General features: G+C 45.4%; 2 protein-coding genes and 1 pseudogene across 3 annotated transcripts; 1 reads left to right on the top strand and 2 right to left on the bottom strand.

The window, feature by feature from the left end:
* Positions 1-6818: 6818 nt before the first annotated feature.
* Positions 6819-7754, bottom strand: LOC308511930 (olfactory receptor 3A1-like; the record flags this gene model as incomplete). Its single annotated transcript, XM_081081753.1, has 1 exon — positions 6819-7754. The coding sequence occupies one exon, from the start codon at positions 7752-7754 to the stop codon at positions 6819-6821; it is 936 nt and encodes a 311-aa protein (XP_080937879.1).
* A 23426-nt stretch (positions 7755-31180) lies between these two features.
* Positions 31181-31515, top strand: LOC308511440 (synaptophysin-like protein 1; annotated as a pseudogene). The gene has a single exon. The product of its transcript is annotated as a synaptophysin-like protein 1 (transcript).
* Positions 31516-44782: 13267 nt separating this feature from the next.
* On the bottom strand, positions 44783-45745 carry LOC308511929 (olfactory receptor 10V1-like; the record flags this gene model as incomplete). Its single annotated transcript, XM_081081752.1, has 1 exon — positions 44783-45745. One exon carries the CDS (start codon positions 45743-45745, stop codon positions 44783-44785), a length of 963 nt encoding a protein of 320 aa, XP_080937878.1.
* Positions 45746-60948: the final 15203 nt, after the last annotated feature.

The raw sequence follows: 60948 nt of genomic DNA, 5'->3' as shown, positions 1-60948 counted from the left end.
GGGACGGGGGTGGGGGAGGTGGGGGGGTGGGGGGGTGGGGGGAAGGGGAGGTCAGCCCCGGGGTACTGTGTGAGGACGGGAGAGGGGACGCTGGGGTGACTGAAGGGATGGGCCAGATGAGATGGTGGAGGAGGCCACCTCAGACACCAGGAAGGGGTTCAGACGGGCGGAAGTGGCCTGAGGAGAAAGCGCAAAGTGGGTATCGGTTGGCACCTTAACTGAGTCTCCACCAGCTACCTCATGGTGCCTTTCCCGTCGCCCATGGAGGCGGAGATGGCCAGCCGGTTGCTGATACCACATGTCCGAAGTCAAGAAGGGCCGGGTGTGAAGGAGGTCACGGTGTCTGACAGTCAACTAACTGTGTTAGTTCCAAAGAGGGCCGTGTGGGGAGTGGTGGCAGGTGGCCAGGGTTGTTCCCCAAGATGTACCCCTGCTGTCCTGGGCCTGGCACACCCTGAGGGGGTACAGAGAGCTCCGTGCGGAGCTACCACATTTAACCGGCTTTTCTTTTTTTTCTCATTTAGCCGACTGACTGGCGAAAACCCTCATGTCATCCGAGATTATATCCTGTTCTGTCTTGACCAGCTGTCCCAGATGGCTTGTCCCCCATGCTTTTACATTGAACCTACGCTGGAAAAGGGGACCTAAGGCTGACCTAGGGTCCCTTCCCAGGCAGTAGTTCCTTCCCTGGGGCATGGCTTCCTTCCAGAAGTTGCCACTTTATTCTGGGGCCCAATTGTTTGTATTGGCTCTTCCTTACTCTCAACACTACTGTTTTCCCCATTGCTGGAGAATGCGGTTCTTACTTGTTTGTTACAGCAGAAAATAAAATTGAAGCGCTACTCTTGTCTCAGATCATTGTCAGTTATTCGGCCTCCACAATTTCTTACCTTTGTACCTGGTTTGGAGGGGCGGTGTGGGATTCAGTAACTCTACTGCAAGCATGTCAAACTCATGGCCCGCGGGCCGCATGCAGCCCACAACGAATATTTGTGCGGCCCAGCCAATGTAAAGGTATGTAAGAAACGTTTTAATAAAAATTTCATAACTTCATTTTTACAATATCCTATATACATAATTATTAATAACGAACTACAACGTTCGCTAATGACTGAGTACTATAATCCTGTTGCATTCATTTCCCTTACGTGCCTTACGCGCAGGCGCACCATTTCTCTCCACTAATACCAGCAGCGAATATTTTAGCAGCCGATGGCCACGTCATTAGTCGTGGACTGACTTGTTTGGTGTGCGCAACAGGAAATATTTTGCTTTTGGAGAACAAGAAAAATAGCTTTATTTGTGTTGCGCTTATTAATTTGTGCAGTTATTCAGTGTCTGGTAAGTTAATGTTCAAGAAAAAATAATTTTTATTAAAATGTTCTATTATTTTATGTGAACGATGACTCATTTATTTCAGCCCTTTGTGTTCAGCGTGTCTCCACCAAAATAAACCTATGTTTCTATGAAAATTGAAGCTTTTTTTTTTCTGTGGCCCACGTAAACTTAAACGTTGTTTGTTTGGCCTGTGTTAGCCCTTGAGTTTGACATGCTTGCTCTAGTCAATTAAAGACAATTTAGGAAATGGAAGAAAATGAGAATAAATTGTGTCATGTCATTCAGCATTAATAGCTGATGGTATTTTGAAATAATGCCTTAGTTTTATAGTTGCATTTGTTAAATTGACAAAAATGACATAATATGTAATTTTTTCAAGTTTAGGATTAAATATTTTCTGAACTATTTTCATTTAACATATGAGCTTTTTCTTTTTCTAAGGAAAACTTTATTTATAATACATTTTTTATTGATTTCAGAAAAGAAGGAAGATAGAGAGAGAGAGAGAAACATCAATGATGAGAGAGAATCATTGATCAGCTGCCTCCTGCACACTCCACACTGGGGATCGAGCCTGCAACCCAGATATGTGCCCCGACCGGAAATCGAACCCTGACCTCCTGGTTCATAGGTCGATGCTCAACCACTGAGCCACGCCGGCTGGGCAGCAATAAAGTATTTTTTTTCTTTATTGATTAAGGTATTACATATGTGTCCTTATCTCCCCACTGCCCCCCACCCCCCACTCATGCCCTCACCCCCCTGTTGTCTGTGTTCATTGGTTAGGCTTGTATACTAGCATACAAGTCCTTTGGTTGATCTCTCCCCCTTACCCCCACCTTCCCCTACCTTTGACGGTCTGATCGATGCTTCTCTGTCTCTGAATCTGTTTTTGTTCATCAGTTTATGTTGTTCCTTATATTCCACAAATGAGTGAGATCATGTGATATTTATCTTTCTCTGACTGGCTCTCCAGTTCCATCCATGCGAATTGGCAATGAAGTATTTTTAAATTAAGGTACGGACATCATTTTTTTAGGCATAATGTTTTTGTACACTTAAACTACAACATAGTTTTATATGCACTGGGGCGGGGGAGGGGTGTTGTGTGACTCATTTTATTGCAATATTCGCTTTATTTGTGGCAGCCTGGAACCAAACCTGCAATCTCTCTGAGGTGTGCCTCTATTTGTGAGCTCAGGCAATATAACAAAATGCCAGACACTAGGTGGCTTAAACAACAGAAATTTATTTTCTCACAGTTCTGGAAACTCGAAGTCCCGGATCAAGGTACCAGCAGGGTTGGTTTGTGGTGAGGCCTCCTCCTTGAACTGCCTTCTTACTGTGTCCTTACATGGCCTTTCCTCTATGTGAATGGAGAGAGAAAGGGGGGCCACCCTGATAGGGGCTAACCATTATGATTTGATTTAACATTAATTACCTCCTTAAGTCCCTATCTCCAAATACAGTCACATTAGGATTTCAAAATATAACTGGGGGAGGGGGCAATTTAGTCCATAACACCCCCCAAAGAAAACATTTTCAACCTTTCAAATCTTTGCCCATATAGTAACCAAAATCATATCTCAATATTGTTTCCTTTTTTTTTGATTTCTAATGTGGCTTACCAATTCCTATGACATTGGGCTACTGGTGTCTCTTCTTCTGAGAACTGTGTATTTATATCCTTTGTCTACTTTTAATTGGAATATTCATAGTTTACTTATTGATTGGTGAGTGCTCTTTATATATTAAGGAAACCAAGTCTTTGTCATAATTGGAACATATTTTCCTTCATCATAGCTTCATTTTATTTATGCTCATAATTCCTTTCTATATAGAAATTATTAAAAAATTTAAATGTTATTTAAGTGATCAATTTTTTTATGATGATTTCTGCAGTTTCTGTCCAATGGAAAGCCTCAGCCACTATAATGTCATAAAATTTGACACTCATAGCTTTAATATTTTTATATTTTTTTTATTGATTTTAGGAAGGAAGAGGGAGGGGAAGATAGCAACATCAATGATGAGAGAGAATCATTGATCGACTGCCTCCTGCACATCCCTTACTGGGGATCAAGCACTGCAACCCGGGCATGTGCCTTTGGCAGGAATCGAACCTGGGACCCTTCAGTTCGCAGGCAGACACTCAACCCACTGAGCCAAACCAGCTAGGGCAGTGGTCGGCAAACTGCAGCTCGTGAGCCACATGCGGCTCTTTGGCCCCTTGAGTGTGGCTCTTCCACAAAATACCACGTGCAGGTGCGCATGTGCAGTGCGATTGAAACTTCGTGTCCCGTGCGCAGAAGTTGGTATTTTGTGGAAGAGCCACACTTAAGGGGCCAAAGAGCCACATGTGGCTCGCGAGCCACAGTTTGCCGACCATTGAGCTAGGGCAGGGGTGGGCAAACTTTTTGACTCGAGGGCCACAATGGGTTCTTAAACTGGACCGGAGGGCCGGAACAAAAGCATGGATGGAGTGTTTGTGTGAACTAATATAAATTCAAAGTAAACATCATTACATAAAAGGGTACGGTCTTTTTTTTTTTTAGTTTTATTCATTTCAAACGGGCCGGATCCGGCCCGCAGGCCGTAGTTTGCCCACGGCTGAGCTAGGGCATAACGTTGATATTTTAATCCACTAAGAATTTATTTTAGTGTGAAAAAATGACATTGATCTATTTTAGTTCCTCCGTCAGAGTTTAGTCAGGTGTCTCGACATCATTTGCCAAATAATTCAGATTTCTCCAGTGAGTTGAAATGCTGTCTTCACTGAATTCTAAACTCCCATATTCGTTTATTCCTTGCAGTTTGGGTTGCATTCCCAAGGGTTCAGGGAGAAACACGAGGATAAGAAGCAAATGACAGAGAAGGTTAGGGCACGAACAGATTAGAGGACTGTTGCCTTGGCGCTACTTGAGCATTTGGTTTTTTAAATATTTTTTACTATTATAATTGATGCTCTACTAAGTATTAAGTTTAGATATGCATATTTATGTAAATATACACAGTCTAGTTTTGGTGGTGAGAAAGTTTCAGATTATTGATTGGTGAGTGCTCTTTATATATTAAGGAAACCAAGTCTTTGTCATAATTGGAACATACTTTCCTTCAGAATTTTGCAGGAAGTATAAATTCCCTCACAACACATTTAGCCAGATCTCTGTAAGCTCAGTACATTACCTGGTTAGAGAACGAGGGAATGCTCTAGCATGTAGAGTCTAGCATGTAGTAGAGTGAAGGATGGATGTGGAGAAAGGCCAAGTTATGTGGATGCGAAGTTGATGTCCAAAACCAAACACAAGTGCCACTTCCTCATTGGAAGATAGGGTTTATCAGCCATAACACCAGCAGATGTGTCCTAAGGGATCAAGCCTGATATGTGACTAAAGTAAAGAGTCAATAGCCAAAGTGAAATAAGCCAGTCAGAGAAAGAGAAGTATCACATGATCTCTCTTATATGTGCAATCTAATGAACAAAATCAACTCACAAACAAAAAAAAAAAGATCCAAAGATATTGAAGCATGCAACAGACTGACGTATTTCAGAGAGAAGTGGAGGGGGAGAGATTAACCAATGAATTATATGCATATATGCATAGCCCATGGACAGACAAGAAAGCGGGGAAGACCTGGGGAGAGGGTGGGAGTGGAGTGGAGGGGATCATTGGGGGAGGGGGGCAGGGAACATCTGTAATACTTTCAACGATAAAGATAAATTAAAAAAAAATGTCAGTAGCCAGAGTCAAAGCAAAGAATACATAAGGAACAAGAATGAAATTACTTGGATGACTTAAGTTAGAAGAAAAAGAAAGCCGGTCATGACCCAGCTTTTTTTTGTTGTTGTTGTTGTTTTTTTTAATATTTTATTGATGTTTTACAGAGAGGAAGGGAGAGAGATAGAGAGTTAGAAACATCGATGAGAGAGAAACATCGATCAGCTGCCTCCTGCACATCTCCTATTGGGGATGTGCCCGCAACCCAGGTACATGCCCTTGACCGGAATAGAACCTGGGACCCCTCAGTCCGCAGGCCGATGCTCTATCCACTGAGCCAAACCGGTTTCGGCGACCCTGCTTTTTATGGACAGTAAATTTCTCAAAGAATCAAAGTTTAAATGGGGAAGAAATGAAAACATACAATTAAGTAGAAAATATGAAACTATAAAAATAAAAGGAGAAACATTGATGTAGAAATCGATGCATGATATGAAACCCAGAAGGCATGTATGAATAAAAATGAATCGATGTCTGAATACAAAGAAATAAGTGTATTTATAGCAGAAAACACCAGAAAAGCATCAAATTGGGAATCAATTGGAAAAACTATTTATCAGGCAAATAATAAACAAAGCAGGATACAAAATCCAGAAAACAAAAATTAAAATCAATGTCTAATTACAGAAAAGTCTGAAATTCTGTTTTGGAAGGAATCACCAAAAAGAAAGTGAAAAGACAAACAATTTAGAAAAAAAATTAGTGTCTTTAAAATGAAAGTACCTTTTAAAAATCAATACATAAAAAGACAAACAACCCACAAGAAAAATTGTACAAATGACAAGAACATGGAATTCATGGAATAAGAATTACAGAGAGCCAATTTACATGTGGTATCACCCTATTTATGTAAAAAATATTGTATTAAAATGCAGTTTAGTATAGCCTAAGAAAAAGTCGGGAAGAAAACACATAAAACTGTTCATAGTGGTTAGTACAGGACTCAGGTTATGAAACATTTTTTCCTTCTAACAACACACCTTTGTATCAAGCATGATTTTATAATAAGCATACATTACAGTTGAAAAAATGAAATGTATCTAAGCATACCATAACTGTAAATACATTCTTTTAAAATATATTTTTATTGATTTCAGAGAGGGAGAGAGAGAGATAGAAACATCAATAATGAGAGAGAATCATGGATTGGCTGCCTCCTGCATGCCCCACACTGGGGATCAAGCCCACAACCCTGGCATGTGCCCTGACCGGGAATCGAACCATGACCTCCTGGTTCATAGGTCGATGCTCAACCACTGAGCTACGCCGGCTGAGCTGTCAATACATTCTGATTCCAATTGTGTTTTCCTGCTTTAAACATGCATGGACATACATTTGCAGTTCAAAAAGAAACCTGAAGGACACCATCAATGTTCACAGTGGTTCTCTCTGGATGGTAAGATTGTGGAGCATATTTTTAAAAATCTTTTTATACGTTTCTGTGACCGCACAACTTAGCCAATGACCACGTTTTACTTCCATCAGTGGAAAACAACGTTTTCAAATAAAAAATATGCCACAGAGATATTTTGAGCTTTTCTGGGATGGGGAAAAACCTTCCACACAAAACGGGATTCTCCAAATGCACCATCTACGTTAAATTCCAAACCCCTCGGTGGTTGGACTCACCCCCAAAGCATCAGGCACATGCCAGCCTCACCGTGAAGAAGGTGTGTGGCCTTGATGGGATGTGCCTACCACCTAGGAGGCACTGTCCCTCCCGAGGACCTTAAACAAAGCCCTCTTCACCTCCTTGTTTCGCATGCTGTAGATGATGGGGTTGAGCATGGGAGTGAGGACCACATACAGCACAGAGAGCACCCGGTCTCGTAGGCCAGAGTACGCCGAGCTGGGAAGGATGTAGCAGAGGACCGAAGTGATGTAGAAAATACATACCACAGTGATGTGAGCGCCGCAGGTGGAAAAGGCTTTCCTTCGGCCCTCGGCAGAGTTCATCCTGAGAACAGCAGCTACAACGTGTATATAGGAGATCACGACCAGGGCGCAGGGTGCAAGAGCCACCAGGAAACTAAAGAAGAACAGGGCAAGTTCGTTCGCCTGCGTGCTGGAACAAGCGAGTTTGAGCAGTGGAGGCAGGTCACAGAAGAAGTGGGTGATGAGGCGAGGCCCGCAGAACTCGAGTAGAGCTGCAAGGATGGTGTGGGTGAGTGCATTGGTCAAGGCAAGAAGGCAGGAGATGGAAGCCAGTCCTATCCGGGTTCTTCGGCCCATGAGGACCAGATAGTGCAGTGGCTGGCAGATGGCTGCATAGCGGTCATAGGACATAGCTGTGAGCAGGAAACACTCCCAGGGTGCCAGGAAGTGGAGAAAGAATATCTGGGTAAGGCAGGCACGATAGGGCATGGCCCGCACCGATGCCAGCAGATGCACCAGCACCTGAGGCACTGTGTTGGAGATATAGGCAGTGTCCAGCAGTGACAGGTTGGCTAAGAAGAAGTACATGGGAGTGTGGAGCCGGGAGTCTATTATGATAAGGCTGACAATACCCAGGTTCCCAATGATAGCCACTATGTAGACCAGCAGAAAGATGGCAAAGAGCAAGGGCCTCAGCTCCTCTGTGTCAGTCAATCCTTCCAGAAGAAACTGGGCCACTGGGGTCCCATTTTCCAGCTGCATGGAACCACGTACAGAAACCGGCACCTGTAGAGTCCAAACTCAGAGTCAGATGAGGGTCTAAGTTTGGTGTCCCAGTCTACAAAAGGGAATAGGGGGAGGGAAGGTCCAGAGACAAAGAAGACAGGTTCCAAGCTTATAGGAATAAGACTCAGAATTAGAGGAATGAGTTTAGGCCAGTGGTCGGCAAACTCATTAGTCAACAGAGCCAAATATCAACAGTACAACGATTGAAATTTCTTTTGAGAGCCAAATTTTTTAAACTTAAACTATATAGGTAGATACATAGTTATTAACTTAATTAGGGAACTCCTAAGGCTTAGGAAGAGCCACACTCAAGGGGCCAAAGAGCCGCCTGTGGCTCGCGAGCCGCAGTTTGCCGACCACTGGTTTAGGCTCAAGAGGCCAGTGGTAAGTACAGGCCAGGAGTATGGAAATTGTAACCCCGTCAGTCCCACAGCAAGAGGAAGGGCACAGACCTAGAAGTCGCAGTGCATGCAGCTCCTGTAAGGACATCAACGTCAATTCCCTCAGAAACTTCTCCCTGAATAAATGACCCTGGACCTTGTAATGATCTGAAATGGCCCCCTTATTTCACCAGCACCAACCCAGCAGAACCCCAGTCCAGGATCAGTGATAAGACATCAGTCAGGTACCTCCTTTGCCTTTTCTGAACCTTTTAGTGCCTCTCACATCACTCAAAGTCAAAGCCAATGTCCTCCTGTGGAATGCCAGGCCCTCTGTAATACACCTTCTCCTCTTTCCTCTGATCATCAAGAGGACTGTCAGCTCCTTGCCTCATAATGCATCTTCAGACTTATTCACAGTAGCCAACATCCTTGCCTATTCCTGTCCTGGTGGAAGAGGGCTCTGCCCTCCTATCCAAGGCTCATTTCTCTAGCTGCTCTCTCAATCCTTAGACATTGGAAAAGCACTAAATGCCACTGAATTGTTTGCTTTAAAACGGTTACTTTCATGTTACTCAATTTTACCTCAGTAAAAAAGCAAAATAAAAGACTTTTTTTTTCAGACATATAAAAGCAGAGATAATTTGTTATCAGCAGAAAACCTGCATTACAAGAAATGTTAAAGTCAGTTTTCCACAAGAAAGGATGATACCAAATGGAAACTTGGATCTACATGAAGGAATGAAGAGTCCTGGTAATAAAATATATGTTGGTAAATATAATGTTTCTCATTTTTATATTCCTTTAAGTCATAGAAAATTGTTTAAAGCAAAAATATTAATAACGTAGTGTGGGATTTATAACCTCTGTGGAAATAAAATGTATGACAACAATAGTACAAAGGACATGAGTGGGTAATGGGAATGATATTGTTGCAATGTTCTTGCATCATATGCAAAATGATTTTCAATTACTTGAAGGTAGTCTATTATAAAATACATATTAGAAACACTAGATCTAAATATGTATTAGATATAAAGTAGAATTCTAAAAATTATACAATCTAAAAGAATTCATGAAAATATGGAAAGAGGAACACAGAACACATGGGAGAAATATTTTTAAAGAAATAGCAGGGTGATAGGTTTTAACTCAACCATATAACTAATTACATTAATTGTAAATGGTCCAAATGCTGCAATTAAAAGACAGAGATTGTCAGACTGTATACAAAAGAAACACAAAACAATATGCTTAGCATAAGATATACACTTTAAATATAAAGACATAGATATGATAAAAATAAGATGGAGAAAGATATACCATGCAAACTATAACCATAAGAAAGTTAGAATGGTTCTATTAATAGCAGGCCAAGTAGCCTTCAGGACAAGGAATATGATGGAATGAAGGACATTTGCCAACGATTAAGGTGTCAGTTCATGAAGAAGACATAACAGCTCTAAATATATAGGCACTACATATATATTTTGCAGCGCTTTTACTACTTAATGGCAAAAGACAGAATTCGGTTCAAAAGTGGTCCTAGAAATCCTAGGCAGTGAACTATGAATGAAAGAGAAATAAAAGTCATACAAATTGGAAAAAATGAAATAGAAGTATCTTCATTCAGAAATGACATGTTTGTGTATGTAGAAAATACTAGCTACAAAAAAAAAAAGAAAGTGAAAAATTTTAAATCACTATCCTTCATAATGGTATCCCAAAACATGAAATTAGTGATGTACTTTAAAAATGTGCAAAATAGCCCAGCCGGTATAGCTTAGTGGTTGAGCATCAGCCCAGGAACCAGGAGACCACCAGTTCGATTCCTGGTCAGGGCACATGCCTGGTTTCAGGCTCGATCCCCAGTAGGGGTTGCAGGAGGCAGCCAATCCCCAGTATGGAGGTGCAGGAGGCAGCCGACTGATGATGTTTCCCCTCATCAATGTTTCTATCTCTCTATTCCTCTCCCTTCCTGTCTTTAAAAAATCAATAAAACATATTTTTTAAAATGTGAAAAATATTTACAATGAAAACTGAAAACAGTGGACAAGAGAAATTCAAGAAAACCCACATAAGTGGAGAAATAGATAATGTTCATGGATTGGAAAACCCAGTATTCTTAGATTGTATTTTCTCACCACACCATTCTATAAATTTGGTATAAAGCTAGCAAAAATCCTGACTTTGCAGAAATAGATAAACTGATCCCAACATGTATATGGAAATGCAAAGAACCTAAAATGGAGACTCAAACTTAAAAAAGAAGAATAAAGTTGAAAGATATAAATGTGACTAAAAGAGAATACAGACAAAATGAAAAGCTCATGCTTTGCTGGTGGAAATGCAAGTTGGCATAATCATATTGAAAAACAGTTCTCCAGTTGCTTATAAAGTTAAATTTCCACTTAACTGCATGTTCCAGGAAGGCCGCTTCTGCTATTTACCTGATAATTAAAACCATATGTCTTCACAAAGACTTGTACATAAACTTTTGTATCGACTCTATTAGTAAAAACCCAATTTGAAAACAACCCGAATGTCCATCAACAGGTGAATGGTTACACCGATTATGATACATCTGTGCGTGGAATAGCACTCAGCAATACAGAGGGATAGATTATTGAAACACCCAACAACTTAGATGAATCTAAAATAATTATGCTAAGTTAAAGGTGGTAGACTCAAAAGAGTACACACTGTAAAGTACTGTGAGAATGAAATTCCAGAAAAAGCGAATCTAATCTATATTTTTGTCTGGGCAGAATGTAGAGGAAGGGATCCACCGTTAAGAAGCTCGAGGGGAATTGTGAGAGTAATGGCAATGTTTTCTATCTTGACTTTTGTTGTATGTGCCACTGTCGTAACTCATAACATTGTATACTTAAAATGTGTGCACTGGTTCTAGCCAGTTTGACTCATTGGATAGAGCGTCAGCCTGCAGACTGAAGGGTCTAGGGTTAGATTCTGGTCAAGGGCACATACCTCGGTTGCAGGCTCAGCCCAGGTTGGGGTGCGTTTGGGAGGTAACCAATCGATGTGTCCCTCTCACATCGATGTTTCTCTCTCTATGTCCCTTCCACTCGCTAAAAATCAATAGGAAAATACCCTCCGGTGAGGAATAAAAAAATGTGTGCGCTTTTCCATAGTACATTTTGCCTCAACTAAGTTGAGCCAAAAAGAAAGGAAGATCAAAAAATGAACAGCAAAATGGTAGATTTAAATGCAACCATATCAGTAATATATTAAATGTAAATTTGCCCAATAATCCAATTTAGAAGCAGACATTATTAGAAAGATTTTTAAAAGGCTGCACTACAGACTGCCTACATGAGTCAGTTAAAATATACAGACACTAACTGGAAGTAAGAGGATGGAAAACGACATACAAAAGTAAATAGTAAGCAAAGAAGGCTGATGTCGTTATATCAATATGAGATAAGTCAGTCTTCAAGGAAAACTATACGACCAAAGATAAAGGAATACACTACAAAATAGTAAAAGTAGCAATTAATCCATCTGGGAGATAAAACAATTGTAAATATATATATGCCCAATAACATAACTTCAACATACATGCAGCAAGAATTGATAGGATTGCCCGGCCAATGTGGCTCAGTGGTTGAGCGTCAACCTATGGAACAGGTCACAGTTCGATTCCCGCTCAGGGCACATGCCCAGGTTTCGGGCTCAGTCCCTAGTGTGGGGTGTGCAGGAGGCAGCCGATCATGGTTCTATCTCTCCCTCTCCCTTCCTCTCTGAAATCAATAAAAAAATATATTTTAAAAAAAGAATTGATAGGATTCATAGGTGCAAGGGGGACAGGTTGAAAATCACAGTAAGTGAAGGAAGGAGACAACACAATCTGTTAAGACAGAGAACAGGAACTGGCAAACAATAGCACCCTGGCCAAATGCAGCCCACCACCTGTTTTTGAATAGCCCAGGGGCTAAGAATGTTTTTTCACTTTTAATGGATAGTGAAGAAGGAGGTGGGGGAGGAGTGGAAGGATGGGAGAGGGGAAGAAACGGAGGGGGAGGCAGAAAATGGGGGAGGAAAGAGAAGAAAGAGCAACATTAGTAGCAACAGCGACCCTATGTGGCTTAAAAACCTAAGAATTTTACTCTGGTCTTTTGCATGAGAAGTTTGTTGGCCCCTGACACAGACGAGCTGAACAATACTATCAACTGCCTCCATGGACTTGCTGTGTTTAGAACAATACACCTGAAATCTGAAGTTTAGATCTGTGTAAATCACACACTCTTTTCAAGTTCAAAGGATATGTTCACCAGGATAAAGCATTTGCTGGGCCCAAACCCAATTCTCAATGAATTTAATATTTTAGGGATTGAATATGCATTCTGACCAGCCTTGTCTTGTTCCTGAGTTTAGAGGAAAAGCTTTCAACCTCTCTCTGTTGAGTATGATGTTAGCTGTGTGGTTTGTCTTTATTATACTGAGGTATGTTCTCTCTATCCCCACTTTGTTGAGGGTTTTTATCATGAAAGGATGCTGTATTTTGTCAAATGCTTTTGCTGCATCGATGGAGATGATCATACGATTTGTTTAAATCTTTCGTTCTATTAATGTGCTGGATCACAGAGATTTGCATGTCAAAACACCCCCATTCTCTGCCTGCAGGTCCCTCCCGCACAAATGTAAGAGATTACAGCTACCTGGGCAGGAGGAAGTGTCAGAAAACAGACCTGCAGTCAGTTTGAGCCCCAGTGACTTTGCTCAATGAAATGCTTCCTTGAGCCACAAGCTACTCTAGACACTGGTCTCCCTGTGGCTGCCATACCTTCCTCACAGACATGACAGGTTTGCCTTTATTTCTCCATCTCTTCAGGGCGACCTATTTACAGACATCTACACAGGTACAAAGCCAAAAAACATACAGCCCCGGACTTTTACACAGCTCAGCCTCTCTCTGCAAATAGTGCAGGCTCTCCCTCAGGGCAATGCTGTGTTCCTCCTCTCCCTCCATCTCAGGGACTCACCTCTCCAGGTGCTGGCACTGGGGCCTCACCCGTTCCCCCTTTTGGCCACTCTGGTGTTTTGTAAGCAGCTCATTTCGGGTGTTAAATAGGGGCTTTCAAGGGGAGGCAGAAGAATGACAATCTACCTCATCTCTCCCCCACTCCCACCCCAGGGAGATGAGTTTTCCTCTGCCTTCTCCTCAAGGACCCTTGTCATGACTTCAGGGAAAAAGCAGCAGCATCCTACTAGTAAATTGGAGGAACACTTGAGGGAAGGATGATGCAAGAGGGAGCCAAACAAAGGTGGAAGCTCTGGGACCCTCAGGGAATGAGGCCTTAGATGACAGGTGAGTACAGCAGGTGAAGTGGGGCCCACATCCCAGGTGAATTCAATATTTCAGACAAGCGGTGATTTAGTTTTATTTTTTTGTTTACAGAGCGGAAAGGAAAGGGAGAGAGAAACATCAATGAATGATGAGAGAGAATCACTGATCGGCTGCCTCCTGCACGCCCCCTACTGGGGGTCAAGCCCACAACGTGGGCATGTGCCCTGACCGGGAATCGAACCCTGACCTCCTGGTTCATAGGTCAATGCTCAAGCACTGAGCCACGCCCGGCCGGGCATCAGACAAGTGGTGATTTAGATTCTAGGTTAGGAGGTGAACAGAAAGCTCAGAGAAGGCCCCCCCTCTGGAAACAGGCCACTGAGTCATTCCAAAAGCCTCCCCGAAGCCCTTGTAACATTCCTACCATGGTCAGTTGACCAGCAGGTCTCTCTGACAGTTACTGTTGTCATGGCTATTAAGATTTGCTATCACTGCCCATGAACTTGGTTGCATGAGTCAGTTGCTCAGTCTGATGAAAGTTGTTTGGGCTGTTACAGCTGTGATGCAGCTGGACTTCTGAACTGGCCCCGGGGCATAATGCCCACACTGGGTCTCTTGATGGGCACATGCTAGACTTCTGACTGGTTTTGCCCTGCCCTCCCCATTTCACCACGAGTCAAATCCCTTTCACCACGAGTCAAATCCCTTTCACCACGAGTCAAATCCCTTTCACCATGGATGACAATCATTCTACTTCTTTGAGAAGACAGAAGTTAAACTGACTCTTAAGAACTAGATTTAGAATTATAGACCACTAAAGGCTAGAAGGAGCTATTAAGAATATCTCATCTGAGCCCTGGCTGGTTTGGCTCAGTAGGTAGAGCATCAGCCTGCAGATTGAAGGGTCCCGGGTTCGATTCCGGTCAAGGGCACATGCCTGGGTTGGGGGCTTGATCCCCAGTGGGGGGCATGCCGGAGGTGGCCAATCAATGATTCTCTCTCATCATTGAAGTTTCTATCTCTCTCTCCCACTCCTTTCCTCACTGACATCAATAAAAATATATTAAAAAAAAGAATACCTCATCTGAGGCTTGAGTTTCTTCTACCACAAGTCTTGCTTCAGTCACCATCTGTGACTGAAGGTCTTCGTGACATTGATCTTTCTCTTGGTTTTGCTTTCTGCACCTGGGGCTGAAACAGTAAGTTCATTTAGTTTCAACCCATAACCAACAAGCTCCTCCATATCTCAGCACCTTTTCTCAGCCCTCATCCATCTTGGGCTTTGACTGAAACCCAGCTCACTCCTGAAGGACACTGGGAAAAGAAGCTGCTCATGTCCTTCAGGGCGAGGAGGTAAGGCTGGCATTCTCCCTTGCTTCCCATTGGTACTTCCAGGCACAACTCCCACCTCTTCTGCTGTGTTGAGATAGGACTGCCTTTAAAAAAATATATGTTTTTATTGATTTCAGAGAGGAAGGGAGAGGGAGAGAGAGAGAGAGACATCAATGATGAGAGAGAATCATAGAGAGGCTGCCTCCTGTATGCCCCCTACTGGAAATTGAGCCTGAAACCCAGGCATGTGCCCTGACGGGGAATTGAACCATGACCTCCTGGTTCATAGGTTGACTTTCAACCACTGAGCCATGCCGGCTGGGCAAGATAGGACTATCTTGAGAGCCGCCTAGCGGTTCTTCTCTCTCTCTCTCTCTCTCTCTCTCTCTCTCTCTCTCTCTCTCCTCAAGCTCTTTCAAGTATAAAAATAGAAACCTATATAAACAGCTCTGCTAAAAGACTATTTATAATAATGCAAAGCAAAGGACAGCCAGATTTCACGGTATCTGGTCCAAAAAGCTGAAAATCAAGAACTAAATTCACTGTAGCAAATCCCAAAGGCTAATACAGAATCTATCTCTCTTTGCCTTGCCCACTTCCACATGCAAAAGTAAATATTCACATTCCTAGACGTTGATCATGTGACATGGATCTGCCAATTTCTGATCTTTTCTCACAGCTATGACACTATTTCTCTCCTTCCGTTTACAGTAGGAAAGAGTTGTATGTGTGTGATGTTTCTGCTTCCTCTTGGAATAATCTCTCTTGAACCTGCTCCATTCATTAACATTTGAGCTGCTTTCTTCCCACCTGTTTTTGGGCATTGCCTCTTCCTGGTTTACTTCCCTTCTGTCTGAAGAACTCCCTTCAGCATCTCCTATAGTGCTGGATGTAAAGGATTTGGGGTCTTTCTCCCAGATGCCAGAGAGAAGTTGATGTCGGCAGCCAGAGGAAGGAAGGCTTACTCTTGCACAAATTTAGTGCATCGAGCCTCTAGTAAAGGATAAAAGTGGTTTGCTGGGCCGGGTGTGTCTCAGCAGTTGACCTAGAAACCAGGAGGTCGCGGTTCGATTCCTGGTCAGGGCACATGCCCCATTGCTGGCTCATCCCCAGTGGGGGGTATGCAGGAGGCAGCAGATCCATGATTCTCTCTCATCATTGATGTTTTTATCTCTCTCTCTCCCTCTCCCTTCCTCTCTTAAATCAGTTTTTTTTTTAAAAGATAATGGTACGGCTGTATAGGGCATTTACCATGAATTGAACTTGCAGGATAAGAAGTTGCTCTTTGAGTGAGTAGTGAGTGAATGGGAAAGCCTCAGACATCATTGTATACTACTGTAGACTTTATAAACACTGTACATTTAGGCTACAATAAATTTATAAGACAACATGAGATTAAATCAAGCACAAGAGGAAATGATACAGTCCAGAAACAGTAAACATGAGATGTATGAGGCTGCTGCTGGTATACCAGGACATGCTGTTTTACAGCAATTTTTTAATAAGTAGAAAGATTGCCCAGCCAGCATGGCTCAGTGGTTGAGCATTGACCTATGAACCAAGAGGTCACAGTTCGATTCCTGGTCAGGGCACATGCCTGGGTTGCAGGCTTGATCCCCAATGGGGGGCCTGCAGGAGGCAGCCAATTGATCAATGAATCTCTCTCATCACTGATGTTTCTATCTCTCTTCCTCTCTGAAATCAATAAAATATTAAAAAGTAAGTATAAAGATTACACTATAAAAGAATGATGAAAAATTTAGCAAATACATAAACCAGTAATTGCTGTTTATTATCAAGTACTCCCCCCCCCCCTTAGGTCTTTTTAAAAAAATATATATTTTATTGCCAAAACCGGTTTGGCTCAGTGGATAGAGCGTCGGCCTGCGGACTGAGGGGTCCCAGGTTCGATTCCGGTCAAGGGCATGTACCTGGGTTGCGCACATATCCCCAGTAGGGGATGTGCAGGAGGCAGCTGATCGATGTTTCTCTCTCATCGATGTTTCTAACTCTCTATCTCTCTCCCTTCTTCTCTGTAAAAAATCAATAAAATATATTTTAAAATATATATATATATATTTTATTGATTTTTTTACAGAGAGGAAGGGAGAGAGATAGTTAGAAACATCGATGAGAGAGAAACATCGATCAGCTGCCTCCTGCACATCTCCTACTGGGGATGTGCCCGCAACCCAGGTACATGCACCTGACCGGAATCGAACCTGGGACCCTTCAGTCCGCAGGCCGACGCTCTATCCACTGAGCCAAAGCGGTTTTGGCTATTATCAAGTACTTTTATACAACTGGAAGCATAGTAAGTTTGTTTACACCAGCATCACCACAAACACGTAATTCATTGTGCTATGACATCAGGACAGCTATGATGTCACTGGGAGATAGTCATTTTTCAGCTCCATTATAATCTTATGGGACCACTGTCATACATGCGGTGTCATTACTGAAACGTCATTATACAGTGCATGACAGTACTTTGTCATGGCGGCCCTAGGAAACTCACACAATTATGAACCAAGTAGTGATATAAGCTGATTGCATGCTCATCAATACGGATTTCACATATGAAATACTTGCCTACCAAAAGGTCACAAAGACTTTTCTCCTATGACTCCTTAAATTTTTATAGTTTTAGCTTTTTCAATGGAGAGCTAGGACCATTTTAACTTAATCTTTTTTAAAAAAAATATATTTTATTGATTTTTTTACAGAGAGGAAAGGAGAGGGATAGAGAGTTAGAAACATCGATGAGAGAGAAACATCGATCAGCTGCCTCCTGCACACCCTCTACTGGGGATGTGCCTGCAACCAAGGTACATGCCCTTGACCGGAATCGAACCTGGGACCCTTGAGTCCGCAGGCCGACGCTCTATCCACTGAGCCAAACCAGTCAGGCCTTAACTTAATCTTTGTGCATGACAGGAGGTCAGTCCTCAGGGAGTTTGAGTTTTGTTTTTCCCGTATGGATATTCCAGAGCCTTTTGTTCAAAAGGTCACCCTTCTCCCACTGAATAATTATCTTCGAGATCTTTGTGGAAAATCAATTGACCATGTATGTGTGGGTCTGCTTCTGGACTTTCAACTCTGTCATCTGGATCTACGTGTCCACCCTGGCACCAGTTCCACACCATCTTGATTACACTTAGAGGAAGTCTTGAAATTAGGCCATGTTACTTAAGCTTGCATTTCTATGATAAACCACACTTGATCATGGTGCATTAGTCTTTTTTTTTTAATTGTCTAAAGTTTTACATATGTCTCCTTTTCCCCCAATTGACCTCCCCCCCAGCCATTCCCACCCCGGGCAAGCCCCCACCGCCCCAGTGTCTATGTCCATTGGTTATGCTCATATGTATGCATACAAGTCTTTTAATACAGTGTTGGATTTGATTTATAACTTTTTGTTAATTTTCTTGCATTGGTGCTCATAGGGAATATTGGTCTGTAGTTGTCTTCTTTTTAAAAAAATATATTTTTATTGATTTCAGAGAGGGAGAGGGAGATAGAAACGTCAATGATGAGAGAGAATCACTGACTGGCTGCCTCCTGCACGCCCCCCACTGGGGATCGAGCCCGAAACCCAGGCATGTGCCTTTTGCTGGAATCGAACCTGGGAACCTTCAGTCCCTAGGCCGACGCTCTATCCATTGAGCCAAATCAACTGGGGCTGTAGTTGTCTTCTTTTTTAAAAAATATATTTTTTATTGATTTTTTACAGAGAGGAAGGGAGAGGGATAGAGAGTTAGAAACATCGATGAGAGAGAAACATCGATCAGCTGCCTCCTGCACACCCCCTACTGGGGATGTGCCTGCAACCAAGGTACATGCCCTTGACTGGAATCGAACCTGGGACCTTTCAGTCTGCAGGCTGACGCTCTACTATCCACTGAGCCAAACCGGTTAGGGCAGTAGTTGTCTTCTTATGTTTTTGTCTGGTTTTGTTTCACGGTAATATTGTTCCCATTCTTCTATTTTTTGAAAAATATGTGTGAAACTAGCACAATTTCTTCCTTAAATATTTGGTAGAAATAATAATATAGTATCTGGCCAGGAGTTTTATTTATGGAGAGGTTTTAAATTATGAATCCAGCCGGGACGGTGTGGCTCAGCATTTGAGCATTGATCCAGGAACCAGGAGGCCTCTGATTTGCTTCCCGGTGGTCAGGACAAATGCCTGGGTTGCAGGGATGGGGTTAGGGTGGGCTGGGGGAGCAGGGGCGTGTGCAGCAGGCAGCCAATCAATGAGGTTCCTCTCTCTCTCATCTATGTTCCTGCCTCTCCATCCCTCTCCCTTCCCCTCTCTAAAAAACAATAAAAACATTTTAAAAAAAGAAAAAATTCGGAGTCCATTTTCCTTATTTGTTATGCAGTTGCTCAGATAGTCTTCTTTCTTTTTGTCTTAGTTTTAGTAGTTTGTGTCTTTTTAAAAATATATATTTTTATTGATTTCAGAAAGGAAGGGAGAGTGAGAGAGACAGAAACATCAATGATGAGAGAGAATCACCGATCGGCTGCCTCCTGCAACGCCCCACACTGGGGACTGAGCCTGTAACCCACTGAGCCAAACCAGCTAGGGCTAGTTTGTGCCTTTCAAAGAATTTGTCTGCTTTCACCGAAGCTGTGCCATCAGCTTCATGTCCAACAAAAGCTAAGGAGGGCAGAACCGGTGAGGAGGGAGCTTCCCGGTTCTGGGCCATCTTCCATTGAGGGGCGCGGGCCTCAAGCCTGGGGCTCAGGGCTGAGCCCAGGATTGGGTTGCACCGGTGAGGTCAATGTGTCCCCGGCCCCCTTCATTAGCGCCTTGTTTGGGGCCCTGAAGGTGGGGAAAGGGGTGACAGGACCTAGATCCATACCCAGCAGCAACGATACCCCCAGCCTCTTGACCTTGTGCCCACGTGTTCAGACAGCATCTGCCCTCATGGCTATGTATATCCCCAACCACCTATGTGTCTCTATCTGCAAGTACCTCCCGGGATGTGGCTAACCTATCACGGGCCTCTGCCCTGGCCTCCCTCAGGTTATGTTCAAACAGAGGAGAAACCTGGTAAGACAGGCAGATTAAGTCATCACGGCGCTCAACCCCCTCACTCCCAGTGGCTTAAATGCACCCAAACTCCTTTAAATCTGGCAACTCCTTCCTGTCCCTGTTGTATGTCCATCACGGTGAACTTGCCAACCTCTTCTCCCCTCCCCCATTCATTAACACAAAAGAGGGGCCCTAGCTAGTTTGGCTCAGTGGATAGTCAGCCTGCGGACCCAAGGGTCCTGGGTTCGATTCCAGCCAAGGGCATGTGCCTCGGTTGCAGTCTCCCGTCGGGGTGCGGGAGGCAACCAGTGGATGTGTCTCTCTCACATCGATGTTTCTCTTTCTTTCTCTGTCTCTCCCTTTCCCTTCCACTCTCTATAAAAATCAATAGGAAAATATCCTCAGGTGAGGAATTAAAAAAAAAAAAAAAGAGGGGAGCAGGGGCAGGCCGGGAACCTAGGCCAAGAAAATAGCTTTTGATGAGACTTGGTGGAGAGAGACCAAGGTCCGATTAAAGAGCAAGTGTGTCTTGGGCTACTCTCTTCCAGGCATTGTTACTGGCGCTGGGGATGCTGCAGGGGGTAGTAAGTGATGCAGAGGGTGGGAGAGGTGGAATGCAACTTTAATGAGGGGCCAGAAAAGCCTCTCTGAGTGGGTGACATCCGAAAAGTACCTGAAAGAGGTCAAGCAGTAAACCAGGTGGATCCCTTGGGGGAAGAGAGTTCCAGATGGGAAAGGGCCAGTGCAAAGGCCCTGGGGCAGGAGCGGGCTAGTGTGTCTCAGAAGGGGGAAGAGGCCAATGTGGCTGGATTAGAGGGAGCAAGGTGGAGAGAGGAGAGGAGGAGGCCAGAGAGGGCACGAGCAGGATCACAGAGGGCTTGGTAGGTCACTGGAAAGCAAGCATGTCAAACTCGCGGCCCACGGGCCGTATGCAGCCCACAACGAATATTTTTGCAGCCCAGCCAATACAATGGTGTGTAAGAAACGTTTTAATAAAAAATTTGTAACTTAATTTTTACAATATCCTGTTATACATGATTATTAACAAACTACAACGTTCGCTAATGACTGAGTACTATCGTGTTGCATTCATTTCCCTTACACGCTTTACACACAGGCTCACCATTTCTCTTCACTAATACTAACAGCGAATATTTTAGCAGCTGATTGCCATGTCATTAGTCTTGTATTGACTTGTTTGGTGTGCGCAACAGGAAACATTTTGCTTTCAGAGAACAAGAAAAATAGTTTTATTTGCGTTATGCTTATTAATTTGTGTGGTTATTCAGTGTCTGGTAAGTTAATGTTCAAGAAAAAATATTAATTTTTATTAAAATGTTTTATTATTTTATGTGAACCATGACTCATTTATTTCAGCCCTTTGTATTCAGCATGTCTCTACCGAAATAAACCTACATTTCTATGAAAATTGAAGCTTTTGCTTTTTTGTGGTCCACATACACTTAAACCTTGTTTATTTGGCCCGTGTTAGCCTTTGAGTTTGACATGCTTGTTGTAGGCTTTGGCTGTGTCTCTGAGTGAGAGGGGAGCCCAGAGCAGGTTTGGAACAGAGGAGTTCTGTGATCTGATCTAAGTGTTGACGCTACCAGCAACTTTAGCAGTCCACCTATGGGGTCAAGGCAGTAAACTAATTCTGGACCTGGGCTCCTAGAGTGCAAGCTGTGTCTGATTCTCTGTAAGAACAAGGGAGCTAGCTCACATACACCCAGGAGAAAAAGCACCAGACCAGCCGGGCCCGGCAAGCAGCCAAGGAGGTTAAGGAGCCCCCCTGCCCAGCTGGTGCCAGAGAAGCTCAAAGTGGAGGTGAAGGAGTTTGTGAAAACCGACCACCCGGCCTGCAAAGTGACCAAGCAGAAGGATCACCGGGCAGGAACAGACTGGCCTGGAGCCGGTCTGCCTCAGGCCAGCCTGTGGTGTGTGGATTCTTGAGTTCATGCAGGAAAGATTTCACAATGCGAGTCCAGGTGATTTTGAGAGTATGTTTCTTAAAGTTGGGCACAGTGAGACAAAGGAAGGACTTAGGGGAGAAGAAGCAACAGGAGAGAGCCTGGGTGGTGCTCTGCTTTGGCTCCCTAGAAACGTTATAGGAAAGAAGTGAGCAAAGTCGTGGTTGCTTTTAACTCACCAGGACGTCAGAGAAAAGGGGGCTTTGGAGACAGGATCAGGGGGGTGAGGCCGGGTTGAGCTGCCACTGCCTCCTGCTCCCCTGGTTACAAGTCTCCTGGGGACCCTTAGCATTTAGGAGAAAGTAAGAAGTTCATGGCCCCCCCCCCCGCCAAAAAAAAAGAAGAAGAAGAAGGAGAAAACTAACCTTGGTTTGGCTTAGTGGATAGAAGGGTCCCAGGTTCAATTCCAGTCGGGGGCACATGCCTGGGTTGTGGGCTCAGGAGGAGGTGGCCGATCGGTGGTTCTCTCTCATCACTGATGTTTCTATCTCTCTCTCCCTTCCTCTCTGAAATCAATAAAAAAAAAAAATTTTTTTTGGAAAAAAAAAAAAAGTTCGTGCCCCAGGACCTTTGCACTGGCTCTTCCCTGCCCGGAACTGGGTCTTAGTCTTGAGAGTTTGTATGTATTTTTCTGCAGGTGAGAGTCTTAGGGAAGGGTTTTAGTAGAGTATTCATCAACTTTCCAGGTGCATCGTTAATATGCTGATGCATCAAAATTAGTGTATAGGGGAGTTTGGGATTATTCTTTGATCTGCTTTACTGTTTCACTTTTGTCTTGGATCTAGCTGGCTCCAATTAGATGTTTGATATTTTCCCCCCTGACTTCATCCATCCTTGTGTTGGGCTGGCACATGGCATTAATGGGGCCTTTGTCCTCCAACCCCCCGCCCCCCGCTTCCCCCCCCCCCCAGGTTGAATTAAGCTATGTATTCTCTGGTTAGGGAGGAGAGGTGTAAACCATTTGCTCTCCTGTCCTTAATTGGGAAAAGATAAGGTCTTGTGATTCACTAGCTGGCTGTACTTTGTTCAAATGGTTTGGCTTTGTTGATCTTCCCTCAGTTTCCCCATTTCACTTGCCCGGGAAATTTCCTAGCTTCTTACGGCCCTGCCTCACAGAGATGGGAACATTTCCCGCATGCTGGCTCAGGTACCGAAAGCTCCCAGGGTTTAGGAATGACCAAGCCTCGCTGTGGGGGTGGCGGGGGAGGAGGGCGGGGCACGGAGTGTCCAGCAGGTGCAGAGGGGGTCTGAGGGAGACGGGGAGGGGGTTGGGGGACCCGGGTTATGGGCTCATAAGAGGAAGCCGAGAACAAGGTCCCCTTACCCATTCAGAGGTCTCACACTCAGTTCCTTACCCCGATGTTCCGGCCGGTTTCTGACTTGTCATATTTCACTTGGTTCAGTAACGAGTTCGGAGAGGGGTCCTGAGTTTATCCAAGAACCGACTGAGAGTCTGAGGTGGGACGGGCGGGTTAGGCTGGAGCGAGAGGGGAGCGAATACGAGCACTGGGCGGGGCGCTGGGCTGCCGGGTTTAAATCTCCCGCCTCCTGCAACGGACACCTCTGCGCAGAGGTGCGGGTGTGGGGGTGGCGCGAGGGGGTGGCGGGAAACGGGCTGCGGGAGCGATGCGGGGGCGGGGGCGGGGAGGGGAACACAGATGCGCCAGCAGAGCCTACCCTTCCAGATCTACTCCCCTGAGATCGCCGAGGGCATCGTGCTACCCTGGCGCTTCCTGTCTGCCCACCAGCAGTGGCTCCATCCTCAGTGGTTCTCAACCTTCTGGCCCTTTAAATACAGTTCCCCATGTTGCGACCCAACCATAAAGTGAAAATAACTTCATAACTGTCATGTTGCTACTGTTATGAATCGTCATGTAAATATCTGATCTGCAGGATGGTCTTAGGCGACCCCTGTGAAAGGGTCGCTCCACCGCCAAAGGGGTCACGACCTGCAGGTTCACGTGGGCAGTACCTGCTGATGGCTGCCCCGAGGCCTATGAGACCATCCCCTTCAAGGTGCTGCGTAGGGAGATTGCCAAGGCCAAGGGCCACTTTGGCACTCACTAGAAGCAGGAAATCAAGCAGCTCTTCCTGTAGTTCCACTTGAACATGGAGAAGCCACCCACTGCAGTGCCTCCTGGGGTGAAGCATCTGCCACCCCCACTGTTGAATGGTTGGCCCCCAAGGTGGCACAAATACCCGAGTCTTTGTCTCCACCCCTGGCAGGAGGCCTGCCTTTGCCCCTGATTCCACCCAGTCGGTCTGCACCCTCAGAGCCCATGAGCCCTCTCCAGCTGCCCCCCTCCAGCTCTCGGGTTCCACCCACCATCTGGGGTCTATCTGCCTGCTCCTGGGGTCCATGCTCCTCCCTTTGCTGGAGTCCACCCCCAAGTCCCAGGGGTCTGCCCTCTAGCGCCTGGGACCCACCCCCAGCCTCCTTGGGTTCACCCCTCCAATGCTGGGGTTCATCCCCACTCCTATGCCCTGGTGGAGAGGCCCCCTCCCCCGCCCTCTGAGGGCTGGGGGAACATTCCACCCCCTGCCTGGCCAAGGGAAAAGTCAACCCCTCTTTGTATTTCTGCTTCCCTGTTTTCCCATCTTCCCTGCCCGTTACCCAATTCCCCCCCGCCCCAAACAAAAGTCTGCTGATTTTTATAGGGCTGTGCCCTGTCCCCATACCTCACTAGTCTTGGGGAAACAAATTTAAAGTCGGCCCATGGACCTAAGGGTCTCAGCTTTGATTCCCGGTCAAGGGCAAGTACCTTGGTTGCGGGTTCCCCAGTCCCAGTAGGGGCGTGTGTGGGAGGCAACCAGTCCCTGTGTCTCTCTCACATCAATGTTTCTCTCTCTTGCAACCTCCTCCCTCCCTTCCGCTCTCTCTAGAAATCAATGGAAAAAATATCCTCAGGTGAGGATTAAGAAAGAAAAAAAAAAAGGTCATGTTCACATGTTCAATGCAATATTTTTAGGAGAAATGAATGGCAAACTGGCAAAAACATACTTCTAACTAATAATCTTGCACATTTATATTAGCACTATTCATTTAATGTATGAATAGTACATTCTTGTAATACAAGAATAAAACTACAAAAAATATTCCAAAATGTTGACACTATTTAGTGCTGAATGTCAGGACACAATTGATTTTTATTTCTTTCCATTTCCCAATTGCTTCAGTTGCTCTGTACCACTATCTGAATCCCAGAACCTCCCCACCTCTACTACACGAGGACAAAGGCAACAAAATGAGCAGGTATGGTCGCTGAAAAGAAAGTCAGACACAGAACACTAGCTTTGCAGTAGCAAACATTTAATGACCCATTTTCTCAAGCAACAAGGATACAGAGCAAGTGGGTATAGAGAGCCAAATGCCAATATGAGCCAACAACAGTGCCTAGTTAGGGTCACCGGGTTCGGCCCCAGCCCTCCTTTCCCGGCTGACTCTCCTTGGAATAAAAGGCCAAATGCACTGAATGTTATGCATCACCAGCGAAAGCTTTTCGAGGAAGGCGTTGACGGAAACTCGGAGCAGATCAAAGTCGTCAGCAGCCCATTTGCTAAAAGTGAGGGATAAAAAAATCAAGTTAAAGGTGATGACTCTCTTACACCCAACCCCCCTTCCCCCCTCCCCCCTTCCCCCCCCCCCTGCCAGACCTGACACTCGAGTGTCTCCTTGTATGCATGACACGGCCCCTCTCTGGATAAGGTTGACTCTTAGCCCCTGAGCACTTGCGTCCACCCCCCATCCCGCTATGGACTCCTTCTACAACTGACACAGAGAGCACGGTGCCCTTGATTTTGATCTCCCTTTGAACCGCCTGCTGGTCATTTTCATTGTCCATGGTTATGCGGGCCATCTCTGCCTCCAGGGAGCACCGGAAAGGCACAGCGAGCTTGCTGGAGGAGACGTGGTTAAGGCGCCATCCGCAGTTGAATTTTCCAGTGTCTCAGGCTTCCTTATACCTCAGAGGCTGGCCTTCACCCCAGGCTCCCGCTCCAGTCATCTGCCCCCACTCCCACCCCCACCCGCAGCTCAGGCCACCCTCAGTTCATCCTGTCCAACCTCTGCCACTCCCTCAGGCTGCTTCGCTTCCCTCCAGCCCCCCCCCCCCCCCCCCCGCACCTGTCCACTCCCCTCCCACCCGGCTACCCCAGGTCCCCTCCCTGCTCCCATTTTTATCTTCCCCAGGCTGCCTGTGCCCTGTCCCCAAAGCCAGCCCTAGCCTCGCAGGATGTCCCTGAGCCATCCCTTGGCCACCAGGCCTCAGGGCATCGTTGGAAAGGATACAAGATCTTCGTTAGGTTTCCTGGTTCTGCATCCATGGATAGTGCATATCTACCTGGCCCAGAAACATCTGCTGCCCGTGCCACAGTGGGAGCACCTATGGCTGCTGCTCCCATCGTTTCCTCAGCTCCAGGGCCACCCGTGAAAGCAAGGCCACCCTGACTGTCAGGGCCGCCAGCACCACACTGGCCAGGAGGGCTGCTAGGGCCACTCTGGGTGCCGGGACCGCCAGGGCTAGTACGGCCACGAGGACCATACTGGCCTCCCAGATCGCTGGGGAGACCATGCCTGGTAGCATCGCCAGTTCCACCCTGGTCTCCAAGGCCACTGACGCACTCCCCTGCACTAGCCGTACAACCTGCCTCTTCTTCGACTTCGGCCTGCTTGGCTGCTTCGAAATCCATGTTCCCCTCCTAGTCTAACTTCAAGATGGCTGTCCCCTCAGCCCAATTTAGGGAGAGACTGAGGCTTTCTCAGGAAGTCCCACCCTTTCACTGGCAAGGCCACTCAGCGTGTCCAGGGCGCCTGCGCAAACAACCCATTCGCGCACAATTGAATGCCCCAGCACCTGCGCAACAATTGAACCCCAGTGCGCCTGCGCAAACAGACTCCCTCCTCCCCCTCCCCCCGCCCCCCTCTCCGCACTCGTTCGTTTCCTGGCAAGAGAGGCCTCCTATGGGCTTCTGTGCTGAGGCAGCTGGGAACGTGACTGTTTCCCGCTATCTGGCCGAACACCAGGCTTCCGGGTGAGCGTCAAAGCCGCTGGCAGCACCTGCCTGGCTACCCTCATGTAGCATATGCTTGCTGAGCCCTGTCATCCAGTTCTGGGTTCCTCTGGGCTAGTCCTGGCCTATTCATCTCTATGCACTCCACCTGCTGCTGCATCTGAATCTGCAGACGGGTGGGGCCCCGGCCTGGGGGTATGCTGAGCAGCAGTCACTCCTCCATCCGTAAGTATTGCTGAGTGCTATTCCGCACAGGCGTATCAGGATTGGTGTAACCATTCACCTGTTGATGGACATTCGGGTTGTTTTCAAATCGGGCCTTTTACTAATAGAGTCGATACAAAAGTTTATGTACAAGTCTTCGTGAAGACATATGGTTTTAATTATCAGGTAAATAGCAGAAGCGGCCTTCCCGGCACATGCGGTTAAGTGGAAATTTAACTTTATAAGAACCTGAAGAACTGTTTTTCAATATGATTATGCCAACTTGCATTTCCACCAGCAAAGCATGAGCTTTCGTTTTGTCTGTATTCTCTTTTAGTCACATATCTTTCAACTTTATTCTTCTTTTTCAAGGTTGATGTTCCTATTCTGGATTCTTTGCATTTCCACATGCGTTTTGGAATCAGTCTGTCAATTTCTGCAAAGTCAGAAATTATTATTATTAGGTTTGCATCAAGTTTATAGAATGGTGTGGTGAGAACATACAATTTAAGAACACTGGGTCTACCAATCCATGAACATGACCTATTTCTCCACTTAGTAGGTTTTCTTGAATTTCTCTTAGCAACAGTTTTCACAGTAAATATTTTGTAATTTTATAAAGTACATTACTAAGTATTTCATGTTTTGGGATACCATTATAAATGGTAGTGATTTTTAAACTTTCACTTTTCTTTTTTGTAGATAGGATTTTCGACATACACAAACATGTCATCTCTGAATAAAGAGACTTCTCTTTTTTCCCCAATTTGTATGACTTTTATTTCTCTTTTTTTCATAGTGCACTGCCTAGGATTTCCAGGACAATGTTGAACAGAATTCTGTCTTTTGCAATTCAGTATCATGTTAGCTATAGGATTTTTGTAGATTTCCTTGTTCAGATTAAGAAAGTTTCCTTCTGGTTGTATTTTTCTGAGTGTTTTTTTAAAAATCATAAGTGGCTGTTGAATATTGTTAGCCGCTTTGCCTGCATCTATCGAAATGGCCGTATTTTGCCCTTTATTTGCTGAATATGATCAAGGACACTGACTCATTTTTTGATTTGAGACCAGTATTTTATTCTTGAGCTAAATCTCACTTGGTCCTGATGTATCATCCTCTTTATGGGTTGCTAGATTGTTTTGCTGATATTTAATTAAGTTTTGTGTGTGTAACTTCATGAAGGATATTGGTCTGTGGTTTTCTTTCCTTGTAATGTCTTCATTAGGTTTGGGTATGATGTAATACTGGCCTCATTAAATGATTTGAAAAGGGTTTACCCTCCTCTACTTTCTGAAAAATTTTGTATAGAATTGATAATATTTCTCCTTTAAGTATTTCATAGTACTCAGTAATAAAGCCATGTGAGCCTGGAGTTTTCTATTCTATTTCTTTGATAGATTTAGGGGATAGTCAGGTTTTTCTAATTTTTCTTGAGTCAGTTTTGGTAAGTTGGGTCATTAAAGGAGTTTGTTCATCTAAATTAGCAAATTTGTTCACAAGTATTTTTCCTCATATTGTCTGGGTACTTTTGATCAGTTTTATTGGTATTAACACTAGATTGCCCAAGGAAGTCATTTTGACTGCTTTTTAATTTCAATTAGAAAAACAATTATGTATATAAGGACACAATGTCTTAGAATTTTGTGACTTTTTGTACAACATATAAATGCGTTTATTAATAATTGTAGTTACCTCCCCCTCCTTCATTTCCGGTATATATATATGTGTTATACCTATATTGCCCAAAAGCAGTCATTTTGACTGCTTGGGAAATTTTAGACTCTTATTATTGAATTGAGTAAATTTCTTATATGACCAGTTCGGCTCTGTATTGAAATAACAGTTTTCATTTTTTTTCGATTACCGTCACATGATAACATACAAGTACATGATAAATTGTCGATACTTGATAAGTTGCAGTTGCTCAATAAGCTAAACTAGTACTTGTTATTCGAATCTTTATGCAGTGATACTTGTTCTAATAAGTTGTTTATTTTATTTCTTTTGCGCCCTAAATTCATGAAAGAAATGTCGAATAGAAGTGAGTTATTGGAAAAGCTAAGGAACATAAGTGAAGAGTGCTCCGATATTATTCTTTCACAGTGCAGTCATTTTGACTGCTTTTGGGCAATATAGGTATATACTAAATTTCAGTCTTTCTAGTGTTAAAAAAGCTTTCTGTTTCAAGTATATTCTCTATCATTTGTTCATTTTACATTTTATTAATATCTGCTTTTCATTATTTCTTTCCTACTACGTATTTAGATTTTAATTTGCAAGTGATACCAAAAGAGATAAAACAATAAAAAATACCCACCCTGGCTAGAGCCAAAGGAAGAATTTCTGGGTCTATGTAACTGAAAGATTAGGGGGTAGTTCTTGGCTGGTTCCAAGATTTGGTTCTCTGAGATTTGCCTTTCTTGCCCCAACTGCCCTTCTGTTCGGCGCCTGCCCTCACCCCTGCAGCCCCCCCAAAAGCGTCACTGGTTAGATGGGATCAGCGCGGTTACAGGAAAGCAGGGCTCCGGTTTGCCAGGGCAGGGGGATAGGCACATCTCTGTGGAAATAACGACACTGGTAGCAGGGGAGGGGGAATGGATGTTGGGTGGGAAAACCAACAGATGTCTTCCACAGGGGTGCATACATGTCATCAAATTTAAAATCCATTTCCAATGTTTTTAAAAGAACCCTACTAGGAAAGATGATTTCTTAGTCTAATAGAGCCAAACTGTTTCCAAGTAACTTAACAGAATCCCAGAACAAAACTCAAGAGTATATTTGGGAACATAGATACCATCCTGGGTAAAATGTCACAAGATCTGGCATCCAATCTACAATTACCAAGCCTGCAAAGAAGCAGGAAAATTCAACCCCATTATTAGAAACCAGTCACAAAGAGGCATCCAGATTGGAAAGGAGACATCCAACTGCCTTATCTGCAGACAACCTGATCACCTATGATGAAAATCTGATGTAATTCACAGAAGAGCTAGTAAAACTATAGGCAAGTTTGGCAGGGTTGCAGGAAAAAAGGTACATCAGAGGGAGCTAACTCCTCCCCGCAAAAGCTAAACTAATCCTCTCAACACTTTGCTTCACTGATCTGAAATGTTAGTAAGCCACAAAATTCTCATTCTAGTACTTCTGGGTTGTTTTATCTTATGCAAAGTAAGGTGCCTATTTTTCTTTATAATTTTTGGCAGGAATCAGAAATACTGCTAACAAAAAAGACCTGAGCAAACTAGAATTCTGGTGGGAGGGCACTTTCTGGAGAGCAATTGTGTACTGTAGACTAAGAGTCTTAAAAAATAAATATAAATATACATTTTTTTCTTTATTGATTAAGGTATTACATATGAGTCCTTATCCCCCCACTCATGCCCTCACCCACCCCTGGTGTCTGTGTCCAGTGGTTAGGCTTATATGCATGCATACGGGTCCTTTGGTTGATCTCTCCTAAATATACAATTTTAACTCAGTAATTCTACCGTTTGGAATCTACCTTGAGGAAATAACCATTCCCACAAAATCCTATAGAAGAATTCCATCAAATCATGAATTCCAAGTGGAGGAAAATGGAAACATGAAATGTTTAACAATTACATTCTTGGACTTCTGTTATGCCGTCGGACTGGTCTCGAGCCTCCTCCTTCGCCGATCTCGTGGGTCCTCCTCCGCCGCCGCCTCCCCCTTCGCGGGTCCCGTGGGTCCTCCCTCCGCCACCGCTGCCCAGCCATCCTGGTTGTCTCTCCCTCCCTCCTTCCCTCAGAGGGTGCCCTCCTTTCAGCTCAACCTCACCCCGCTCAAGAGGCCACTTGGCTTCATCGTCAGGGTCCTGATTGCTTCTATCTTTGCTTTCGCCACCCGTGGAGGTTTTAAGGGCAAAAACAGAAATTCTAGTGAGTTGTCCCCCTAAAGTTCCTGACAATAGAACCATTACGGCTACTTTTGCTTAGCCATTCAGGTGGAACGAGGCATCATTTCAGTCTTTGCCAGTAAATGCATGTGCTATAGGTTGGAGCAAGTTTGTCCTTAGAGATTACGATGGTTCTGCGCGATTCTATGTGCCGTTTGCAGTCTTTGTTTTCTTGTACTGCGTTGCTGCTCATCTGCTCTCTGTTGGTTACACAACCCTATATGGGGATAGTCGAAAACTTCCCATGACTGACCTTATTGTGATTCTTGTTGTCATATTCTTGTGGCTGGTGAGCGCTTCAGCCCGGGCTAAAGCTCTTACAGATAGATATTCAAATAGCTACCGGCCCCAGTATTGTCCAGGAACTCGCAGCCTGTCGTTCTCAAGGATTGCTGTGTTATTTTGGCTCTGTGACTAGTACGAGATCCCTAAATGTACCCGTGATCTTCGGCTTTCTGAATATGATACTTTGGGGGAGAAAATGCGTGGTTTGTGTCCAAGGAGACCAACTTACACAGTCCATTCAATACTTCTGCTTCTCATACCCAAGGAGGTATTCCACCTCCTCCTGGAATTTAATTAAAGGGAGAAGTACACTGTGTAAAATGTACGTCTATATGGCGACCTGTTGCCAACATCTTGAGAAGCATTATGTGTTTCTAATGAAAGTAATGGCTTGTTCCGTAAATTGGTGGGTTTAAGATTTTGCTGCTTTTTGACACAAAGCCTGTACCTTTCCTAGACATTTAAGATGTAAATGTATTCTGACATGTAAATTTGAAAATTCAGGGCCTATTATGAGATGATACACATCTCTAAATGAATATTAATTTCTTCACTAAGTCTTTTTACTTCCAGAGTGTTTACACTTTAAACCTTAACACATTGCGCACCAGTAGTTTTATTGCTAGCTTTACCCAGTGGCCAAATAAGTTTCTATTGAACAAGTACAAAAAAAAAGTTCTATAAAGTATCATACTTTAAAAAGATATTAGCTTGTAAGAATATGTAATAAATAACTTCAAAATGCAATGGGTAGTTAATTTTAAGGCGTGCCTTTAACATTTATGTAAAACACTGTGTAATATGAAAACACGCAAATGCTCGTGATCCACCCGCAATATGTTAACATATATCTTCACTCAGAAAAGAGTTATATTGTCATATCATAATAGGAAGAAAAAGCTATTTGGAATCTACCTTGAGGAAATAACTATTCATACAAAATCATATCGAATTCTGTATGTAATTGTAAATGTTCAACAATTTGTACAGATCATATACTGTCAGTTTGTACAGATCATATACCTAAGACCTACCTTTGTTTAAGAAAGCCTTGATTACATAAATCATACTTAGAAAAAAACACATTTAGTTCAGAATTTACATCTGGACATTGTTTATATGTTATGGGAAATTTTTAATTGCAAAGACTGGGCGTATGTTTTATATCTGTTTTTCTAAATGACCTGCAGTACTTAATAGGTATGCTAAAATGTTTCAGGCATGGGGCTTGAGAATTTCTCATAGATGTATGTTAATTTACTAATTGTGTCTCATAAGATGGAAGCTTCCATTATGCTAGTTGTTTAATGGACTATATAATAGACTGCTATAAAAGCAGAAAGAACATGGTTCAACTAGATATTTTGATATATGTGGGCATTACTCTTCCTGATATTTGTTGTCCTTTGTTGCTCATGCCACTTAACTGCAGGCTGAGACCCATTCTCCTTGCAAGTAGAATAAAATAATCTTTTCTATTTATTTTATTTTATATATATTTAAATATATCTTTATTTATTTCAGAGAGGAAGGGAGAGGGAGAGAGAGATGGAAATATCAGTGATGAGAATCGTTGATCGGCTGCCTCCTGCACACCCCACACTAGGGATCGAGCCCACAACCCGGGTAAGTGCCCTTGGTCAGAATCAAACCTGGGCCCCTTCAGCCCACAGGCCGATGCTCTATCCACTGAACCAAACTGGCTAGGGCACTATTGCCTTGCTTTTGTTGATTTTATTCATGGTAAGAATTGTCAGTGTGAGAATTTATCTTTTATGCAACCAACTTAATAAAGAAGTCAAAAGAAAGAGTGCACTGATTGTTGTATTACAAAGAAACTTTCATCTTTAAGGCATGAGCAATGCAAAGTAAAATTAATTTTCAAAGCAAGAAATAGAATATCACAGCAGTTTTTTGGTTTTTTAATGTTTGGCAAGGAATAAAAGATAAAAAATGCTTTGGGGGAAAAAAAAGAAAAAGCTCATGTTTGAAAAGAGTTCAGAAAAAAATATAATCCTGAACTTGCAAAAATTATATATTGTATGTTATTTTTGTGTATTTAATATATAAATTAAACTATAAAATTAAAAAATTCCCAAATAACAGCAGCTGCTAATGCTGAATGGCATGACACAATTAATTTCCTTCCATTTTCTTCCATTTCCTAAATGGTGTTCACCTGAATTCCACACGTCCCCCCCAAACCAGGGACAAAGGCAAGAATAAGATGGAGGCCCAGTAACTGACAAACTCAGACAAGACTGGCAGTTCAACTTTTATTTGGTGATGCAATAAATACTTTAGAACTCCCTCTCCACAGCAATAGAGAAACAATGGCGGTTAGAGTATCAAAAGGCCAATACAAGCAAAAAACTAGGCTCCATAATGAAGTGGCGACCCCTGTAGGAATTAAAGAAGGGTGCCCTGGATAGGGAGGGCCTCTAGGTTAGTTTCGGCCCCCTTTTCCCAGCTTATTGTTCTTGGGAACAAACTGGAGTACAATGCGCTGCAGGGCCTGCAACATCATGCAGAATTCATGGAGACAGATGGAGAGACCGATGAGGAGTTGGACAGGGTCTTCACCAGTCAGCCGGCTAAAAGAGAGAAAAAGAAAAATAAGTTATTTGTCATAACTCCGCCCGGAGCGCTCTCTGCCCCCTCCGGTGGCGACTGGCCCAGTTCACCAGGAGGACCTTCTTAGGCCTGACTGTTCTGGGGTCTCCAATTCACTATTAGAATGACCCTCCGGAGAACGACCCTACCCACGTCCCCCCCGCCACCCGCCCCTCCACTTGGCCCTTTTTAGAACTTGCAAAGTTAGAAGATTGTTAGACATGATCAGCTGCAGCGAAACTGCTGATGAAGGCGGCTGGGCAATCGAGGTCAGGTACCAGTAGGCTATCTGCGCCAACAGAGATGACCGGAAAGACACTATCAGGGAGCTAGAGGACATTCAGTTAAGATACCATCGTATTCAGCGTTTGTTACTTCCCTTCAGGCCACTCTCACCCATCTTAACCCCTCATGGCTGTTCCCTCCTTCCCGGCCCCTCAGACCGCCTCCCCCACCATCTCAACCGTCCGCCATTACCCCATCCCCTCAGCCACCCGGGTCCCCCGCCCCGCGACCTCCGCTCTTCACTCCCAACCCCAGGCTGACCAGGTCTCCTCCCCGTCCCACGGCCTCGCCCGGCCACTCCTTGAAAAAGATACAACTGGAGTCTTCGACGTCGTATAGTGGTGGTTGAGGGCCCTGGCAGGGCATTGCCTCCCGGCCCGGGGTTCGGGGCCTCCCCGCTGCTGTCCCTCGCGGGGTTCTCCTGGCCTCCAGGGCCCCCTGTGTTACCAGGATTACCCGGACTGGCCTGGCCTTCAGCATCTTCGGCCGCACGGCCTGCATCTTGGTCTTGAGCCTCCATTGTTCCTCAGCTTATCCTTGCGACCTCCCGTCAGAATGGCGACTTCTGAATGCCCGCGGAACAGCTGAGGCACCAAGAGTCAGTTGGGAAGCTCCGCCCCTTAGTGAGTGATATCACTCGAACTCCTCCCCCTCACCCCCCAGTGCTCATGCGCATGTGCAAACAGGCCCTGCTGCCATTTGCCAGAAGCCCAGCTAGTGAGCACGTGACTGTTTCCCGCCAAAACTGCCCAGCGCCGAGGCTCAAAGCCTGTGCAGTTTATTCTGCTCATTAGATTTCTTATTCATTATATGGACACAGACAATAGGGTGGGGAAGGCCTGGGGTGGGGTGGGAACCAGGTGGGAGGGGGGCAATAGCAGGGAAAAAGAGGGACATATGTAAAACTCTCAACAATAAAGATTAAAAAAAAAAAGCCTGGGCCGCTCCCCCCGGGTGTCACACCTGGGCCCTGCCTGCCCTGCCCCCTCGAACCCGCAGCTCAGACCCTGGAGTAGGCGGTGGATGGGCCTTGCTCCTTCAGCACCAGTTCCCACCCGGGCACTGTCCCTTAGTGCTGCCCGCCGGCCCGGGGAGGGTGGCTGCCAGCCCCTCTGCCTCTGCCCGCACGCACACCGCCCTGTCTCACACATCAGGCTGGGACGGGCGGGGTCCACGCGCTCAGGAGGGACCAGCAAGTTGGACACAAGCAGAAAAGGAGAAGGACCACTCCTGGGTCAACTCCAACTCCCTCTGCCCTCTGTTGGCTCAGCCCTCATGGGGCTCGCCCTCATTTAGAAGCAAAGTCTTGCCACTCCAGCCATGGGTTAGGGGGAGGCTAGAGATGTCAGAGGTGCCAGGTGCCCTCAACTGGTAGGTGACCCTGTGTCTGCTGGTCTGCTGGGTGCTGGTGTACTTCTATGTCTGTGTGGGAACCACGCCAGAGACACCTGGACACCTGATGGTAGGGTTGGTGGTAGTAATGCCTGGAGTCAAGGCCAGTGAAGCACAGAGGCCTTGTTGTTAATATACTGGATGTCCAAGGCCACCCAGAGCATGGGAATCTTAATCAGGCAGACACACCATAAGCAGGTGCAAGGACATACGGTACACTGTGCCCTTCTGTAATCCAAATGATTGATGTCATTGTTGGCAACTAGCCTTCTTTGTCTCTGGAGTAATTTTACGTTACTGACCATCTAGTCTGCTAGAGAGAGTGGGCTAGTGGGGGAAAGGCTAGGGAGCTCAGACAGAGCTGAGAGCTGGTACTGCTACATTGTAAGGCTAAGAGCTCATAGAGAGCTCAGATATAGCTACCATGTTAACCAGCCAGTGTGCTGAGAGAGAAGCTTGGAGGTAGTTACCATGTGAGGCTACAGAGACCAGCCAGTGTGCTGGGCAGGAGACACAGGAGAAGCTGCTGAGCCAGAGATCTCAGATACCTCTACGATGTAAGGCGGTGAGTTTATTTATTTATTTATAGCAAAGGTGGAAATTTATTGAAGAACAAGTACAGACTCCCACGTGGGGAAGGAGAAAGAATCTCACAGCACAGACTCCCATATGGGGAGGGGGAAAGGGTCCCCAAGGCGGTGAGATTAGAGGGAGCGTGGGGCTGCTCAGATAATAGCTATGGGCACAGAGACTAATGCTGCTTTGTGGGAAAGATGTACGTGAACCAGCCGGTGCCTAGCTGTCTGCCTGTAAAGGACTTTGCTGTAAAGGACTGTCTTGTCTGATGGCCATGTGGCCACTGGCTTCTGCAGTAAAGACTCATTCTTATACACCCACCACCTCTCATGGCTTCACTTAAGACCCGGCATCCTAGGAGGTCCAGCCCCAGGCAGAGGGGGGGCTCGGACCCAATACCTGTAACTCGTGAGCAGAGGATAAAGGAGGAACTTGGACTAAGTTCCCGACAGTTAGTACAGAGGGAAGGGTTTGAGAAGGAACCAGCCCAGGCGTAGTCGGGAAGAATTTAGAGGAACACATGGATCCAGAGCAACTCAGAGAAGCTGGGAACAGCTGTGCCCTGACAGTCTGGAAGGGGGTCAACTCAAAAGGAAAGGCACAGGGAGAGGTGGGCCAGGCTAGGGGTGTGGTAGGGCTGGTGGCAGCAATGCCTGGAGACGAGTTTCTGTGCCCACAGTGCGGCTCAGCCCACAGTGGTCGGAGTGGGTGGATGTGGTGTTCTGTCCCAGGGATGGGGCTGCTCACCTGGCTGGCACAACTGCAGGGATGGGAGGTGGGCGCCCACCTGTGAGCTTAAGGCTGATGCACTTCCCATACCTCAAGGCCTCCATGTAGCAGCTTTACTGAACCCACGTCTGTGTCACATCTAATCCCAGGATGGCTGCGTGGATTCGGAAGTGACTTTCCCCACACCCCGAGACCAGGTGGAGGGGTGATGCAGGGTGGGGAGGGCAGGAGCAGTGAGAACATTCTTATTCTGCTAAAAAGCTTCTGCAAAGGTAACATAGAAATGCCATTTTCCTAAGCCGCTCCTGCTCCACCTCTGCTTGTGTTTGGGGGATGGGAGAGGGGAAGGGACGGAGGGTACAGGGGAGGCCTCCCCACATCCAGCTGCTCCCATGGGCAAGTATTTGTTCTGGGGTCTCCACGCCCCACACTGTTCCGGGAACTGGGAATAGTACAGCAGGGAGGGAAGCCTGGAGAAAGCCTTTCCCAGGGCGCTGTCTCCTTGGGGAGAAAGGATGACAGAATCCCAGACAGGAACACAGCAAGCAGGGCAGGTGGGTGAAGGGATTCAAGAGGAAACACAGGAAGTAGCTGTTAGCAGGTAAGAGCCACAGATCCAGCAAGGACTGGGTGGGGAGGGTGAACAGTGTGGTGACAAGGAGGACCCCCAGGGATTGGCATAACTGGGTCACGCTGCCATGGGGCCGAGGAGGGAGAAGCAGGCTGGACAGGTGACACGTGAAGGGCTCTGCTCTGACCCGCTAAGGAGCGCCTTCCTGTGCTGTCTACTTATCTCTGGAATCTTCCTGCCCACCCTCGCCTGCAGGCTGCCTGTTCCTGCTGAGAATCTGGGCCCCTGCGTCCCTCATGTCCCCTGAGGCCACACTGCTGGGGAGGACACCTCTGTTCCCAGTGCCCGCGCTCCCCTCCAGCTCCCTGCACGCCCCCTTCTCCTGCCTCCGCACAGCCTGTGCACAGGGGGCCTGGGAGTGCAGGGGAGTTTGCACCTGGACACAGCTCTCTGCTGACGCAGCCAAGACTCACGGGACAAATCCTGTAAGGGACACTTCTGAGGTGCAAGTGACTGTTTAATGAATGAAATAGGATGGGACAAATGAGCACTGGGGTCAGAAGCTGCTTTTAATGTATCACACTGAGACACAGGGGGGTAAACGTGTGGAGGAATGCATTCACTTTTATACTATTCATTTGTATAGGATATGAATGGTTTGTAATGTGTAGGTATTTATGTGTTAGACACACAATAAAATCAAATTGAAAATACCAGAAGAAAATTTAGATGAACTTTGCTTTTTGGACAGGGAAAGGCTTTCCTAAGCCTACTAAGAAGGGAATAATAATAATCAAGAACGTGACCCTGACCGGGTGGCTCAGGTGTTTGGAGCGTCATCCTATACATCAAAAGGTTGTGGGTTTGATTCCCTGTGTGGGCACATCCTAGGTGGTGGATTCATTTCCCATTCAGGCCTGTCGGGAGGCAACTGATCTTTGTGTCTCTCTCACATTGATGTTTCTCTCTCTCTCGTTCACTTCCTCTCCCTCTAGAAATTAATAAGAACAACCCTGGAATAGGAATTTTTAAAAAAATAAGCAATTACATGCTTTGAGTGATTACCATGTTCCAGTCACTGTTCTGAATACTAAACATGAATGACCTCATTCCATCCCGAAGTACACCAACATTTTCATTGTGGTTATCTTTAGTAGGGAGATGATGGGTAGTTATTTTCTTTTCCAAACTTGCCCATATTTTTCTGTTTTTGACAGTGAGCATGGATTACATTTGTAACAGAAAAAAAATTAAGAAAGCTATTCAGCAATTGTGGTTCAGAAAAACTTCTAATTAGATCCCAAGTGAACTACTTTGCTGAAGTTTGAATTATCCTCTTCTATTCATTGGGGGCCAATCTGTCCTTTGAAAGTGCTTGCCCTTGGCCCCTTTTCCTGATGCAGGTAGGAGGACTGTGGTGAAGTCCCTGAAGTCACGGAGCCTGGGGACCCAGCCTAATGACTGTGGGGCCCGTGTGGCACAGCCCTGCTGTCCTCATGACTTTGAGCTGCTTCCCAAGAGCAATCCTTCCTAAACTCCACACATAATGCCCATCCGACATGGACACTTACTCCTCTAGAGGCAGCTGCAAGTTTGCTGTCATCAGCATTTCGTCAGGATGACACAAGGTAATATTTTGCTCTCTAATCCTTCCAAGTACTCCAGTACACGTGCACATGTGTGCATGAGCAAGAAACACATGCACACGCAGCGACATACTCAGGAGTCGCTCAGCACAGCACAGCCTCTCATCTCCATAGCGCCAGGTCTAGACTAAACCCTCTGGCTACACATTTCTGAATCAAACAAGACTTGCTTGGAATGTAGTAAATATATCTCAAAACATATTAGGCACAGGCCTGGCTGGCGTGGCTCAGTGGTTAATCATCAACCGATGAACCAGGAGGTCATGGTTCAATTCCCGATCAGGCTGTATGCCTCGGTTGCAGGCTCCATCACCAGTGTGGGGCGTGCAGGAGGCAGCCGATCAATGTTTCTTTCTCATCATTGATGTTTCTGTCTCTCTCTCCCTCTCCCTTCCTCTCTGAAATCAATAAAAATATGTAGTTAAAAAAACCACACAACATATTAGGCACAATATGTAATGACTAAGCCTAAGAGGTGTCAGGGCCAGGGAATATACATTCAAGGAAACTGATGGTTACATCGGCAAGGACCTTTTTACTAGTTGCAAGATACTCAACACCTCTCTTGAATTCCTGAGCTTCAAATCAGCATAGCCACCGGAACTTTCATGTCCTGCTGGCACCTGGATCCCAACTCGCCCCCAAATGACGTCCAATTTTCCTGACCTCCAAATGCTTCCCTCTCTTCATTCACTGTCTTGGTGACGGGTATTTCCGCAGCCTCCCAATCTCTCACCGCACCTCCCATCTACTCAATCCCCTGACTGTGCCCGAGCCACCCTCCCCAGTCCGCCCAAGGCCAGGATGGCATCATCGCTTACCGGACAGGTTTGTAAACACTAACATAAATGGAGCCGCTATATTTTTTTAAAATATATTTTTTATTGATTTCATAGAGGAAGGAAGAGGGAGAGATAGAAACATCAATGATGAGAGAAAATCATTGATTGGCTGCCTCCTACACACCCCACACTGGGGATCCAGCCCACAACCCAGGCATGTGCCCTGACTGGGAACGAAACCGTGACCTCTTGGTTCACAGGTCCACACTCAACCTCTGAGCCATGCCAGCAGGGCTAAATGGAGCCACTTTAAAATGCAGCTGGAGTTGCCATGCCAGAGGGCTGCCTTGCATGCCTTATGCCTGAAATCTTTGGGAAGTTAAAACAGGGGAAAATAACATTCAGACTGGGCCTAAGGTACCCTTGTCCCAAGGAGCTGTTTACAAACAAGAGACAGCAGATATTATAACTACTGGAAATTAAAAACACTGTTTAGCATAAACATCACTATGTTATGCTATCTGCACCAATAGAAATTCTTTCCTTCTTTGGATGTAACTGTCCCCCTTCTCTTTCTCATAAGTACCCATTGCCTCTGTCGCCTCATCAGAATTCTACTTGGGCTTCTGAATTAATAATTCCCTAATGGCTATTCTTATTAGTCTCCAATAAATTCTTATTGGTCATACTCTGGAAGCCTTCTTATTTGTAGATTAACAGACTCTTAGGGCCACTTCCCTCTGAAAAAACCCCTTCCAAGTACACATGCACATGTGGGCATGAGCAGAAAGCACATACTCTGCAGGCGCTCAGCACAGCACAGCCTCTTGTCTCCATAGCACCAGTTCTAGCCTAAACCCTCTGACTGAACGGCGGTTAAGGTCTTTGCATTTCTGAATCAAACTGCCCTGCATGCCTTAATTCTGGGTATGGTAGTGGATTATCTTTACTTCCCTTCTGAACCCCCACACTCACCCTCACAGAGGCCCTGGGCGTATGGCTAAACCCATGCCTTTTCTTTTTAAAAAAATATATTTTATTGATTTTTTTACAGAGAGGAAGGGAGAGGGATAGAGAGTTAGAAACATCGATGAGAGAGACACATCGATCAGCTGCCTCCTGCACAGTCCCCACTGGGGATGTGCTCGCAACCAAGGTACATGCTCTTGACTGGAATTGAACCTGAGACCCTTGAGTCCACAGGCTGACACTCTATCCACTGAGCAAAACCTGTTAGGGTCCATGTTCCACCTGAAAGAGAGGCACACTATGCTGTCAGACCTATACCACACTAGCTGGGAGTGACAGGACCTCCTGTGTTTGCCCCTCCCCCAATGTTACATGTGTTTGAGTGTATGTTGTGTCAGGGACACTCACACTAGACTTGTCTTAAGTGGGAACTGGACCAAGGCACTCATCAAAAAGGGGCGAGGGCCCGGCCGTCATGGCTCAGTGGTTGAGTGTTGACCTATAAGCCAGGAGGTCACTGTTTAATTTCCAGTCAGGGCACATGCCTGGGTTGCAGGCTCAATCCCCAGTGTTGGGCATACAGGAGGTAGCTGATCAATGACTCTTTCTCATCATTGATGTTTCTTTCTCTCTCTCCCTCTCCCTTCCTCTCTGAAATCAATAAAGATATGTAATAGGAAAAAAAGTGTGAGGAACTAAATGGCATCTGAGCTGTGCTTTAAAGGAAGAGTGAAGGTTAGATAAAAGGCAAAGAAAATGGGAGCGTGCATTCCAAGCAAGAGAACTGTTTGGGCAAAGATAGACCTCAGGACCTTTGCCTTTTATCATTGATTTTTAAAAAATATATTTTATTGATTTTTTACAGAGAGGAAGGGAGAGGGATAGTTAGAAACATCAATCAGCTGCCTCCTGCACACCCCCTATTGGGGATGTGCCCACAACCAAGGTACATGCCCTTGACCGGAATCGAACCCGGGACCCTTCAGTCTGCAGGCCGACGCTCCATCCACTGAGTCAAACTGGTCAGGGCAGGACCTTTGCCTTTTAAAACTCTTTACTATGTAAATGATACATCTCCACTCAAGAAGAGAAAATAGTACTTAAAATACACACCTACCCTTCACCCAGCTCCCACATTAGTCAAGATTTTACTTGTTTATTTTGAAAGAAGGCAAGCAGTTAGGGGTGAGAGCAGTGTGAGCTAATATTTCTTGAAGTAATAAAAGAAGAAGCACCCAGTTAAGCTTGTCCAAATAGAGGGGTGCCCATGCACCCTTTGTAAGGGCATCAGATGGCCCAGCAGCACAGGGCCCACATGGGGCTGCAGTGGGGTATTGTGGGCAACAAACTGCTACCATTTTGGTCACTGTCTGTCTCCCCCTCACTCCTGATCGCTCTCTCCGTAGCCATATGGAATCAATGATCACCACCTTCCCTGAGATCCAGCTGGAGTCGCCATCTAAGTTTCCCGCAGGACCTCTTCAGGGAGTCAGCCCCCCAAACTTTCCAGGCTGCAGCCTCTCCCAGCTCTGAGGGCACCGAAGGAAGGGCATCCGGAGGGTGAGGGGGCAACATGGAAGGACCCAGTACCCATCAGCTCGCTAATCCCTGTTTCCATTGATCGGCACCCTGTATGCCAGGTGCTGCCCAGGCATCGCTTTCCGGGCTTATCCATGAATCCTCACCACAATCCCAGAAGATGGGGAATAGCATTGCCCCATTGGATAGCAACCTGAGCCTAACTTTGGCACAGCACCCATAGCCCTGACTGTGACCAGGAATCTGCTGGTGTGTAAGCTCCTGGGCAGAGCCTCTAGGGCAGCAGTTGCCAACCGGTGGTCTGCCGACCACTGGTGGTCCGTGAGGTCTGAAAGGTTGGTGACCGCTGCTCTAGGGGATCCTTCTGACCAAAAGCAAGCAGGGATGGGCAATAAGGAAAAATGATCTACATGGTTCCTGTCCTCCCAGATCTGCTACTGCCATTGAGGAGTGCTCCTCTGGTGGCTCTGGGGCCTCTTTGGTGTAGAAGATGGGGTCATCGCCTACGCATCATGAGGTGGGTAGGAGGAACTTCAAATAGAGGAGACAGGCAAGGTTGGAAATAGCTGATGCTCATTGGGTTTTTCTGTGTGTCAGTAAGGAATGCTTTTGGGGCTTAAACTATAAAGAAATGTATTGACTGATTGTGCAGTCCAGAGGGAGAGGGTCATCATGCTGGTTTACTTGTCCAATGAAGGGTCATCAAGGACCCAGTCCCCCCATTCCTGACCCTTTTAGCAGAATGTGGGTGTTCCTAGGTTTGGGGTTGGGACAAGTCACTCCTTCCTCTGAAGAGCTGGTAACAATTGTGTGAAATAAAGTTGTTTCGGTGCCTAATCCCCCAGACTAATTTGTGAGCTCCTTGAGGGCAGGGTCTGTGTTGCTTTTCTGTAGCCCCAGTGCTATGCCCAGTGCCTGTTACACACAAGGTGCCCAATCATTCATTCATTTGTTTTTTAAATATATTTTTTATTGATTTCAGAAAGGGAGAGGGAGAGAGAGATAGATCAATGATTATAAAGAATCATTAATTGGCGCCTCCTGCACACAACACACTGGGGATGGAGCCCGCAACCCAGGCATGCTCCCTAACCTGGAATCAAACTGTGACCTCCAGGTTCATAGGTCGATGCTCAGCCACTGAGCCATGCCAGCCAGGCCATTCATACATTTATTCCATCAACAATTCTTGCTTGCTCAGTGCCATGATGGAGGAAAATTCAGGGTCCATGGCACAGAGCCCAGCCTGTGGGTGGGAGTGGGGTCAGCAAACACTCTCTTGAGATCTTTCCGTCTGACAGGAGTCCCTGAACACAGTGTCCTCGGCTCAGCAGGTGTGAAGGCTTTCATTCACTAGCAGCCGGGGTGGGAAGGTAAGCCGAAGCCATGGGGCTCACAGTTTGGTTACTGCGTACTGAGTGCCTGTTAGGTGCCAGGTCTCTGGTAACAGAGAGTAATCACACCTCTTGCCTGCAGGTGCCCCCAGGCCAGGCAGGGACAAATCATTTCAGTGCTGGGCGATGAGTAAGCACTTGTGGCCACGGTGGAGGGGCACCTCCCCCAGCAGGGCAGGGCAGGGGGGAGGAAGGGCAGTCTGCACTGCCTACCAGGAGCAAGTGGCCCTTTAAGCAACGCAAGGAGGAGGGTCACCTGGCCCAGAGGCTGGACTGGGGTGGACAGTGAGTGAAATGCCTTCGTGAGGATGGTGAGCTGATGGGGCAGAGCAGGTCACAGGCCCCCAGGGCTGCTGCTGTTTGCTTTGCACTGTTGTATCTCAAGTGATCGCTAGGTTGTTTTGTGGTGATGCAAGATTAAATTTCTGGGAGGCTCTGCCTTTCCACGCCTTCACTTTGCCTAGTTTAGGCTTGGGAAATTCTTCTATTTTATCCTTGCTAACTCTTTGTCCAGAGAAGTGGTGCCTTAATGTTTTGGTTGAGTCATCTCATCACCTCTTTTAATTTTTTAATTTTTAGAGAGAGTGATAGAGGGAAAAACAGAGAGAAATACCAAAGTGAGAGAAACACAGCGATTGGTTGCCTCCTGCATGCGCCCTGACCAGGGCCGGGGCCAGGGAGGAGCCTGCAACCGAAACAGGTGCCCTTGACTGTAATCCAACCTGGGAACCTTCTGTCTGCAGGCTGACGCTCTATCCACTGAGCCATACCAGCTAAGGCTCATAACCTTCTTCCTGTCGGTGTCCATTCCACTGACAGTGTCCCAGATGATGAATGTCATTGTCCAAGAAGGGACAGCAAAATACCCCTGGACGGCTGCGTTTTGGACAGCCTCAGGATCCGTTCCATCTCTGTGACCATAGAAGAGGGTGGTAAGGTTCAGGTGCATGCAGAACCAGGGAGCAGCTCTCAGTGGGGGGAGTGGAGCCGCAAAGGGTGCAGTGCGATGACCCACTGGGTTCTTGTCAGGGGCCAGGTTAGTCCTGGTGGACTCCACTTTGCCCTTCACCTGGCTTTAGGCTGCCGCCTCATCTGGTTATAGCTCCCTAGGAGTCTCCTGAGGGCACCCTTGACTTCCTTGTTCCTGAGGCTATAGATCATGGGGTAGAGCATGGGAGTTACATTGGTGTAGATTAAGGACACGATCTTGTCCTGTTCTGGGGTGTAGCATGACTTGGGGCGAATGTAGATGAATATTGCACAGCCGTAGTGCAGAAGAGAGACCAGCAGGTGCCCGGCACAGGTGGAGAAGGCTTTGCTCCTGCCCTGGGCTGAGTGGATGCTGAGGATGGCGGTGATAATGAATCCGTAGGAGAGCAGTATCAGTAAGAAGGGAATCAACAGGATGAGCGTGCAGACCACGAAGACGGCAATCTCATTGGCGCGTGTGTCTGAGCAGGCCAGGAACAGCACAGCAGGGATGTCACAGAAGAAATGATTGATCTCATGGGACTGACAGAAGGGCAAGAGGAATATCAGGGTGGTAAGAGTGAGCGAGAGTGCAAAGCCGCTGACGCATGCCAGAGCCAGCATCTGCAGACAGAGGACCCTGGTGACGATGAGTGTGTAGCGCAGGGGCGTGCAGATGGCCACAAAGCGGTCGTAGGCCATCACGGCCAGGAGGAAACACTCTGCTCCTCCCAGAGCGATGAAGAGGTGCATTTGCAGAGCACAGCCCAGCATGGGCATCCGCTGGCTGCGGGACAGGAAACTGGCCAGCATGTTGGGGACAATGACCAATGTGTAGCACATTTCAATGGTGGACAGATTGCGAAGAAAGAAATACATGGGGGTCTGGAGGCAGGAGTCAATGAGGGTGATGAGCACAATGGTTGTGTGGCCTGCTAGGGTGACAAGATGCATGATTAAAAAGAGTCCGAAAAAGAAGATTTGCAGTTCTGCCAGATCCCCAAAGCCCAAGATAATAAACTCTGAGCTGAAGGTGTGGTTTTTCTGCAGCGGGGCCATCCTATATTCCCCTGTAGAACTCCTGGGGAGTTTTCTAGCAATTGTCCAAGTTGTGGGAGACTCTGCAGCCCTTTCCACAGATAGAAGTGTAGCCACCCCTCCAGGGCCTCCAACCCACTTTGCCAGGCTTGGCCCTGGTCTACGTTCTGTGAGCTTCTTACATTCTGCCCTCCGTTCAATGAGAATAAAGAGCTGCTTTTGTGATGTCACTTTAGTTCACCTGTTGAATTATTAAAAAAATGAACTGGGATAAGTAAAGCCCACACATGGAGTTGTTTTTCATAGACCCTAATGATAGTCTTTCTGTTTACATTTTGAAGAGTTTCCTGGGTGGGGAAGCGCTGAGGTTGATGTTACTGAATAGGTTTAAATAGAGGAGACTGGCCCTAATTCCTGTAGGATATAAGGTCTGGCGGGTTGATATTAAACACACTTTTCACTTTGCGCATTGGCTATAGTGTCCCTTCTTTACCACCCCCACCCCGCAATCTCCATCTCCCAGGACTCCTGCATCCAAAGGGCTGTGAACACAATACCCAGAGAGGAAGAAGTGTAACCAGGAATAGTTGCTGCCTCTCCTGTTTCAGCGCTCCTCAGTTGCAGGGGGACCCTAGCTTATGTGTCGCCTCCTTCCAGACACCTGCCCTGATGCGTAAGCTGAGTTAGTCCCTCCTTTAGATACGAACAGCACTCCAGGCTTCCCCAACCTTATTACTCACTATTGAGTCCTGTAATTCTTTGACTATTTGTCTGTCTACCTCAACAGCCTGGGAGCTCTGTAATGGCCAGAATGGTGTCTTACTCAACCTCTCAAATAGTGGCTGGCACATATCAGAAACATTGATCATGTTTGTTGAATAAATAAATGCCTCTTGCTTTTTTTCTGCATCCTCTAGAGTTAGTACAGCATCGGGCATTGAGGAGCTGACTACCATATATGCTTGAATAAATGGCTGAGTAAAAGCAGGGAAATCTTTCACGTATTGGGGATGACTGAGGTCATGATCGTCCAGGGAGGTTGTAGAGTGAGAAGAGCAGAGGCACAGGGGGGGCCAGGTCAGAAGGTGGGAGCGAATAGGACAGAGCTAAGAGAGAGTTGGGGTGGAAATGAGAACTCTCAGGACCATGGGGCATGAGTGCCTGGCAGGACAGTGACTTTCAATGCTCTGTGTCTAGTGCAGGGGTGGGCAAACTTTTTGACTTGAGGGCCACAATGGGTTCTTAAACTGGACCGGAGGGCCGGAACAAAAGCATGGATGGAGTGTTTGTGTGAACTAATATAAATTCAAAGTAAACATCATTACATAAAAGGGTACAGGTTTTTTTTGTTTTGTTTTGTTTTGTTTTTAGTTTTATTCATTTCTAACGGGCCAGATCCGGCCCGCGGGCCGTAGTTTGCCTACGGCTGGTCTAGAGTGTGGGAGCAAGGGGATAAGGCCAGGCAGCTTCCTGGCCTATAGGGACATGTTTGCTTCTCTCTTCCCTTAGCAGGACCCAAGTTATAAGTAGGAAGCCTTGTGTTTAGCCTTCAATTTCTTCCTGTGTGTCCCTCCCTCCCAGAAGAAAAGAGGACAAGATTTCTAAAGATTCTAGAGAGCTAAAAAATCTAAAATTAATAGGTGGTAAGGGTCCCGTGGAAGTGGAGTTGTCACCTAAAGCACAGGAACTCACTTAGGGACATACAATTTCTCCCAGGGCTACTGAGACTCAAAGTGGGCAGTGAGACCCAAAAACGCATTCTGATGATAGGCCCAGGCGGTCGTTGTGATTCCAATTTTGCAGCCACTTGCATGTTTCACTGAGTATCATTTTGATTTTTATTGACCTAATGGGCACCTGGAGTCTTTGAGCTGGACGGTTCCCTAGAGGGCAACTTGCCCACTCCTCCCTTTAGAACAGCTGGTCATGAATTCTTCTTCCCCATCAACAGCCCTGTCCACAAATCACACAGCCCTGCCTGAATCTCCTCTTCCACCACCTCCCCGCTCTCAGCCTCTTGTTCGTCCTGTGATAACTGTCTATGGGCGAGAGTGTGCTTTCTGGGTTGGTATTTATCTTCCTCACACTTGGACCCTTGTTTTAGCTTTGCCACACCAACTCACTCCACTCTTTCTGCCATGAAAGACTGTAGGGACTTCTTATTTGATTTGGGCCCTAAACCTTGAAAATATTGAGATAAACAAAAATGGAATTAAAAGTCACACATGATCTAAACACTTAAAAGGGAGAAGTAAAAGACAATGTGAAAGTTGCTGCTCCTTCAATGATGCTTCCCATTCTCCTAGACATTCTTAGCTGTGAGATTCAGTTCCTTCCCTGGTTTGTCCTGTGCATATAAACACACAAACCTCACACACACACACACATGCACACCCTCACATGCATGTACACACACGTTCGTACACACACACACACGCAGGTATGCACACACACACATTCACATGTACACACAGATGCATATTCACACATATGTGTGCATATTCACAGATGCACACAGATGTACACATGTACACAACACCAAACACACACATACATATGTGCACATACACATATAGGCACACACAATACACAATGCACATATAAAAACATACACACTCATATATACACATATTCACTACACTCACACATTACAAAGCTTAAATGAGATCATAGTGTACAAACCTATTGCCCTTAGTGTTTTGACCTAATAATATGTCTGGGAGAGATTTTCAGTCAGTACATACGGGTTTACTGCATTCTTTTTAACTACTGCATTCTACAGTATGGATGCATTCTAAGGCAATTAATTATCATTTAAATAATAACATAATAACAAACAAAGTCTATAAACAAAAGTAAATAGAAAATCAAAATAGATGATAACTTAATCAGTCTTTTATTACTTTGGCATTGAAGAAATTTTTAGCTATTTATCACACTCCGGGGTACAACCTACATCCTCACAGAGAGTGTGGGGCAACTGTCCCTCTGGGAATATGACTGGTGTGTCCTCCCTGCTCTTTTCTCATGCCCCTTGAACAGCCCTGGATAACAGACTTGGTGTTACCTGGAAAGGGCAGATCAGTGCTGAAGTGGAAATCCGGGGAGAAGCCCTGTCAGGGATTCTTCTGTCACCATCTGCTGTTAGTGAGAAGCGCAAGAAGGAGAGCAGCGGTGGGGTGAGTGGCCTGGATTGGTGGCACAGATTCCCAGAGCCCAGAAAGTGGCTTTCCTGCATGTCTGGACCACAGGGAGCAGCTCTCAGAAGTATTGCCTGACAGCTATTAGGAAGAAAGTGTCCTTAGAGGAGTTGCTATTCTTTGTCACTCACGTTAAATAGAAGTGGAGGCAGGCCTCCAGAAGTCCTAGGGGAGAGGTCAGGAAGGAGGCCATCCCTGTGGTCCACCCCATCGAGGGGAGTGCTTTTCCCAGGTCACAGCGCAAACCCAATTACTTACATTTCCTTCGCAAAAGACACAGTAAAAATGAAACCAGACCACCCTGTTACATCATAAATAAACTCAAAATGGATTAAAGACTGAAATGTAAGACCCCCAAACCATAAAACCCCTAGAAGAAAACATAGGCAGTAAACTCTCTGAATTGCTCTTAGTAATATATTTTCTTATATATTTCCTCAGACAAAGAAAACAAACAAAAAAACAAAGAAAGCAAATGGGACTACATCAAACTAAAAAGTTTATGCACAACAAAGGAAACCATCAACAAAAGGCAAAGACAACCTTGTGATTGGGAGAACAGGTTCACCAAAGATACATCCAATAAGAGGTTAATATCCAATATTTATAAGAAACTCATATGTTATAATTTATAATTAACCCCCCCCCCCAAAAAAAAAACAATCCGATTAAAAACAGGCAAAGGACCTGAATAGACACTTTTTCAAAGATGACATACAGATGACCAATAGGCATATGAAAAAATGCTCAATATCACTAATCATCAGTGAAATGCAAATTAAAACCTCATACCTGTCCTAGCTGGTTTGGCTCAGTGGAAAGAGCGTTGGCCTGCGGACTGAAGGGTCCCGGGTTCGATTCTGGTCAAGGGCACATGCCTGGGTTGCGGGCTCAATCCCCAGTAGGGGGTGTGCAGGAGGCAGCCAATCAATGATTCTCTGTCATCATTGGTGTTTCTATCTCTCCCTTCCCTTCCTCTCTGAAATCAATAAAAATATACCTCATACCTGTCAGAGTGTCTATCATCAACAAACAAAAAGTGCTGGTGAGGATATGGAGAAAAGGGAACCCTACTGCACTGTTGGTGGGATTTTAAGTTGGTAGAGCCACTATGGAAAGCAGTATGGAGGTTCTTTAAAATTTTTTAAATAGAACTACCTTATGACCCAGCAATTACACTTCCGGGTATTTACCCAAAGAAACCCAAAATACTAATTCAAAGAGATATATGCACCACTATATTCATTGCAGAATTATTTACAATAGCCAAGATTTGAAAGCAGCCCAAGTGTCCATCAGTAGATGAGTGGATAAAAAAAGCTGTGGTACATTCACACAATGGAATACTACTCAGCTATAAAAAAAGAAGGAAATGTTACCTTTTGTGACAACATGGATGGACATAGAGGCTATTATGCTGAGTGAAACAAGTCAAACAGAGAAAGGCAAATACCATATGATTTCATTTATATGTGGAATCTAAAGAAAAAATAAATGAACAAACAAAACAGAAACAGACTCATGGAAACAGAGAACAAACTGATGGTTGCCATGTGGGAGGGGGTTAGGGGCTGGGTGAAAAAGGTGAAAGGATTAGGAAGTACAAATTGGCAGTTATAAAATAGTCACAGGGATGTGAAGTTCAGCATAGGGCAGGGGTGGGCAACCTTTTTGTGAGTGCGTGCCAAAACCAGCAACATCTCTGACTCAGGGTTCTCCTGTGTGCCAACCCTAATTTTTTGAGAACATGTTACGCCTACTTGATATCTCTTAAGGTGTACGTATGTGAAGAACCTTGAAGAAATTATAAAATTCATTCGCGCGACAAAAAACACAGCATATGATGATGAAAAATACATTTATTTTTTAATGTATACATGTACACTGATAGTCCGACAGAAAACTTTATGACTCCGTTTGATATTATCAGTGGGACTTTTGCTGCTGAGAGAAACATAGAAATTTATTCCCCTTTCGTTAGTACTGGTGGGCAAAGCGAGAGAGAAGGTTTCATTTTTATAGAGTGAAATTTTGAATAAGTAGGTGAGGCGGTTGTCTTGTCAATGAAAACCCATTGCATCTGAGGCTGAAACCAAAACACTGGTTGGATCTAGGAAGGCAGGGAGAGTTAAGGCAGAGGCATAGAAATTGCTCTTCCCCTCTCTCGTCAGTCCATGTCTATGGTCTTTAAGATAACTTGTTATGTAAAATTATTTATTTATCTAAGATGCACCTACACTGAATTTATCTGAAAAATAAAAAAGCCGATATTAAGAACAAAATTGTAAATGGAAGATTATAAGAGAGGGTTTCGCGTGCCAGCAAAAGTTACTGGCGTGCCATGTTTGGCACGCGTGCCAGGGGTTGCCCACCCCTGGCATAGGGACTATAGTCAATGATATTGTAATAACTATGTATCGTACCTTGTGGGTACTAGACTTATCGGGGTATCCTTCGTAACTTATATAATTTATAATTTGTCTAACCAATTGACAAATTAAAAAAGTTTCTTTAAATATACATAGGGAACATTTCCAGTACCCCAGAATGTTCTCTACTGTCCCCTCCTAGTAGTTCCATACCCCCACCCCCCCAACACCAGAATTGATTTCCACCACCTTTGATTAAATTTGTCTGTTCTTGGACTTTCTATAAACAGAGCCATACTGTCAAAAAATACAATATAGATCTTGACAATGTGATTTAACGCAGATCTGCTGAAACTTAAAGCCCCATTGTGCAATCACCAGCATGTGACTGGGTCTTGGGCTAATTTTAGAGGCAGAAATGCACAGGCTTGGCTGGATTCGAATCAAGTGATCAAGCCTTGCTAGCAAGAAGCACAAAGTGGGCAATGGAGCACAAGACTGGAGGTCTTTTAAGCCCCTCAACCGTCAACACTAAGATTCTGTTATTTTTTGTAATGTCCACAAGGGACATTATCAGTGTGATCAGGGCCTCCATTTTTTAAATGAAGAGTGTATATATATATTGAATGATAGATATAACACATGACATTGTAGAATTCAAACGACACAGAAGTGAATAAAAATGAGGGTGATTACCTACCACTACCTCCTATTTTTAGGGATCTACAGAGTATAAGATGCCAGGCCTTTTCACAAACATACCTAGATGTGTGCATATACATACACATATGTAATTTTTCTTTTAAAAACATTGACACCAACCCGGCCAGTGTGACTCAGTGGTTGAGCATAACCCATGAACCAGGAGGTCGCAATTCCCAGTCAGGGGACATGCCCAAGTTGCAGGCTCGATCGCCAGTGTGGGGCCTGCAGGAGGCAGCTGATCAATGACTCTTTCTCATCATTGATGTTTCTATCTCTCTATCCCTCTCCCTTCCCATCTGAAATCAATAAAAATATATTTAACAAATTGACACCAGATTATACTTATTGTGTGACAACTTGTGTTTTCTAATCTTAAAAGTGACAACCATGCATAAAGATTAGCCAGGGCTGAAAGACTTTTATTCTGGGCTTTCCTCTAATGTCTTTTTTTAAAAAATATATTTTATTGATTTTTTACAGAGAGGAAGGGAGAGAGATAGAGAGTCAGAAACATCGATGAGAGAGAAACATCGATCAGCTGCCTCCTGCACATCCCCCACTGGGGATGTGCCCGCAACCCAGGCACATGCCCCTGACCAGAATCGAACCTGGGACCCTTCAGTCCACAGGCCGACACTCTATCCGCTAAGCCAAACCGGCTCTGGCTCCTCTAATGTCTTTAAACTTCATCTTGCACGGAGAATTTTGAACTGTATTGTCTCCCCCGAATAAGTTTTAACAGCTTCACATTATTCCATGCCATCAAAGTAGCTTCACTGAATGAAGTGGCAGAATAAGAGCTATGAACCTTGGAGAATGCTCCTACTCAGCTGCCCTAAACTTCCATCTAATACTTTCATCTCCCCAGTCCTGGTCTACAGGTAGCTCAATGTCTAACCTGCACCATGTTGTGCATCTTAGTAGCAGGACCCAAGATACTTCTGGGGTCCCCTGCATTCATGAAACAGCCACTTTGGGCTGGCCGCCGCCGGTTTCCATTTTGTTCACCTCCATTGCCCACAGGGCTTGCTCAGAAAAGCCTCCTTAGCACTACTGCCCAAGCCAAGGCCATTGTCATATCTTAGAATCTACCAGTCCTCTGAGGGCCAGGGTGGTGCTGGCTTCTAGCAGCAGCAGGAAGAAGGTCCTCTTTCCAGCATTTTGCCACACCCCGGAAAAAGGAAACAGGACCCCAAAACAGGCTTGTTTGTGCTTAGAATCACATACTATCCCCTTAAATCATTCCCATACACTCTGTCTCCGACCCTTTCCCCTAGGGCCGTGGTCAGCAAACTGCGGCTCCTTGAGTGTGGCTCTTCCACAAAACACCACGTGCGAGCGCACATGTACAGTGCAATTGAAACTTCGTGACCACACTCAAGGGGCCAAAGACCCTAGGGCCTAGGGTCTTCCAACTGTCAACGGTGGGTGTGCGCCACTTTTCCAGTCCCTCCACCTTCCTCTTCCCCCTCTCTCCTCTCAGCCACAGTTTCTTTCTTTTCTTAAAATACAGTGGGGCCTTGACTTACGAGTGTCCCGACTAACGAGTTTTTTGAGATACCAGCTGTCTCTTGGCCGATTTTTTGCATTGAGTTGATAGAGTAATTTGAGTTAACGAGCTCCTTAACGAGCTCGGTCTTGGAAAGAATTAAACTCGTAAGTCAAGGCCCCACTGTATATTGTTATTGATTTCAGAGAGGAAAGGAGAGGGAAAGAAAGTCAGAAACATCCATGATGAGAGAGAATCATTGATCGGCTGCCTTCACTCCCCACACTGGGAATCTACCCGGCAACCCAGGCACATGCCCTGACTGGGAATTGACCTGTGACCACCTGGCTCATAGGTCGACGGTCAACCACTGAGCAACATTGGCTGGACTGGCCACAGTTTTTAACACAAAAGCTCTTCTGCTTCCTAATGGAGACAGAGGCCATGCACCAGGCTTTGGGAACACCTTCTCAATGCGACCTTGTCCTGCACGTGTGGAAAACACAGTCACTGAGCTTTCCTGGAGCAAGCTGGCTCCGCAAAAACCAACGGAAGCCCAAGACAGAAATCTGGTCTGGAGGCAGAGGTCAAGTCCGCAGCAGCTCTTTGGCAAGGACCGTGGACACACCACGTGGCCCAGGGCTGAAAGTGCCCGCGCTTGCACCAGGTAGTGCAAAGACTCGCTTTAGAGCCGGCATTACCTAGAAATGGGGCCCAAAGGGAGGAATAGAAAGAGGTTTTATGTATTTTTTTCTAAATATATCTTTATTGATTTCAGGGAGGATAAAAGAAGGAGAGATAGAAATATCAATGATGAGAGAGAATCATTGATCGGATGCCTCCTGCACACCCCTCACTGGGGATTGAACCCGCAACCCAGGCATGTGCCCTTCACCAAAATCGAACCAGGGACCCTTCAGTCTGAAGGCCAATGCTCTATCCACTGAGCCAAAGTGGCTAGGGCAAAAGTAAGAGGTTTTAAAAGAGTAATTTAGTACTTTGAAAGAAAGTCACTTCAAATGAGACCAAAGTAACTGGCGCTGCCACCTTTGCAAATTCCCAGATGTTCTAAAGCAGTGATAGCTCAGCTACCATCTGGCTCAAAAACATCCAGATTTTCAGTATCTCTTTCCCACTAGACATCACAGATTCTTGACCAATATGGCACTGAGTTCTGGGACCATGATTCTGCTAGGACTATATGGCCAGGGGTAGAGATTTGTGTGCATCCTATTAACTATTTGGACTCTTTAACAGAGAAAATCCTGGGTGAGTTGGCACTGAAATAACCTAATTGTCAAGGCCAATTCCTCCATCAGTGGTTCTCAACCTTCTGGCCCTTTAAATACAGTTCCTCATGTTGTGACCCACCCATAAAATTATTTTCGTTGCTACTTCATAACTGTAATGTTGCTACTGTGATGAATCGTCATGCAAATATCTGATATGCAGGATGGTCTTAGGCGACCCCTGTGAAAGGGTCGTTCGACCGCCAAAGGGGTCGCGACCCACAGGTTGAGAACTGCTGCTCTAGATGCTGGCCCAGATGCAGAACTCTGGCTCCGCTAACCACCAAGCACCTCTGAGTCTGAGCGGGGGGAGGTTGGAGAGAGTGAGTCGGGACTTCAGTTTCTTTCATCTTTAGCTCACAGACCAAAAGACTTTTAAAAAAAATGTTTTATTGATTTTGGAGAGAGAGAGAAAGAGAGAGAGTAATCGGCTGCCTCCCGCATGCCCCTTACTGGAGATGGAGCCTGAAAACCGGGAAACCAAGTGCTGACCTGACCTCTCAGTGCACCAGGTAACGCTCAACCAACTGGGGTGCAAGCGACTATTTAATGAATGAAATAGGAGTCCATCAGAGTCATTATTCCCAGCTGATACTGATTGCATTTGACAATGCCAGGGAAAGGGCTGGACACGGCCATGGAGTGGCTTCCTGAGGGGAAATGTGCCCATCTACCTATTGGCTGCCAATTAAGGTAGTGAAAGAACCTCTGTGCTGCCATCATCTTGGGTTCCAGACTCACCTCCCTCACTTTGGGTTCCATACCCCTCCTCTGCCTCCCACTGTGGCTAGTTCCTGGTGTAGGCCACTGTCCTGACCTGATCAAGCATGCAATTTCCATATTGGTAGCACTCATGTACTAGTACCTGTGACTCTCCCTCCCTTTACATAATTCTTTGCTGCCTGTCAAGTGGTGTGGGGATTCATTTGGTCTTGCAGCCGCCCCAAATGTGCCTCAGGTGTAAGATTCCCTTCATAAACTCGATTACCATAGTGGAGTAGCCAGCCTCCCTCTGGTCTTCCCCTGCCCTCCGACTACCAAGGTAGAGTTTTCAGTCCTGGATTTTGCCCTGGGTCTGTATATCCCAACAATCGGCGAGCCATCCAGGAGACTGATGAAATGGGTCTTGGGAAAGGGTCCTATGTGGGGGAAATCCTGAGCTGGCCATCTAATTCCATGTGGGGAGGGGTGGCCTGTATGCTAGATGCACATGGACGACTGTGTGAGTGTGGGGACACCCCCAAAACATTGGCCGGTCTCATGTACTTGTTTGGGAAACTATGCATTGCACATTGTGGCAAGGAAGGAAAGTACGTGGCTGCAACTCTGGGGTGGCCCCTTTTATGGGCGATTCAGCTCCCAAATGGCGGCAAACATGACTACCAACAGTTCCCAAATTTAGAGGAGACAGTTCCGGTGTGGGATAACTTCAAAACCCTACTGCCACAAGCAACCTCGGGATTCTCTGCCTGTCCCAAATCTCCACGCAGAAGCCAGAAAAGCTGGTCAATGAGAATGGTAGGAGGAGATGTTGGAAATATGGATGTCGGCCAGCTAACTCGAAGCATAAATTCATGTGCAAGATGATGTCAAGGCATAGCAGTCAATGAAGACCTACCTAAGTGTGTCTGATTCCTCCCTTCACCTTCCACTATGGTGTTATCTAATGGTGAAAGCTGCCTCATTATCACCACACTCTCATGCCAGGTCATATCCTAGGCCACCAGGAGGAATGAGAAGGGAGGGTCTTGGCATGCAAAAGCAGCTCAAGAGTACGGGAATTACCTATTCAAAGCTGACCAGCAAACATCTATTTTTTCCCCCACTTCCTCTTTCCATGTTTCCTCTCCAGACCACGCGCTCTCAGTTCTGGAATGAGCATTTATTGAGCATTCCTCTGTCTCTGCCTAGTGGCTACCCTGGGAGTCTGCAATCAGGCGCACCATTCAGTCATTGAATGAGTAAAGAGGAGAGCAAAGGGTGCTAACATGGCCTTGAGATTGAAGGCCTGTGTCCTCCAGACCTGAGTGTCTAACCCCAGGAAAGGAGCTCCAAACAGGACTGATGCTGAACATGGGTTTGAGAGAGGTTCTAAAGCATCTTCTGGCCCTAACTGATTTGGCTCAGTGGATAGAGCCTCGGCCTGAGGACTGAAGAGCCCTGGGTTCGATTCCCGGTCAGGGCACACGCCCAGGTTGCAGGCTTGATCCCCAGTAGGGGGCGTGCAGGAGGAAGCCGGTCAATGATTCTCTCTCATCACTGATATTTCTATTTAATCTCTCCCTCTCCTTTCCTCTCTGAAATCAATACAAATATATTTAAAAAATCAAAAATAAAGCATTCTGGTTTTCTGCTGCTCAGGCTGTTCCACAGTCTCCACTTGTACTCTCTGCAGTGCACAGGGCGAGGCCGACAGGAAGCCCTTCAACCGAGACACAGAAATAGCAGCCCAGGAAGCCTGCCTGTCTTTTTCTTTCCTTCCGAACTTTCTCCCGCGACCATCTGGACCCTCTCTGCTTCCCCCCTGCTGAGCTTGCTGTGCACATTTCACATTGGAACAATGCTGCCAACTTGGCCTCCAGAGAGGCTGCTCCAACAACAGCATAACAGCCTCACTCAAACGGATACCAGTTGTTTACGATTTTGCCAATCTCATGGGCAAAAACGACTCTTTGTTTTAATTTGCATTTAAAAATATATTAGCGAGGCTGAGCATATTTTTCTTGGTTTATTTGCCTTTGTATTTTTTCTCTTATGACCTCCATGTCCACATTCATAGATTTGTGGACAAAAAGGGGCCACATGCTAACCCTGACAAGCTCAGGGCAGGCCTGCATGGCAGCCTTCCAAACTCAGAGACCTACAGTAAGCACAAAGGATGGCCTGAGATGGAAACTTATCAACTAAAAGCAGTTTATGGCAGGTGGTCATGTCCTAGGCTAAAATCTTCCCTGACAAAAGTCAGTCTTTACCTTAATTAAGCCTGTCTGTTATCTTTTTGCACCTACCTTGGAATGTCAAAGTAATTTCCTTTTTCTGGAGCCCTGAAAGCACAGATACTGCACCACAGCGGAGACCAGAAATCCCCTCACTGTTATTGAGTTAATTGTTGACTGTTAACTATCCCGTAGCCACCAGCGTAAAAGAAGTGTATGTCCATCATTTTCCTTTTTATCCAATCGCAGAGGTTTCCCTGCTTTGCTTTCTCCCACCTCTCTAATCTATCACCAATGGATATCATGTAACCCACCTATTCATTGTAATGTATGAAGCAGGGTACAGAACTGCCATTTTTTTCCAGAACATTTTCTCAATCCATTGAGATTTTGCTTCCCGGCAATTGTCCAGTTTGGCTCAAATAAGCTCACAAAAATTCACTACAGGTTTGATTGTTACTTACATTGACAGATTCGTAGCTTACTTTTATATTGGGTTGTTTGCTTTGTCTTGAAAAATATTTGTTAACGAAATCAGCTCCTTTAAATCGAGATGGGTATTTTTCCCATTTGCCTTTTGCCACACATACATTTTAAATTTTAGTAGTGACTTGATTGTTTTTCTCCTCTGGGGTTTCTGAGCTCAGACTAATTGCAACACTCTCAGAATATAACATATCCACCTTTGTGATTTTCCAGTTCTTTTAATGTTTCATTTTTTTTGTATTTACTCTTGGAGCCATCTGAGATTTATTTTGAAGTAAGTAGTGAGATAGGGATCCACCTTTGTGTGCACGTGCATGGGAAGCCAATTGTTTAAAGTGATATTTATTGGTGTTGGGAAAATTGGAAAGCCACAACCTGGACTGTTCTTTAAAAACATACACAAAAATTAACTTGGAATAGATTAAAGATTTAAATATAAGATCTTAATGAAATGCATAGAGGAAAACATAGCTACCGAACGTATGAACCTTGGTCTCAGAGAGGTTTTTGTGAACTTGACCCCAAAGGCAAGGGAAGTAAAAGCAAAAATAAATGAATGAGTCTACATTAAACTAAAAAGCTTCTGCAAGGCAAAAGAAACCATCAACAAAACAAAAAGGCCACCGACAGAATGGGAGAAGATATTTGCAAACGGAATCATCCAAAATATATAAAGAATTCATACAACATAACAACAAAAAACAATCTAATTTAAAAATGGACAGAGTACTTTGGGACACTTTTCCCAAAAAGACATGCAAATGGCCACAGATATGTGAAAAGATGCTTACCTTCACTAGCTATAAGGGAAATGCAAATGAATACCACAATGAGATACCGCCTCACAACTTTAGAGTGGCTATCCTATATAATAAAAGTGTAGTGTGGAGAGCAGCTACAGTGTTTGGACAGGTTCAAACCTCAGACTAATGAGAGGGCACAGTCCTGTCATGGCCATGTGCAAGTCCCAGCTTGGAGGGCAAAGTCCGAACACGTGGCCCCACGTGTCTGAGTGATGTGGGCTTGATAGAGTTCAGGTGCATGTAATTGAGTAGGATCGAAACCCATGAGAATACTGTAAACATCTTGACCACGCCCTTACTTTGCCTTGTGGAATTTGGCTATAAAATAAAGACACGGCTTGTAGTCCATGGCGCTGTCACTAGCTCTCTATCAGAGAGGACAGCGTCCCACCAAGACCCAGCTTTCTTCTCTTGTCTGTCTTTTCTCAATCCTTCACTGCCTACTCTCTGGCTCACTGAACCTGGCTGAGCTGGCGAGGCACATAAGGCGCCCAATGTGGGGCTGTATGCCATGGCCGAGCTAGCTCGCCACAGTGTAGTATGCAAATTATCCCCTTGACCAGGAGTTCTTCCAGGAGTCTGACGAGACAGCTGGCTGGGGGAAGGGAGGGAGGCCCAGGCAGCAGCAGGCAGCTGGGGGAAGAGAGGGAGTACCCAGCTGGCAGCTGCTAGGGACCCTACCAGTGCATGGATTTCGTGCACTGGGACTCCAGTTATCAATAAGACAAGAAATAACAAGTGTTGGAGAGGATGTGGAGAAAAAGGAACCCTCTTTCGCTGCTGGTGGGAATGTAAACTGGTAACACCACTATGGAAAATAGTATGGAGGTTCCTTTAAAAATTAAGAATAGAGCTAACATATGACCTAGCAAACACTCTTAGATACCTGGCTAATTTGAAAACACTTATTTGTAAAGATGTTATGTAACCCCATGTTCATTGCAGCAATATTCACAGTAGCCAAGACATGGAAGCAACCTAAGTGTCCTTTGATGAATGCTTGGATAAAGACGTGGTACATTTATACAATGGAATACAACTCAGCCATAAGAAATGATGACAACATGGATAAGATCTTGAGAATATAATGCTAAGGGAAATAAGTCAGATGGAAAAGAACATAAATCATATTATTTCAGTTTCTCCTCTTCCCACCTCCCTACCCTCTGGCAACCACCATGCCATTGTCTGTGTCTATGAGTTCACTTGTTGCTTTCTGTTTTATATCCCACGCTGGAAGTTCAGAATCTAACCCTGTTTCACCACTTTTCATAGAAACCACCATGCACATGTTATGAAAGAAATGATGCTTACAGAAGACTGGAGAAAAACCAAGCAATGCCCAGAGAAATGGAGTTACACCATTTATGTGCCAGTGGGACCAGAGGGAGATGTTTCTCAAATTTCTGGGCAAAACCATGGAGGAAGCTTTCCCTACTTATATCTTCCTACCCCTTTTGTCTCCCAAATAAGGGTTATTCCAGACCTTATGTCAGGTGACTAGCCTACAAGGTCAGACAGCCAAGTTTATCTTCCCTATTATTCAAGCAGCTAGACAGCAAAGTTAATTTACAGAGTAAGGGGCCATCTAAAAATAACAGAGTTGACTCACAGAATAAGGGATCATCTAATAGCAGGGAATTTCAAACAGTAGTTTTTTACAAAAATAGGGGTTAGCCTTCTCATACACACCACACACATGCTTCCTCCTCCCCATCATCTCAGTATAGTGATATCAATCAGCATTTAGGCTATGATTGCTATGTGAATACTTACAAATGCATTTCACAGGCATTCCTTAGCAATCTTACATTCAAGTGTACATGAAGAAAATTGTCCAAACCTGCGTGAGTATTTAACCATGCCAGATTTGACCTAGAGTTGAAAATTTCTGTTTAACCTTAGGTGATATATGAAAGTGTCATTAATTAAAACCCTTTTGAGTGC

The sequence above is a fragment of the Myotis nattereri genome (genome assembly GCF_964212035.1).
Source record: "Myotis nattereri genome assembly, chromosome: X".
Lineage (NCBI taxonomy): Eukaryota > Metazoa > Chordata > Mammalia > Chiroptera > Vespertilionidae > Myotis > Myotis nattereri.
Note: the sequence above shows the minus strand (reverse complement) of the source record. Positions and strands in the feature narration are given on the sequence as shown.